The sequence below is a fragment of the Salmo salar genome, chromosome ssa09 (assembly GCF_905237065.1).
Source record: "Salmo salar chromosome ssa09, Ssal_v3.1, whole genome shotgun sequence".
Classification (NCBI taxonomy): domain Eukaryota; kingdom Metazoa; phylum Chordata; class Actinopteri; order Salmoniformes; family Salmonidae; genus Salmo; species Salmo salar.
In genome coordinates this window covers 75,404,643-75,476,731 of record NC_059450.1, presented here as the reverse complement: position 1 = coordinate 75,476,731, position 72,089 = coordinate 75,404,643, and the positions used below count along the sequence as shown (strand labels likewise).

Genomic DNA, 72,089 nt, shown 5'->3' with positions numbered 1-72,089 from the left:
CCACGATCAGCTCCTTTGTCTTGCTCACATTGAGGGAGAGGTTGTTGTCCTGGCACCACACTGCCAGGTCTCTGACCTCCTCCTCATAGGCTGTCTCATCGTTGTCGGTAATCAGGCCTAGCACTGTTGCGTCGTCAGCAAACTTAATGATGGTGTTGGAGTCGTGTTTGGCCACGCAGTCATGGGTGAACAGGGAGTACAGGCGGGGACTAAGCACGCACCCCTGAGGGGCCCCAGTGTTTGAGGATCAGCGTGGCAGACGTGTTGTTGCCTACCCTTACCACCTGGGGGCAGCCCGTCAGGAAGTCCAGGCTCCAGTTGCAGAGGGAGGTGTTTAGTCCCAGGGTCCTTAGCTTAGTGATGAGCTTTGTGGGAACTATGGTGTTGAACGCTGACCTGTAGTCAATGAACAACATTCTCATATAGGTGTTCCTTTTGTCCAGGTGGGAAAGGGCATTGTGGAGTGTGATTGAGATTGTGTCATCTGTGGATCTGTTGGGGCAGTATGCGAATTGGAGTGGGTCTAGGGTATCCGGGATGATGCTGTTAATGTGAGCCATGACCAGCCTTTCAAAGCACTTCATGGCTACGATGTGAGTGCTACGGGCGGTAATCATTTAGACAGGTTACCTTCACTTCCTTGGACACAGGCACTATGGTGGTCTGCTTGAAACATGTAGGTATTACAGACACGGTCAGGGAGAGGTTGAAAATGTCAGTGAAGACATTTGCCAGTTGGCCAGTGCATGCTGAGTACACGTTGTGGTAATCCGTCTGGCCCCGCAACTTTTTGAATGTTGACCTGTTTAAAGGTCTTGCTCACATCGTCTACCGAGAGAGTTATCACACAGTCGTCCGGAACAGCTGGTGCTCTCATGCATGCTTCAGTGTTGCTTGCCTCAAAGTGAATCTCCCTCTAAATGTTTTACTACAAAACATGTAAAAATTGTGACTTTTCTATATGTTGATGTTGGGGTGGTGCTGGAGATGAATTAAAGTAAACATTTTTAGAAATGTCCCATTAAAGGAATTGGGCCATATTCATATATACAGTAAATCTCCTGTCTGTGTCTCCACACCACGTACTGGAACAGAGAAGTGGGCCATGGTGAGAGAGTAGATGTATCAGTGTGTCGCCAGTCAGACTGGCAATGCCCACTTAGGGTGTAGGGCCCACACAGACACACACATGCCCCCACCATCCACTCTCTTTTTCCTTCTCTCTCGCTTCCTCTCTTTTTCTCTCCCGCTCTCTCTATAGGGCCCTACCTGGCAGCATTCCCTGCCAGCATACCACACATGCCTCGTCAGTCACAACCCTGGCAGTGAAGCCCAGGATAGTCAATTGGCATTAAATAACCTTCTGCTAATTCCAGGTAAATGGGTGATTGTGTCTTTTGGACCTGTATGAAGGGTGTGATTGTTAGGATTCTGTCAATCAATGAGATATTATGGAATGGAAGCTCTTTGCTTTCAGCTCGCTGTGAAGAGACTGGCGGAAAACAACAGAGGGATGTGATGTGTTGTGTGTTTCAGTTAACCCCAGGCAGGGCTCAGCGTCTGTGGCGTATACAAAACACCCCTCTACACATACACCTCTACCCCTACACCTCTAAACCCCTCAACACATACAAATCAAATCAAATTTGTCACATACACATGGTTAGCAGGTGTTAATGCAAGTGTAGCGAAATGCTTGTGCTTCTAGTTCCGACCATGCAGTAATATCTAAAAAGTAATATAACCTAACAATTTCACAACAACTACCTTATACACACAAGTGTAAAGGAATGAATATGAATACGTACATAGAAATATATAAATGAGTGATGGCCGAACGGCATAGGCAAGATGCAGTAGATGGTATAGAGTACAGTATATACATATGAGATGAGCAATGCAGGGTATGAAAACATTATATGAAGTGACATTGTTTAAAGTGGCTAGTGATACATCAAGATCTTCAGTTTCTTGGCAATTTCTTGCATGGAATAGCCTTCAGTTCTCAGAACAAGAATAGACTGAGGAGTTTCAGAAGAAAGTTCTTTGTTTCTGGCCATTTTGAGCCTGTAATCGAATCCATAAATGCTGATGCTCCAGATACTCAACTAGTCTAAAAGGCCAGTTTTATTGCTTCTTTAGTCAGAACAACAGTTTTCAGCTGTGCTAACATAAATGCAAAAGGGGTTTCTAATGATCAATTATCCATTTAAAATTATAAACTTGGAGTAACCTAACACAACGTGGCATTGGAACACAGGAGTGATGGTTGCTGATAATGGGCCTCTGTACGACTATGTAGATATACCATTAAAAATCTGGCTTTTCCAGCTACAATAGTCATTTACAACGTTAACAATGTCTACACTATTTCCCATCAATTTGACATTTTAATGGACAAAAAAAACGTGCTTTTCCTTTAAAAACAAGGACATTTCTAAGTGAACACAAACTTTTGAACGGTAATGTACACCTCTACACATACAGTACCAGTGAGAAGTTTGGACACACCTACTCATTGAAGGGTTTTTCTTTATTTTTAATATTTTCTACATTGTAGAATAATAGTGAAGACATCAAAACTATGAAATAACATATGGAATCATGTACTAACCAAAAGATTGTTACCAACCTTTTGCCTTGATCACAGCTTTGCACACTTGGCATTTTCTCAACCAGCTTCATGAGGAATGCTTTTCCAACATTCTTAAAGGAGTTCCCACATATGCTCAACTGGGTGGAGGTCAGGTGATGGTGGAGGCCAGGTCACTGAACTCCATCACTCTCCGTCTTGGTCAAATAGCGGTTGAAAGCAAAAATCTCAAATTTGGAGTCATCAGACCAAAGGACAGATATCCACAGGTCTAATGTCCATTGCTCATGTTTCCAAGTCTCTTCTTCTTATTGGTGTCCTTTAGTAGTGGTTTCTTTGCAGCAATTAGACCATGAAGGCCTGATTCACATGGTCTCCTCTGAACAGTTGATGTTGAGATGCGTCTGTTACTTGAACTCTGTGAAGCATTTATTTGGGCTGCAATCTGAGGTGCAGGTAACTCTAATGAAATTATCCTCTGCAGCAGAGTTATCTCTGGGTCTTCCTTTCCTGCGCCGGTTTGATGGTTTTTGCAAATGCACTTGAAAGTTTCAACATTTTTGAAATGTTCTGTATTGACTGACCTTCATGTCTTAATGTAATGATGGACTGTCGTTTCTCTTTGCTTATTTGAGCTGTTCTTGCCATAATATGGACTTGGTCTTTTACCAAATAGAGCCATCTTCTGTATACCACCCCTACCTTGTCACAACACAACTGATTGGTTCAAACGCATTAAGAAGGAAAGAAATTCTACAAATTTACTTTTAACAAGGCACACCTGTTAATTGAAACATTTTTTTTATTTAACCATGTAGGCTAGTTGAGAACATGTTCTCATTTACAACTGCGACCTGGCCAAGATAAAGCAAAGCAGAGCGACACAAACAGAGTTACACATGGAATAAACAAGCGTACAGTCAATAACACAATAAAAAAAAAATCTATATACAGTGTGTGCAAATGGTGTGAGGAGGTAAGGCAATAAATAGGCCATAGTAGCGAAGCAATTACAATTTAGCAGATTAACACTGGAGTGATAGATGAGCAGATGATGATGTGCAAGTAGTGATACTGGTGTGCAAAAGAGCAGAACAGTAAATAAAAACAATATGGGGATGAGGTAGGTAGATTGGGTGGGCTATTTACAGATGGACTATGTACAGCTGCAGCGATCGGTTAGCTGCTCAGATAGCTGATGTTTAAAGTTAGTGAGGGAAATATAAGTCTCCAGCTTCAGAGATTTTTGTAATTCGCTCCAGTCACTGGCAGCAGAGAACTGGAAGGCGGCCAAAGGAGGTGTTGGCTTTGGGGATGATCAGTGAGATATACCTGCTGGAGCGTGTTGTTGTGGGTGTTGTTATCGTGACCAGTGAGCTGAGATAAGGTGGAGATATACCTAGCATAGACTTATAGATGACCTGGAGCCAGTGGGTCTGGCGATGAATATATAGCGAGGGCCAGCCGACTAGAGCATACAGGTCAAAGTGGTGGGTGGTATAAGGGGCTTTGGTAACAAAACGGATGGCACTGTGATAGACTACATCCAATTTGCTGAGTAGAGTATTGGAAGCTATTTTGTAGATGACATCACCGTAGTCGAGGATCGGTAGGATAGTCAGTTTTACTAGGGTAAGTTTGGCGGTGTGAGTGAAGGAGGCTTTGTTGTGAAATAGAACGTCGATTCTAGATTTGATTTTGGATTGGAGATGTTTGATATGAGTCTGGAAGTAGAGTTTACAGTCTAGCCAGACACCTAGGTATTTGTAGTTGTCCACATATTCTAGGTCAGAACCGTCCAGAGTAGTGATGCTAGTCGGGTGGGCGGGTGCGGGCAGCGAATGGATGAAAAGCATGCATTTGGTTTTACTAGCGTTTAAGAGCAGTTGGAGGCCATGGAAGGAGTGTTGTATGGCATTGAAGCTTGTTTGGAGGTTAGTTAACACAGTGTTCAAAGAAGGGCCAGATGTATACAGAATGGTGTTGTCTGCGTAGAGGTGGATCAGGGAATCACCCGCAGCAAGAGCGACATCGTTGATGTATACAGAGAAAAGAGTCGGCCCGAGAGTTGAACCCTGTGGTTCAAGGTGACTACCTCATGAAGCTGGTTGAGTGAATGCCAAGAGTGTGCAATACTGTCAGCATGGGAAAGGGTGGCTACTTTGACGAATCTCAAATATAAATATAAAAACTTTTTTTGTTACTACATGACTCCATATTGTGTTATTTCATAGTTTTGATGTCTTCACTATTTTCCACAGTGTAGAAAATAGTAAAAATAAAGAAAAACCCTTGAATGAGTAGGTGTGTCCAAACTTTTGACTGGTACTGTACACCTACGCACACACACAACCCTATGTGGGGAGAATCAGTGAAATTGGCTTGGTATAATGGAGTGCCTATAATGAGAAGTGATGGGAAGCCTAAATAATGAAATAAGCGAGCCCTGTTCTCAGCCTTCGCTCAGCTCCATACTGGTCAATAGCTGACAGACACAGACAACCCCCTCACGCTCAAACACACGCAAACAATATCCAACACAGACCCTCAAACTAAGACACACCTAACTCAACAACTCTTACATATGAAGAGAACATGTTGCCTTCTACTGTTGTCAACTTGCTACTGGTTTAATCGAATTGAAAAACAACATAACTGTCCAACGCAGACTAACACAGAGGAACAGCTTTGGAACAGTCCTGTATACTCAGTTCACATCTAGAGTTGTTATTCTCCTGTCAGAGCCCCACTATGGAGTCAGGAGGGCATCGTGCTTTGATAACGTGTCTTCATGCGTTACTATGAAAGTATGCTGATAACATCTGCCATGCACATGGCGTCACTCCACCCCTCCGTCAGCCCTGTCTGAGAATCTGTATTGAGTTAGTGCTGCAGCTGAGTGATTGGAGCTCTCCGTGTTCCAGCTCGGGGGCAGATTTGGAACACACAGATCTTTATATATATATATATATATATATATATATATATATATATATATATATATATATATATATATATATATATATATATATATATACACACACACAACTACAGTCGTGGCCAAAAGTTTTGAGAATGACACAAATACTAATTTTCAAAGTCCGCTGCCTCAGTTTGTATGATGGCAATTTGCATATAGAGTGATCAGATGAATTGTAATTAATTGCAAAGTCCCTCTTTGCCATGCAAATGAACTGAATTCCCCAAAAACATTTCCACTGTATTTTAGCCCTGCCACAAAAGGACCAGCTGACATGTCAGTGATTCTCTTGTTAACACAGGTGTGAGTGTTGACGAGGACAAGGCTGGAGATCACTCTGTCATGCTGATTAAGTTCGAATGACAGACTGGAAGCTTCAAAAGGAGGGTGGTGCTTGGAATCATTGTTCTTCCTCTGTCAACCATGCTTACCTGCAAGGAAACACATGCCGTCATCATTGCTTTGCACAAAAAGGGCTTCACAGGCAAGTATATTGCTGCCAGTAAGATTGCACCTAAATCAACCATTTATCGGATCATCAAGAACTTCAAGGAGAGCGGTTCAATTGTTGTGAAGAAGGCTTCAGGGCGCCCAAGAAAGTCTAGCAAGCGCCAGGACCGTCTCCTAAAGTTGATTCAGCTGTGGGATCGGGGCACCACCAGTACAGAGCTTGCTCGGGAATGGCAGCAGGCGGGTGTGAGTGCATCTGCACGCACAGTGAGGCAAAGACTTTTGGAGGATGGCCTGGTGTCAAGAAGGGCAGCAAAGAAGCCACTTCTCCCCAGGAAAAACATCAGGGACAGACTGATATTCTGCAAAAGGTACAGGGATTGGACTGCTGAGGACTGGGGTAAAGTCATTTTCTCTGATGAATCCCCTTTCTGATTGTTTGGGGCATCCGGAAAAAAGCTTGTCCGGAGAAGACAAGGTGAGCGCTACCATCAGTCCTGTGTCATGCCAGCAGTAAAGCATCCTGAGACCATTCGTGTGTGGGGTTGCTTCTCAGCCAAGGGACTGGGCTCACTCACAATGTTGCCTAAGAACACAGTCATGAATAAAGAATGGTACCAACACATCCTCTGAGAGCAACTTCTCCCAACCATCCAGGAACAGTTTGGTGACGAACAATGCCTGTTCCAGCATGATGGAGCACCTTGCCATAAGGCAAAAGTGACAACTAAGTGGCTCGGGGAACAAAGCATCGATATTTTGGGTCCATGGCCAAGAAACTCCCCAGACCTTAATCCCATTCACAACTTGTGGTCAATCCTCAAGAGAGAGGTGGACAAACAAAAACCCACAAATTCTGATAAACTCCAAGCATTGATTATGCAAGAATGGGCTGCCATCAGTCAGGATGTGGCCCAGAAGCTAATTGACAGCATGCCAGGGCAGATTGCAAAGGTCTTGAAAAAAAAAGGGTCAACACTGCAAATATTGACTCTTTGCATCAACTTCATGTAAATGTCAATAAAAGCTTTTGGCACTTATGAAATGCTTGTCATTATACTTCAGTATTCCATAGTAACATCTGACAAAAATATCTAAAGACACTGAAGCAGCAAACTTTGTGGAAATTAATATTTGTGTCATTCTCAAAACTTTTGGCCACGACTGTAGACCAATGTTCAAAAGTTTATTACCACGCACCAGTAGCCTTTTACACTCGTATCCGTATTCGTGTTGAAAATGGCAGATTGTGACACTGACAAGCGCCTAAATTGAAACGCAGTGGCTGTACAGTAACATGCTATACATGACGTCAGAGTACTGGCTCCACGCTTCACATCGTTGTATGGGTTTTGACTGACAGCCTTTCTGAAATTGAGCACTGCTCATGACGAGAAGTTGCCCCCATCCCTCCTAGTAATTGGTAAACCTTTGCAGAAAAAAATGGTCAGAGTGAGGGAATTGCTGTAAATTACGAGGACTATATGTAGTTTGACAGGTGAGACGTTGAGGATTATAGTAAATACCGCTTTGACGTCATACAAGCAAGCCAAACACCCGTGAGTCCAAATGGGCACATCACATTTCCATATCACAAAACTCATGTCATATACAGTGTCAACATTTATGATCTCTATGTTTGATGTACAGTTACAAGATGATATGGTGTCACACCTTGGGTTGTCCTGAACAGAATGAGCCAATTTGTTGTATTCTGAAGACAATTTGCCGTGGATCACGATTCTGAATGTCCTCATGACTCCATTTTACGCACGCCAAAATTACGATTTGCGTCTCTGAATTGCCTTGTTAAAACCTAACACAAAAATGTTAATTTCATTATTTAGCTAGTCATGTTGGCAATAAAACAAGCTTTCAAATGATGCCCACCTGACACAGATAGTGATTTATAATGGACTGTTTTTGGAGTGCGTAAAGAACAACAGTAATTGAGTAAAGGCGGGGAAACAGGGCTGTGTTCTTTCTCTAGTTCCTCAACGTCACAGATTGGAGAGCTCAAAAAAACACCTGATAGTTGAAGACTCTTGTTTGAGTCATGTTACTGGCTGTATACAGAGTATTTTTAGATTTCATTATCATCAAACGCGGCAAAAAGTACAGTAAATGTAAAATGCACATAAAATCAAAAGCGTCATGTTTGAATTTAGTTATGTCAGGTGAACTGTTGTGTCCTCACCTTTGGTTTAATCATTTCCCAATCATCTCCAAACTGTTCCCTTTCAATTGCTACCAAGGTTATGCATATGCTTATCTTATTTCTTCTGTAAGAAACATTTAAATTTAGCCATATCCATATAGGCCAATTACCAGGTCTGAAAGGGGTTAATCCCATCATGACCGTACTAGATTCAGTGACACATTGACGTGTAGGCATGCAGACAGACAGAAGAGCATCCGTGAATCTAATTTACAGTGGAGCATTAGACACTTAGGAGGAAGAAGACAAGGGAATAAGTTCAGGACAGGCCTTAATACTAAGTCCCAAATGGTACCCTATTCCCTATTGAAGCTGGAGTCTTACATCGCCCTCTCTAACTTTAAGCATCAGCTGTCAGAGCAGCTTACCGATCACTGTACCTGTACACAGCCAATCTGTAAATAGCACACCCAACTACCTCATCCCCATATTGTTATCTATCCTCTTGCTCTTTTGCACCCCAGTATCTCTACTTGCACATCATCATCTGCAGATTTATCACTACAGTGTTAATGCTAAATTGTAATTATTTCGCCTCTATGGCCTATTTATTGCCTTATCTCCCTACTCTTTTACATTTGCACACAGTGTACATAGATTTTTCTATTGTGTTATTGACTGTACGTCTGTTTATGTGTAACTCTGTGTTGTTGTCGCTCTGCTTTGCTTTATCTTGGCCAGGTCACTGTTGTAAATGAGAACTTGTTCTCAACTGGCCTACCTGGTTAATAAAGGTGAAATATATATATATATATATATATATATATGTATTTATATAGTGAACTACTTTTGACCCTGCCACTGTCCAAACCTAAGAAGGATTATTATTATAACTGACCTAGGAGCAGCTCTGCTGGAGCTGAAATGAAAGGTCAACTGCCACTTAGAACCAACTTATCTGGTTTTAAACGGCCAATGAGGCATCGATATGAGTCAGATTCATTCCACTGTCACAAATGTATCACAAAGTGTAAATAGGATCATTTTGGTCATGAAGTCAGTCTCATCCAAAACGGAGTTTGGTAAATGACAGCGTCATGACTTACTTGAGGGTTTGGTTTGGATTACAATTATTTCAACAATTCATACCCCTTCTGCTTAATAACACGTGGTGGTAGCGTGTTTTCTGGGAAAAGACTGGGCTTTGTGTAGCCCGGTGGTCAGGGCCGGCTTTACTTTCTATTCTCCTCTTGCTCTCTACTTTAACTCAAATATAGAACTGAATTTGCTCTTGTTTGTTGTGATTGAATGGCAAACACACACCCACATGAAACCACATCCCGAAGACAACTCTCATTTGCCATTTCTTAATGTGCATTGATGACAAACAAGGCTAAATCACAAAGTGCAGTTCTCCTTTAAGACGGTTTGTAGTAAAACATTCTTGGGTTGTGTCACTGCAGGAAGCAGTGTGTGTGGAGTCACGGAGGCTTGGCAGACATGTAGTTTTACATTTCAATGCAAGGTATGGTAATATTATAAGCTGCTTTCACTCTAAATAGACATAAGGACATGCACACAGTGTATACACTACCAGTCAAAGGTTTTAGAACACCTACTCATTCAAGGGTTTTTCTTTATATTTACTATTTTCTATATTGTAAAATAATAGTGAAGACATCAAAACTATGAAATAACACATATGGAATCATGTAGTAACCAAAAAAAAGTGTTAAATAGCCACCATTTGCCTTGATGAAAGCTTTGCACACACTTGGCATTTTCTCAACCAGCTTCATGAGGTAGTCACCCAGAATGCATTTCAATTAACAGGTTTCCTTCTTAAAAGTTAATCTGTGGAATTTCTTTCCTTCTTGATGCGCTTAAGCCAATCAGTTGTGTTGTGATTAGGTAGGGATGGTATACAGAAGATAGTCCTTTATGGTAAAAGACCAAGTCCATATTATGTCAAGAACAGGTCAAATAAGCAAAGAGAAACGACAGTCCATCATTACATTAAGACATGAAGGTCAGTCAATACAGAACCTTTCAAGAACTTTTAAAGTTTCTTCAGGTGCAGTCGCAAAAACCATCAAGTGCTATGATGAAACTGTCTCTCATGAGGACCGCCACAGGAAAGGAAGACCCAGAGTTACCTCTGCTGCAGAGGATAAGTTCATTAGTTACCAGCCTCAGAAATTGCAGACCAAATAAATGCTTCACAGAGTTCAGAGGAGTTCAGAGGAGACTGTGTGAATCATGCCTTCATGGTCGAATTGCTGCAAAGAAACCACTACTAAAGGACACCAATAAGAAGAAGAGACTTGCTTGGGCAAGAAACACGAGCAATGGACATTAGACCGGTGGAAATCTGTCCTTTGGTCTGATGAGTCTAAATTGGAGCTTTTCGGTTCCAACCACGTCTTTGTGAGACGCGGTGTGGGTGAAGGGATGATCTCCACATGTGTATTTCCCACCATAAAGCATGGAGGAGGAGGTGTTATGATGTGTGGGTGCTTTGCTGGTGACACTGTCTGGGATTTATTTTGAATTAAAGGCACACTTTACCAGCATGGCTACCACAGCATTCTGCAGCGTTACGCCATTCCATCTGGTTTGGGCTTAGTGGGACGATCATTTAGTTTTCAACAGGACAATGACCCAACACAGCTCCAGGCTGTGTAAGGGCTATTTGACCCTGAAGGAGAGTGATGGGGTGCTGCATCAGATGACCTGGCCTCCACAATCACCCGACCTCAACCCAATTGAGATGGTTTGGGATGAGTTGGACCGCAGAGTGAAGGAAAAGCAGCCAACAAGTGTACCGCATATGTGGGAACTCCTTCAAAACTGTTGGAAAAGCATTCCAGGTGAAGCTGGTTGAAAGAAAGCCAAGAGTGTGCAAATCTGTCATCAAGATTTGTTTAACACTTTTTTGGTTAATACATGATTCCATGTGTTATTTCATAGTTTTGATGTCTTCACTATTATTCTACAATGTATAAAATAGTAAAAATAAAGAAAAACCCTTGAATGAGTAGGTGTTCTAAAACCTTTGACTGGTACTGTATATACACACACAAATGGCAGCAGAAATCCCCTCTGCACTCTGTGGTGTATCCTAGCAGAGTGAAGAGGGAAAACATCTCTGAACGCTTTAAAATCCCAACCAGCTATTACAGCAACCATTCCACAGCTGCAGTATAATTACTCTGTAGCCTTAGACTGCTACATACACACAACTACTAGAGACTACACAGGCGTAAATAAAGGCTCACCCCAGCCAACAACAGTCTCTCAGAGAGCTGTCACCCACTCCCATGGTTACTGTGTCACATAGCTATGTCCCAGAACACCTACAGCCTAGGTCAGAGAGTGGCACCAGCTTAACCTCTCTCTCCCTGTCAGTCCTACAAATCATATGGCTGCATGGTGGAGGCAGAAGGTTTAGAGGGCTATGGGGTCTCTGGTATGAAGACTGGGAGCAGGACCCAGGAGATTAACTAGGTCAAAGAGAGAGAGAAAGAGGGGGAGAGAAACCAACTGTGTCTCCCTCTGTGTGTGTCTCCCCGTCTCCCTCTCTCTCTGTGTGTGTCTCCCCGTCTCCCTCTCTCTCTGTGTGTGTCTCCCTCTCTCTGTGTGTGTGTGTCTCTGTCTCCGTCTCTCTCTGTGTGTGTGTCTCTCTCTTTCTCTCTGTGTGTGTCTCCGTCTCTCTCTGTGTGTGTGTCTCTCTCTTTCTCTCTGTGTGTGTCTCCGTCTCTCTCTGTGTGTGTGTGTCTCTCTCTTTCTCTGTGTGTGTGTGTCTCTCTCTTTCTCTCTGTGTGTGTGTCTCTCTCTTTCTCTCTGTGTGTGTGTCTCTCTCTTTCTCTCTGTCTCTCTCTCTCTGTCTCTCTCTCTGTCTCTCTCTCTGTCTCTCTCTGTCTCTCCCCCCTCTCTCCCACACACACAATCTCAGTATTGCCATCATGTCGTCCTGCTCCCCGTATTGGCTATATTCATGGCCGTCTACCTTCACACTCATTAGTCTGTGTGGAGCGTAGGACCTGTCATCCTCTTTCCCGCTCTCCCTTACACACACACAATGAGGAATGTAGGACCTGTCATCCACCCACCCAGGCGTCTCTGGAGCCTGTGACCCGCGGACACACCGTCTAGCCAGCAGCTTCCAGCCCCAATGACAATTAGCACGGCCAGCGCCTAGACAGGAGAGAGAGACAGAGAGGGAGAGAGAGAGGGAGAAAGGGTTTCTACTTGACTGTCATTGTGAGGCGACAGCTCCCTGAGGAGAGACGAGAGCATCGACCCCGGCGGCTCCCTGAGGAGAGACGAGAGCATCGACCCCGGCGGCTCCCTGAGGAGAGACGAGAGCTGCGACTCCCTCCGGCGGCTCCCTGAGGAGAGACGAGAGCTGCGACTCCCTCCGGCGGCTCCCTGAGAGGAGAGCTGCGACTCCCTCCGGCGGCTCCCTGAGGAGAGAGGAGAGCTGCGACTCCCTCCGGCGGCTCCCTGAGGAGAGACGAGAGCTGCGACTCCCTCCGGCGGCTCCCTGAGGAGAGACGAGAGCTGCGACTCCCTCCGGCGGCTCCCTGAGGAGAGACGAGAGCTGCGACTCCCTCCGGCGGCTCCCTGAGGAGAGAGGAGAGCATCGACCCTGGTGGCGTTTCTCCTCTCCTCCTCTTGTTCAGGGGAAATCTAGCAGGCTAAGAGCAATTATTCTCCCCTCAACTAGTAATGCCTGTGCGTGAGTATGTGTCTGCCTGCGTGTGCGTATGTGGCTGCAGGTAGAGGAGCAGGCTGGTACAGTGTGAAATGCTGAGCAGTTTGGCTGATGATTTATCATTAAATACACAGACCTTTAAAATCAACCTGACACACTTTAGTTCCTCTGATAAATATAGAGCCATGCCCTCCCAGACCTGCTCCATTACCTAGCTGACAATATATACATACAGACACGCCGCTGTGTGTGTGCGCCAGTGGAGGCTGGTGACTTGAAGAATTGAGGAGGATGGGAGACCCGCGGTATAGGTTCGTAACGCACGGAGACGACAAAGTGTGTTTCAAAAATCGTCAAAGACTAATTATTTTAACCTAAAGCATTTAATAAAGACATTTATAGTACAGTATTACAGGGAATGGGAATGAGAGGGCTACTTACACAGTGTTGGAAAGAGATCACAGCAGTGATTGAATGAGGGTATGAGGCATAAGTTAAGGTGTTCAGAGGCTTGAACAGTGCAGGATAGGATTTGACTGGGAAGACAAAAAAACAATAACACATCACATTGCACAGTTCGACAAAAGAACTAAGAATGAGTTAGTCCAAGCAAGGAGTAAAATCATTGATGTGTAATAATGTGATTGTCTCTACATACAGGAATGAGAGAAAATGTATAAGGGTACTCACAAATGCAATGTGCCAGTGGACGAGTGGGCACGAGACGCGGCTTCAGTTCATATCAGGAGAAAGTTGACAAAGGTAGTGGAGTAGTCATCACCTCTTATATCAGAAAACAGGAGGGGACAGCTGTAAAATACAAATAGCAGATACATTCCATTACAGCTGCGCCATCATAGGTTTGGACAACGAGTTTCTCTATGAACTTAAACTCAGACATCTCAGAATGTACAAAGTCAAACAGACTGCGCATCTCACCCACGTGACACATCATAGTAGCCCAAGAAACATTCCTGAATAAATCCCTGATCATCCACATACCTGACCATAACTGACAACTGCAAGTAGACTGGTGGCACCATTGGTCCCAGAGAGGGGGGGGGGTTGCAATTTATACCCCCTGGGGCCTGGAGTTTTTCCTTATATGTTAACCTAACTAGGAAAACTCTGGACCCTATAAGGTATGACAGTGATTAATCAGTTGTAAAAGGTTTTATAAGGGCTATGATGGGACCAGTTTTTCCTAATCAGGTCACATGATTTTTAAAAACCCTGTCAAACTAGTGGTTCATAGAAATTATATTTAGACTAGATTAGGGGGGGGGGGGTTCTCTACCCAGACACAACAACTGATAGACATAGAACTTACAGGGTTGAGCTTGCTTTATGCATGTTTGCATGATGCTGGCCTATGCAACTGTAGGCCTTACAAAACATTTATTCACATCCATCATCACTATTATGTTGATTCATTCATTCCAGTTAATCATTAGGGATTGATAACGCATTGGCAGCCTAGCCGGACCAATTTTGAATATTAACTCAATTTGATCACATTCCCATTTTCTCCTGACACACAAGTGGACTATAAATACATAAAGTTACCAATTAGTTTTACCTGACCAGATGGACAGGGCACATAGGCTGTATGCAGCTGCTCTTATTAGGAGCCTACAGTTCATCAGACTGAAAAATAGTCTAGTTTTCATCCCATACAGCATGTCAGATTTCTAATGTTTAGAATACAGCATGTCAGATTTCTAATGTTTAGAATACATCATGTCAGATTTCTAATGTTTAGAATACAGCATGTCAGATTTCTAATGTTTAGAATACAGCATGTCAGATTTCTAATGTTTAGAATACATCATGTCAGATTTCTAATGTTTAGGTGTGGCCTAGGCTGCTGCAACATTTATGTAATTAGTTTTCGCTTGTGTCTGTCCGGAGTGATTATGTGTTATCTTTGCTAAATAAATACCGGAGGAAAGTGGAAAGCCTACTCAAGCGCACGCGAAACAATGCGCTGCGTCAAACTCTCTCTTTAATCTTTAATGGATGATGCGATGGAAGCTATCAAACCATTCGGAATTGTTTTCAACATCCAAGAAAAGACAGTCGAAAGTTCGATATGTTCAGCAAGTAAAGCATCGTAACGTGCAATTACCTCTGCAAGCTCCTTATGGGCGGAACTTTTCATTTCCATCTCTTTCCAACAAAAAGTCCACAATATTTTCGGCAGCGTTGGCCATTCGACCATTCTGGCGCAGAAAACTGCACACTCTCGCTTGTAGCTAGCTAGCTACTGTGGACACAAAAATAAAGTTCTAAAACCAAGAAAACAATTTATAATATAACTCCTCTGTGTCCTGTAATTTGAAAAAATTATAATTTGAATTGAATAATATCCCAACAATGCTCAACTATCACTTTTCACTGTTAATCTCTATCCAACAATGTCCCCAAGCTTCTCAATATAACTCCCATAATGCTCATTAGCACAATCCCAATACAACTCAAAAGGTTCGTTCTCTGATCCTAATTATATGATTGGATGAACAACATGTCAGTTCATACTGCAAAAGCTTTGATTGGTTGGAGGACGTCCTCCTGAAGTGGTCATTATTACCATGTATGTCTATAGAAGGGGTGAGGCCTACTAGCGTCCTAGGTTTTGTATTGAAGTCAATGTAGCCAGAGGAGGAAGGCAGCTAGCTGTCCTCCGGCTGAACCGCTGCGCTACCCCAGACAGCGCTGTTTAACTTACTGTAGACCGTCATGGCAAAAAAAACAATAAATATATATATATATTTGGTGACATGAGTATATTTAATATAGTTTAATCTAAAAATGATATTTTTAGGAAATTTCCCTGAGGAGGACGACCCTTCCACCTCTGAGGAGCCTCCACTGGTGTGCGCACATCTGATTTTATCAAAGCTCTACTTCATTTTATATGTTTCATGTGGAAATATGAAGGGTAGACCACCACAAACACACCAGAGGGCTAAAACCCACTTCCACAAGGTCAAACTCAAACAGACCATTTAGACAGGTCCATTTAGACATTTAAGAGCAATATGAAATAACGCCTTAGTCTAGTCCTCCCCCCTCCACATCCCCCCCTATGTTCTAAACATCCTAGTTGACCAGTGAGCAGACCACAGGTGACTAGTCTAGTTTAACACATTCCACATGTGGCCTACCACCTGATCACACAGCTCTCCTCTCACAGAGAAAACCCTTCTGCTCTGTTAAAGACCTGCATCCCTTCCCTTTCAAACACACACGCAAGAACGCACGCTCACACACACGGAATGTGCACGGCACTCACACACCACACACACACAGTAGGTTATGAGTGTTTCAGCCATGTGAATTGGCCGCCAGTCATAACTCACACGTCTCACCTTTCTCATTAATAAACAGTATACAGCCTACACCCCAGCTTTAACAGGAGTGTGAAAGTTTACAGGCCTACAGCTCAGGTGTCTCTTTGAACATGTGTGTAAAAAATCTTTGTAAAGTTAGAATTTAGCAACAGCGAGTCAGAACATTACAAAGTGGACTTTTGTTGTAACAATACCCGCTAAGTAATCTACCATTGATAATGTCAACCATCGCCTCAAATCCAGTCCTATTTCTCCACATGACTAGATGGCTTTATGAACCCTGCTGTCCATCATAAGTGTTAACATTTGTCATCTGGCTCAGTGTTCCATTCTGGAGCTTTATTAATGGAACCAACAACAGTAGAACCCAGAACAGTAGAACACAGAGCTGACAGCGCTTCACACACAGAGACTCTGTTCTCCTCTCCTGCTCCATTCTCTCCTACTTCGTTCTCCTCCCCCCTCCATGCAGTGGCGGTTCTAGACCATTTCAACTGGGGGGGGGCAAGCTGGGGCCAGTTGTACTGTTAGAGGGGCCAGTTACGTTAGACGTTATTGTTGTCATATTATTTTCTTCACTGCATTGCAGGCATTAGCAGGCAAAAGACCATGTTCATAATCATTAGTGTTCCGCGTTGCAGACTGTCTAATAACGGATGTAAAAAAAAAAGAACGATAGCAAAAATTATGCAAAAATTATTTCATACTCCACATTTAGGGGGGCTACAAGGGGGTCCAAAATTGTTGTCACAGGGGCACTGCCCCCCCCCCCAGAACCACCCCTGCCTCCATGGAGAGACTCTACATCAGCACCCAAATATATAAACAAGCAAATAAGGACAAGTATGCACACACACCCAGTGATGACAGAGAGCACGAGGCAGGCATGTTTACTGATCCTCATGTTCACGGTTGGTAATGTAGAGTTTATTTTGTAAAGAGGGGGAAAAGGAGGAGGATAGAAGCTACATCTGCAAGCACTTTACACGCTTCTGGACTCAGGCTGCCACGTTAGCACAACACTGATGGACCGCCAGCACTGGAGTCAACCAGGCAGGATCACACACACGCATGCAGACATCCGCTTCAACATCAAATTCCACATTTACGAGAAAAGGTTCATGACCTCAGTCTCTCAAAAGCCTCATTTTTCAACAAATTAACTCCATTGAATTTGAAAAAATATGTTTTAAAAGCTCCGGCTGAATGGCGAACGATAGCAACCTTATATAAATGAAATGGGTGTTTTCTTTCACAGGTAATTTCAGTGAGAATAACTTCACAGCAATTTCTGTTAGAACTTAAAGGCCCAGTGCAGTCAAAAACATTATTGTGTTTTATATACATTTCCACACTCAGAGGTTGGAATAATAATGAAATTGTAATTCCCTTTCAGTGCAAGAGCTGATTGAAAAGACTGCCTGAAAGTTAAGCCTATTTTGGTGGGATGGAGTTTTGGCCTTCCATGGTGACATCATCATGCAATAAATGAGTTAATAGACCAGTAAGAAAGAGTTCCATACCTACCTGCCAAAAACAGATCATTTCCCCCTCCAAAATCAGACCACTCCCATTGCTAAGAAGCTATTTTTATTTATTTTAGAGAATGTTAAGTTAAAACAATCACAGTAAGGTGCCTAATTGTTACCCAGAAATGATTTGATATTGAGATAAAAGCAGCTGCATTAGGCCTTTAAAGAATACACCAGAGCTCAATAAACTAGAGAAATAAAGTAAACCGAAACAGTAAACAGTCAGTACTGCACTTTCCACCAGATTAACAGTATTTAGTCAGAACCTGTACACTACATACTGTACCTATGATGTTGGTGAAAGCATTTCCCTCCTAATTTCCTGTCTTAACACCTCCTATAGTGCCAGGTAGGTAGGCTGGCCATCCTTCTGGCTCTTTGGCTGAAGAGCTGTGTGTTTCACAGATCCTGAGGCTGTGTGTGTGGCTCTAAACGCCTCTACTCAATAAGCACATCATCATCAGGGTTAGTTCTAGAGGGAAGGCAAGTTCACCGCACCGTCTTGTTTCTGATTCTAAGGTGTCTATGGTCTTTCGACCCTAAACGAGACTCATTTTAAGGGTAAACACCTGCCCTACCTCAGCCATAAATGTCCCTTTTCATCCCAGCAGCCACCCTGTGACTCAGAATATTGGATTGTACTGCAGTACATGTCATATGTTCACTGAATACCCTGACAGCATGTAAATGTATAACAGATCTGTTCAAACCACATCCTTATACAACTCTCAGCACAACGGCGTTTGTGATCTTAAAGCGCCATCTTGTGGCCATAAAAATACTTACCCGCTTCGTGGTCCTCAATCCAGTTGGGACATCAGGCTGCAACAATCTTCTGCCACTGGAATCCATCTACATTATAACACTACTACAGGTAGAAAAATATCACATCAGGGAACCATATTATGTAACATCCACTGCAAATAATCTGAGTGAGACAGATTGAAACAGTATTTTAATTTATTTACAACCATAAGTAGGAAAATACATAGCTAGGTAAGAGTAAAGAAAATGTGTTCAACAGAAAACTAGTCCAAAGACAGTCGAACCAAGGCAGCAAAAAAATTCAAATAAACTTGTTTACCATTGTCTCTTAAATGTGTATTATTGAGTTTAAAAACAGCAGACTTGGTTCTTTGAACATTGTGCCAGTGTTTTTTGCTGGTATTCCATGAATGGTAAACAAGTAGTTGGTCCAGTGTATGTACACAGTGACAGTGTACTCAGCTAGCTACAAATTGACAATCCTGACCAAACTACCACCACTATCGGCAGGGGCGAGGGTGAAGCCTAAATATACAAGCTGGAGGAGAGAAAATGCTGGAACGGGGTGATCGGAACCAGCAGAAATTGCTCTCGGTTTGATGGGGGGGGAAAAAAATGGATGACTGAAAAAGTATTAGACAAGTTTCCAAATAAAATTATTTTAAAAAACATTTTCTTAATGACTGTCTGGGTATTGCCAACTTTCTGGGGAATGGAAATGACATGTCTGAAATGAGGACTATTGCAAGCCAAACTCATTTTGACATGGATAAATGCAACACTCATGTTGTTGAAGGAAAATACTTCCTTCCCTCACAACCCTACAAGTCATGACAGTGGTATTTGGACGTACTGTATAGAAGGTTAAAGAGGGTGCTTCACATTTGGACAGAAAGCAGCTTTGACAGGGAGCCAGTCAGAGTCCTATAAAACACCTAGAAGTAAACAGTAAACAGAGTTATAGTGATCACTAACTAACCAAAGCTCATGGTGACATTAAGCAGTGTTATTCCCCCTCCTTTCTCCAATCAAAACCAATGTTGGGGGTTCAAAACGTGAGGGTTAGTAGGCTTGGCGACCTACTCCGTTTAGCCACTGTGAAACAAGAACAGTGAGATGGACCAAATAGTGCTCTCATCACAGGACCAGTCCATCTACCAGCAAAATGCCTTCAGCTTAGTTTTACACTAGTCAACAATAGTGCGGTCTACAACTGAATCAGCCAGTAAGACAAGGCTCCCCCGGTTCTAAGACAACATACATCTTAAGCCTTAGCGTCAACCCCCCCCAAAAAGCTGAGAAAAATAAAGTTCAATATCCACGTTTGGAAAGGCATGTTACTCTTAGGAATTCTTCCTTCAATAAGCATTCTGCATCCACTTCTAGAGCAACCCAAAGTCGGCCGAGTCCAGTTTGGTAGATTTTCTTTTTTTTTCTTTGACAAAAAGAGAACCATTTGGTTGTTGGAGAGCAATGAGTAAAAGTGAAAACAATGTAGCAATCAGAATATAGACATTAAAAACGCTATTCAACATTTTAGAAAGGAAACATGATACATATTTTATTCACACTTTACAAAAAAGCTACTACAACAGTATCAGCAATTCAGGGTTATCAAACCAGACATTGGTTTCTGTTCAAAACAAATGGGGAAAGTAGGGACAGAAAACAGCTTTTAAACAAGGACATTAATATTTCAATCTTTCTCCTCTGTAAAAATTCATAAAATGCAAACTTTAGCACAGTGGCTTCAGTATCATATTTACTTTAAAAAGGTGATCATATTTTATTTAATTGACAAATCATTGTGGGATAGACAGGGCAACTATCATAAGTGTGCATCATTACATTTCCTGTTAAAAATGTGACAGTTGCAGCAGTGTCAGTCACCATTGACATATTTCATGTTTTGGTCCCGGTGATAAAACAGATAATAGCAACATGTCTGTGTGGGCCACCTGACAGCCTGCCCTACAGATGGTACCAGAGTGGCTGAAACCATACAGGGGCTTCAGTAGAGGGGTTAAAAAGACAGGACTAAAGGAATACACTTGACCGTTAAGGGGGCAAGACATGGGGCTGGGGGGGTTATAGGGGAACATGCTTTTGTAGATTCAGATTTCAGATCTGTGGTGGAGGCCGGGGCTGGGTCAAGAGAGGCTAGGTGGCTATGGGGATAGGGAACTATAAAGGGGTTCTAGAGTACAAGGAGGGTGCAAAACATTATGGAACTGAGGGGGCTTACAAGAGGTCTTCGCTTTGCCCCAGAAAAAAAACAAGACAAATATTCCATACCTGATTACTAGATCACTCACCCAGGAGGAGAGATATACACACACACACACACACACACACACACACACACACACACACACACACACAATAACATGCTCACAGCTCATACAAAAAAGAATATCCCTAACATAAGCCAAAAGCACATAAAATCTTCACAAATGTCTCGACAGTATTTAAAAAATAAAAAGAGGTTGTTCCGGCGTTCGCCGATTGTAAATAGTGCAAGACTACAAACTGCGACGGTGAGGCACAATGTTCCGGTTGAACAACAACGGAATTATGGGATAGTGGCGGTGTGATGTGAAATCCCTCTTAGGACAAATCTGAAATGACACCCTATTTCCCCATGTAGTACACTCTTGACCAGAGCCACACAGGACTGGTCAACAGTAGTGCACTAAAGGGACTAGGGTGCTATTGGTATCCACAAAGTGTCTCAGAGTAAGGATCAGTTTTGTCTTTTAGATTATAATGAATAATATGGACAGATCCTAGATCAGCACTCCTACTCGGAGGCTTTGTGGATACGGGCCCTGGTGTTACTATGGCCTGAACTGTGAATGGAGGAATGGTAGGTTGGGTTGGTAGCAGGAAGGCTTATTAATAGAATGGGTTAGAAGCATCAGGAGGTTTAGTCAGTAGATCTATTTACAATCTGAGCAACATGCCCTCAAATCAAAACGACAGCAGGAAACCAATCAATACTGATACATCAAAACAGTTAATCTGGGGGGGGGGGGGGGGCAAACACCGAGAACAACCCCTTACGTCTTTTGTACAAGCTGGTAATTTGAATTAATCTTAACATTTCCTGGATAAAAATGTAGTCATAGTTTACAATACAATCCTGTATTTTCCTCAAATCAGATCAGTACAAAAACCGCCAGAAAACAGGTCTTTAGTGGCTCATATACAATCATGTAAAGACTGAATCTACATTTATATTCTGTACAAACACTGGTGGAAAAACCCCACTGCTGTAGAGTACGGAATTTATGGCTGGGGGAAAGTCACTACTGGCCTCAAGAGACAGTGCTACAAGATCTGTGTGTGTGACCGTGAGAGGATTGCTGGTTTAAACTCCTGTAAATCAGCTAGTGACCTCCATCTGCTTAAAAAAATAAACTAAGTGAAATGTGTTGATAATTCCCCATCCCATTGCCTTGCCCCTCAGCCAAAACCCCATTCCCTATTACGAAAGGTGGTAACTGGTCCAAACGAAGTCATGAACAAGAAAATGGATGACCGTCGCGTATGCAAACAGGAGGTAATAGAGTGCAAAAGGGGATTGCCACTAATGACATGTTATGCAACTAAAATTATTAAATTTGGTTTCAGTCCAGAGAATTCAGATGTGTTTCTAGCACTATGTCTGACCGGCAAGCCGACAAACCTGCGGTAACTAGAGCTAAGTTTGTCACACGTGGGTCCAGACAAGTGTATTTGGTGGTTGCAGTAGTCCTAAAGGATAACAATACATCTAAAAACCTCAACAGTGAGTCTTAATGCACCAGTGGGGTTAGTTTCTATTGCACCACTTGGATAGGGAGACAATGGACTGAGTTCTATTAGTCAATGCAGAGGACTGGTAGCACCAGGTGAGCACCACAGTAGTGGACCCACAGAGAGATGGGCCCTGTAGCAGAGAGGAGCGCTACTCTCTCCTATGGGATGCTCCAGATATATGGTAGATATCTAAGTACCATCACATTGAGCCCAGGGGAGCAAAAAGCAAAGGCCCACCCCGAGCCTTGGCTGGTAGGGAGAGTGAGACAGACCAGTCTAACACTGTTTTTGCTGGTTTGAGATTGGTATAGGACAGACCATCAGCTCGAATTCTGAGAAGTGGTGTCCTTTCTCTCCTTGCCTCGTGAAGGGTGTCCACAGCTCTCAAGTGACACAGGGATTTTCTTGTGCCATTGTTCAAGACTGCACAGGTCATGTCAAAGTCAACAAGAGTCTGGTATTGCTAAAAATCTATCTCAATATCTATAATGGACCAAGGGGAAATTGGATGCTACCATCCTTTATCTGTTAAGGAGTTACAAAAGCATAATGGGTAAGAATGACAGGGGAGGGGGATCTAAAACACAAGATAATATAATGGACAGACAGGATTTACTTTAGCATTATCAAAATGAAAACAACATCAAGGAAAATAAAAAATATATATCTATAATAACAGAAATCCCTGTCGGCCAGACCTCACTGTATGGCTGATTCTTTTTTAAACAGGATGGTTGCCTGTCTTGTCTTCCTCCTTCAGTTTGAAGAAGAGAGGCGATGGAGGGAGAGGCTGAAGACCAAATTACAGCGCCCCCCTCCCCCCGGTGGTGTCTCACAACTACCTGCGGCCTCCAGGCAGGTGGACGCCGTTTACTTGGTTGTTGACCTGGCCCTGGGGCAGGGTGCTGGGCAGCAGCAGCTCCAGCTGGGTGAACAGGGAGAAGTGGTCAGAGGGGATGTGGGGGTGCGGGCAGCCGCTGATATTGTTCTCATGGAGCCAGTTGGAGTCCAGGGGACCCAGGATGCCCAACACGTTGAGCTGAGGCTTGGAGTAGAAGATGTAGTCAATCACACCCTGAGGAGAGAGAAAAGAGAGGGATGAGTGAGGAGCAGCCTCTGTTAGGGAAAATGTGTGCCGGGCAATTGTCAGACCCCATTTTAGTTTAACGGACAAATGAGATTTACTGGCAAGATCTAATGGAAACCCAAATAAATCCAGTCATGTGGCTAACGATGTTTTAGGAGTGCCCAGACCACATGTAAGTGACTGCAATGAATATTGATCAACACAAGCAGGAATAATAAACAATCCAAAAGGACAAACTTGCTACTCCACGTAACAGAAAGCCAACATGTCCAACGTGATTTGTACTAGCAGTTTAGACCCGAAACAGACTCAAGTTCACCGCACACTACCTTCTCAGACTGTTGGCTAACCTTAGGCCTAACAGAAAACAAATGTCAGGAGAGTTTCTAAACCCAGAGGGCCAACAGAACAATACTTCAGGGAACGCTGGCGAAGCAGACCAGGCCAAGGTCTTGGGTTTGAGAAGTCAATAAAGGTTAAAAATTCCTTCTTAGGTTGTCAATTTGCTCGATTTCCAAAGGCACAACCTAAATTGGAGCTAATGTCTTAAATTTAACATGTTATTTCTCCAACCTTGTGAAAGTGACAAATTGACGTGCCTTTGATTTGACGGCCTGCACGTGTGCAGATCGGCTGAGATGACCATTAGACACGATGAAATGTTAATGTGCATGAGCTTAGCTAGCCAATGCCGCCATGACATTGCCTACACGTGTGATCAGGGATTTTTATTGGAGTAGCAGTTTCTACACATCTTCATAACAAAATATAATTGATGTACAGGAAAAGATAACTAAATTTAACTCTTCTTTAATGGACATTTATGTACAAACAACTCCCTGCAGGCATACAGCCATGTCTGTCAACCTCTTTGGTGCGGGCTGGTACCAGTTGATTCAACGTTGCAAGTTTGACCTCAAAACAGGCAGGTAGACTGAGTAAACTACAGAGATTATGCAATTGGAAAGACCTGCACCAACCTCCATACAATGTGATTTAAGCCATTTTATTTTAACTTATTTAAAAAAAAATAATAATTTAAATCAGGATGTATTCTGCCAGACATTGTCCAGCAATGTCGGATTTTTATGCATTTTTGGGCCAAAAGCAGGCAATTATTTTTCTGTACACAATGTCAGATTAGATGAAACCTTTACAAAGCAGGTGTATGTTGCAGTAAAGACTGACAGTGGGAGATAGGTCAATTTTAATGTCAGAAAAACGAGATTCTGACTAATCAGGACTAGATCAAACAGCAACCTGTAATATGTCAAGAGAAGGCCTCCGAGAGTGCTTCAGATGTGCTTGAGCGCCTCCCTCACCTTGAAGTCGAAGGTGTAGTTGGTGTAAGGCATCAGGCTGTCCTCGTAGGCGCTCTTCAGCTTGAAGCCGTGGGTGATCCTCGAGTTGGACGTGGAGTTTCCGTTCTTGCCGTTGCAGTTAAAGTTGGTGAGGCTGTCGAGGTAGCGCAGCTCCTTGAAGTCCTTGTGGGTGCAGTCCACTCCACCTTGACTCAGGTACTCCACCACACCTGGGGAGAGACGGTAGGGATTTACATGGGTCCTGTTCAATATGGGGGGGAACGAGCCAACTAAACATCCAATAAGACAGATGTTCATTTTCCATTGCCCTACTGAACACAAGCGAGGTGGACAAGTGTCTTTATTACTTCATTCACAGTAACCATCACCTAACAGGCAGCTAGTGTGCCCATCACTACACTGCTTGCTTGTACCTTTCGCTTCCTTTCTAACTCAGTCACTCACCAGAGTCTGGTAGAGAGTTGAGGTCAGCACAAAGCACTAGAGGGATGCTGTTGGTCTCCCCAGAGACAGAGGAGAGTTTGAGGCTGCGCGTGGCCTTGTCCACGATGTTTTTCACCTCAGACAGGAACATCATGGTCTGAACCAGCTTGACGTCAGAGTACTCCGGGTCCCAGTGCATGTGGGCATTGGCCACCAGTAGGAGCTGTTTCTCCATGCCGTGCAGAGACTTCCCCGCTGGAGAGGAGAGAGAGAAGTTTGGGGTTTACTTTAAAGGTAAAGCACAGCCAAGGAAAACTTAAGCCAGGAAAGCGCAGCAGTCACTCCCCTTTTGAAGTTCTAGGATTGAAGTAAAGGAGTTGTGGTACACACTGGGCCAGATTAAGAAAATCACAGGCCCCGGGCTTTGGCTACTTGGACAATGACAAACAGATCAATCTGGTCTTGAATTCAAACAATAGCCCAGGCCAATGAAGCGACAGTGTAAAATATTTTAGTTCATTGATTACACATACAGTGCATTTGGAAATAAGTCACAGCCCCTTGACTTTCTACCACATTGTTAAAGTTGTTTTTTAAAACCTCAATCTACACACAATATCCCATAATGACAAAGCTAAAACCTGATTAGAAACGTTTGCAAATGTATTAAAAATAAAAAGCAGAAATACCTTTAAGTATTCAGACCCTTTGCTATGATACTCAAATCAAAATTATATTTTTCACATGGGTCGAATACAGATGTAGACCTTAGAGGTCGACTGATTATGATTTTTCAACACCGATACGGATTATTGGAGGACCCAAAAAAGCGGATACCGATTAAAAAAAAAAAAATATACGATTTTTATATACAAATATTCATGACAATTACAATACATCAATAAAAATCAATTTAGTCTCAAATAAAACATGTTCAATTTGGTTTAAATAATGCAAAAACAAAGATTTGGAGAAGAAAGTAAAAGTGCAATAAGTACCATGTAAAAAAGCTAACGTTTAAGTTCCTTGCTCAGAACATGAGAACATATGAAAGCTGGTGGTTCCTTTTAACATGAGTCTTCAATATTCCCAGGTAAGAAGTTTTAGGCTGTAGTTATTATAGGACTATTTCTCTATAACATTTGTATTTCATAGACCTTTGACTATTGGACGTTCTAATAACATGAATTTCTTTTAACTAAATATGCAGGTTTAAAAAAATATATACTTCTGTGTATTGATTTTAAGAAAGGCATTGATGTTTATGGTTAGGTACATTCGTGCAATGATTGTCCTTTTTTCGCAAATGCGCTTTTGTTAAATCACCCCCCTTTTGGCGAAGTTGGCTGTTTTTGTTAGGAATAAATAGTCTTCACACAGTTTGCAACGAGCCAGGCAGCCCAAAGTGCTGCATATACCCTGACTGTTGCACAGAACGCAAGACAAGTGACAATTTCCCTAGTTAAAAGAAATTCATGTTAGCAGGCAATATTAACTAAATATGCAGGTTTAAAAATATATACTTGTGTATTGATTAAGAAAGTCGATGTTTATAGTTAGGTACACATTGGTGCAACGACAGTGCTTTTTTCGCGAATGTGTTTGTTAAATCACTCGTTGGCGAAGTAGCCTGTGATTCAATGATAAATTAACAGGCACCGCATCGATTATATGCAACACAGGACAAGCTAGATAAACTAGTAATATCAACCAGTAATATCAACCATGTGTAGTTAACTAGTGATTGTTAAGATTGATAGTTTTTTATAAGATAGGTTTAATGCTAGCTAGCACCTTACCTTGGCTCCTTGCTGCACTCGTATAACAGGTAGTCTGCCACGCAGTCTCCTCGTGGAGTGCAATGTAATCGGCCATGATCGGTCTCCAAAAATGCAGATTGTTAAGAAAACTTGAAAAATCGGCCCTAATTAAAATCGGCCATTCCGATTAATTGGTCGACCTCTAGACCTTAGTGAAATACTTACTTAAAATTAACGTTACGGGCTTGTATCATTTTACAATTTTTTACTTAATACTTTTTCTTAAGTGCATTGTTGGTTAAAGAGCAGCAGAAAAATAACTGTGGCGAGGCTATATACAGGGGGAATCGGTACAGAGTCAAAGAGCGGGGGGAACAGGTTTGTCGAGGTAATATGTACATGTAGGTGGAGTTCAAGTGACTATGCATAAATAACCAGAGAGTAGCAGCAGCGTAAATGAGGGGGTGAGGTGGGGACGACAACGCAAATAATCTGGGAAGCCATTTGATAAACTGTTCAAGTGTCCTATGGCTCTGGCGAGGAAGCTGTTAAGCCTTTTGGACCAGACCAAGCAAGCGGTACCGCTTGCCGTGCGGTAGCAGAGAGAACAGTCTGACTAGGGAAGCTGGAGGCTGACAATTCCTAAGGCCTTCCTCTGACACCGCCTGGTATAGAGGTCCTGGAAGCTTGGCCCCAGTGATGTACTGGGCCGTACGCACTACCCTCAGTAGTGCCTTGCGGTCAGAGGCCGAGCAGTTGCCATACCAGGCAGTGATGTAACCAGTCAGGATGCTCTCAATGGTGCAGCTGTAGAACCATTTGAGGATGTGAGGACCCATGCCAAATCTTTTCAGTCTCCTGAGGGGGAAATAGGTTTTGTCATGCCCACTTAAGTCTGTTTTGACCATGATAGTTCATTGGTGATGTAGACAAGGAACTTGAATCTCTCAACCTGCTCCACTACAGCCCCGTCGATGAGAATGCAGACGAGCTCTGTCCTCCTTTTCCTGTAGTGTGTAATCATCTCCTTTGTCTTGATCACGTTGAGGGAGAGGTTGTTATCCTGGCACCACACGGCCAGGTCTCTGACCTTCTCATCATTGTCAGTGATCAGGCCTACCACTTGTGTCGTCGGAAAAGTTGGTGTTGGAGTAGTGCCTGGCCATGCAGTCATGGGTGAACAGGGAGTACAGGAGGGGACTGAGCACGGACCCCTGAGAGGCCCTCGTGTTGAGGATCAGATTTTTACGAATCCAAAATGGTGTAGCAGTCAGACTTGTTTGTCTTGTCCCATGTAAATCGTCGGTCTCATCATTTTTATTCAGTATATATTTTAATCTCACTTTCCACCTACGATCTAAATATACTTTCCTGGAACCCACCCCACCCAATGAGGTACAGATCTGCTATTTTTATACGTTATAACTGGAACCTCCATCAGAAGCTAGCCAGCTAACTAGCTGTTAGCGGTCTTCACCTTCAGCTCGGTCAATACCTGCCAGTTTGCACAGCGCGATATTGGACTGCTTTTCTCCACCACATCACCGGATTCCTGCCGCAAGCTCTGGGCTATTACACCGAATAATCGCAGCGTGCTAGCTGGTTAACGCCTCTGTCCTGAGGCAAGCCTCAGTTAGCCTTGAGCTAGGCCCATCTTCCGGCTAGCCGAAGAGGTATACCCGCTAATTCGTGTGCTAGAATACCTCTTTTGCCAATTGGCCTGGACCCTTTATTGCCAACATGGAGCCCTGCCAACCCATCACGACTGGTCTGCTGACGTAATGGTCCGATGTGGTTTCAACAGGCTGTTGCGTTGTCACCGAAGACTGCTAGCCCCAGCCCGCAAGCTTTCTGAACGCCGTGGCTCCGGCTTGCCTCGCAACGTAGCGACTACCGGACTCGCCTATTGCTGCTCATTGGACCCTAGGATCACTCGGCTACACATGCCTTTCTCTAATGTCAATATGCCTTGTCTTCTGCTATTACGGTTAGTTTTATTTCACTATAGAGCCCCTAGTCCAGCTGAACATGCCTTAGATAGCTCTTTTGTCACACCCCACACATGGATAGACCTCACCTGGCTTAGCTGGTGTCTCCAGAGATGCAAGCTCTCTCATCGTCACTCAATGCCTAGGTTGACCCCCACTGTACTCACATCCTACCATACCCTTGTCTGTAGATTATGCCCTTAATATATTCTATCAGGCCCAGAAACCGGCCCCTTTTATTTTCTGTCCCCAACACACTAGACGACCAGTTCTTATAGCCTTTAGCCGTACCCTTATCCTACTTCTCTGTTGATGTAGAGGTTAACCCAGGCCCTGTAGCCCCCAGCATCACACCCATTACCCAGGCGCTCCCATTTGTTGACATCTGTAACCGTAAAAGCCTTGGTTTCAGGCATGTTAGCATCAGAAGCCTCCTCCCTAAATGTATTTTATTCACTGCTGTAGCACACTCCGCTAACCCTGATGGCCTAGCCGTGTCTGACTCCTGGCTTAGGAAGGCCACCAAAAATTCTGAAACTTCCATCCCCAACAACATTTTCTGTCAAGATAAAACTGCCAAAGGGGACAGAGTTGCTATCTACTGCAGAGATAGCCTGCAGAGTTCTGTCATACTATCCAGGTCTGTGCGCAAACAGTTTGAGCTTCTACTTTTAAAAATCCACCTTTCCAGAAATAAGTCTCCCTGTTGCCACTTGTTAGGCCCCCCTCAGCCCCCAGCTGTGCCCTGGACAACTTATGTGAGTTGATTGCCCTCATCGATCTTCAGAGTCAGTACTGTTAGGTGACCTAAACTGGGATATGCTTAACTTGTTATGGATAGGGGGCAGTATTTTCACGGCCGGATAAAAAAACAAACCCGATTTAATCTGATTATTACTCCTGCCCAGAAACTAGAATATGCATATAATTATTAGCTTTGGATAGAAAACACTCTAAAGTTTCTAAAACTGTTTGAATGGTGTCTGTGAGTATAACAGAACTCATTTGGCAGGCAAAACCCTGAGACATTTTCTGACAGGAAGTGGATACCTGATGTGTTGTATTACCTTTAAACCTATGCCATTGAAAAACACAGGGGCTGAGGAATATTTTGGCACTTCCTATTGCTTCCACTAGATGTCACCAGCCTTTACAAAGTGTTTTGAGTCTTCTGGAGGGAGATCTGACCGAACAAGAGCCATGGAACGATGATGGCCCATTAGACACCTGGCGCGCGAGTTCATGTTGGGTACCCTCGTTCCAATACGTTATAAAAGAGAATGCATTCGTCCACCTTGAATATTATTCATGTTCTGGTTAAAAAAGGCCCTAATGATTTATGCTATACAACGTTTGACATGTTTGAACGAACGTAAATATATTTTTCCCCTCGTTCATGACGAGAAGTCCGGCTGGTTTAGATCATGTGCTAACAAGACGGAGATTTTTGGACATAAATGATGAGCTTTTTTGAACAAAACTACATTCGTTATGGACCTGTGATACCTGGAAGTGACATCTGATGAAGAGAATCAAAGGTAATGGATTATTTACATAGTATTTTCGATTTTAGATCTCCCCAACATGACGTCTAGTCTGTATCGCAACGCGTATTTTTCTGGGCGCAGTGCTCAGATTATTGCAAAGTGTGATTTCCCAGTAAGGTTATTTTTAAATCTGGCAAGTTGATTGCGTTCAAGAGATGTAAATATATCATTCTTTAAATGACAATATAATATTTTACCAATGTTTTCTAATTTTAATTATTTAATTTGTGACGCTGACTTGACTGCCGGTTATTGGAGGGAAACGATTTCCTCAACATCAATGCCATAGTAAAACGCTGTTTTTGGATATAAATATGAACTTGATAGAACTAAAAATGCATGCATTGTCTAACATAATGTCCTAGGAGTGTCATCTGATGGAGATTGTCAAAGGTTAGTGCATCATTTTAGCTGGTTTTATGGTTTTGGTGACCCTGTCTTTGAATTGACAAAACATTACACACAACTCTTGTAAATGTACTGTCCTAACATACTCTAAATTTATGCTTTCGCCGTAAAACCTTTTTGAAATCGTAAAACGTGGTTAGATTAAGGAGATGTTTATCTTTCAAAGGGTGTAAAATAGTTGTATGTTTGAAAAATTTGAATTTTGACATTTATTTGGATTCAAATTTGCCGCTCTTGAAATGCACCTGCTGTTGATGGAGTGCACCACGGGTGGGACGCTTGCGTCCCACCTAGCCCATAGAGGTTAACACCCCGGCCATCCTACAATCTAAACTAGATGCTCTCAATCTCACAAATTATCAAGGAACCTACCAGGTACAACCTGAAATACATACTGACAAACTTGCCCTCTAAATATACCTCCGCTGTCTTCAACCAGGATCTCAGCGATCACTGCCTCATCGCCTGCGTCGGTAAGGGGCCCGCGGTCAAACGACCACCCCTCATCACTGTCAAACGCTCCCTAAAACACTTCAGCGAGCAGGCCATTCTAATTGACCTGGCCTGGGTATCCTGGAAGGATATTGACCTCATTCCGTCAGTAGAGGATGCCTGGTTGTTCTTTAAAAGTGCTTTCCTCACCATCTTAAATAAGCATGCCCCCATTAAAAAAAATATATGTAGAACTAAGAAAAGATATAGCCCTTGGTTCACTCCAGGTTTGACTGCCCTTGACCAGCACAACATCCTGTGGCGTATTGCATTAGCATCGAATAGCCCTCGCGATATGCAACTTTTCAGGGAAGTCAAAAACCAATATACACAGTCGGGAAAGCTAAGGCTAGCATTTTCAAAAAAAGAAATTAGCATCCTGTAGCACTAATTCCAAAAAGTTTTGGGACACCATAAAGTCCATGGAGAATAAGAGCACCTCCTCCCAGCTGCCCACTGCACTGAGGCTAGGAAATACTGACACCACCGATAAATCTACAATAATCGAGAATTTCAAAAAGCATTTTTCTACAGCTGGCCATGCTTTCCACCTGGCTACCCCGGCCAACAGCTCTGCACCCCCCGCAGTACCTTGCCCAAGCCCCCCCGCTTCTCCTTCATCCAAACCCCGGATCCCGACAAATTGCTGCAACCCCTATTACAAGCCTGTTGGACCTCTCGTATCATCTGAGATCCCCAAAGATTGGGAAAGCTGCCGCAGTCATCCCCCTCTTCAAAGGGGGAGACACTAGACCCAAACTGTTACAGACCTATATCCATCCTGCCATGCCTTTCTAAAATCTCCTGGACAGTCTGTGGTGCAACGTGGCGTTGGTGGATGGAGCGAGACATGATGTCCCAGATGTGCTCAATTGGATTCAGGTCTGGGGAACGGGCGGGCCAGTCCATAGCATCAATGCCTTCCTCTTGCAGGAACTGCTGAGACACTCCAGCCACATGAGGTCTTGCATTAGGAGGAACCCAGGGCCAACCGCACCAGCATATGGTCTCACAAGGGGTCTGAGGATCTTATCTCGGTACCTAATGGCAGTCAGGCTACCTCTGGCGAGCACATGGAGGGCTGTGCGGCCCCCCCCAAAGAAATGCCACCCCACACCATGACTGACCCACCGCCAAACCGGTCATGCTGGAGGATGTTGCAGGCAGCAGAACGTTCTCCACGGCGTCTCCAGACTCTGTCACGTGCTCAGTGTGAACCTGCTTTCATCTGTGAAGAGCACAGGGCGCCAGTGGCGAATCTGCCAATCTTGGTGTTCTCTGGCAAATGCCAAATGTCCTGCACGGTGTTGGGCTGTAAGCACAACCCCCACCTGTGGACGTCAGGCCCTCATACCACCCTCATGGAGTCTGTTTCTGACCTTTTAAGCAGACACATGCACATTTGTGGCCTGCTGGAGGTCATTTTGCAGGGCTCTGGCAGTGCTCCTCCTGCTCCTCCTTGCACAAAGGCGGAGGTAGCGGTCCTGCTGCTGGGTTGTTGCCCTCCTACGGCCTCCTCCACGTCTTCTGATGTACTGGCCTGTCTCCTGGTAGGGCCTCCATGCTCTGGACACTACGCTGACAGACACAGCAAACCTTCTTGCCACAGCTCGCATTGATGTGCCATCCTGGATGACCTGCACTACTACCTGATCCACTTGTGTGGGTTGTAGACTCCGTCTCATGCTACCACTAGAGTGAAAGCACCGCCAGCATTCAAAAGTGACCAAAACATCAGCCAGGAAGCATAGGAACTGAGAAGTGGTCTGTGGTCCCCACCTGCAGAACCACTCCTTTATTGGGGGTGTCTTGCTAATTGCCTATAATTTCCACCTGTTGTCTATTCCATTTGCACACAGCATGCGAAATTTATTGTCAATCAGTGTTGCTTCCTAAGTGGACAGTTTGATTTCACAGAAGTGTGATTGACTTGGAGTTACATTGTGTTGTTTAAGTGTTCCCTTTATTTTTTTGAGCAGTGTATATCAATGATGTCGCTCATGCTGCTGGTGATTCTCTGATGCACCTCTACGCAGACGACACCATTCTGTATACATATGGCCCTTCTTTGGACACTGTGCTAACAAACCTCCAAACGAGCTTCAAGGCTTTACAACGCTCCTTCCATGGCCTCCAACTGCTCTTAAAATGCTAGTAAAACATTATGCATGCTCCTCAACCGATTGCTGCCTGCACCTGCATCACTACTCTGGACGGTTCTGACTTAAATATTTGTAGTTATCCACATATTTTAGGTGTCTGGTTAGACTGTAAACTCTCCTTCCAGACTCACTTTAAGCATCTCCATTCCAAAATCCAATCTAGAATCAGCTTCCAATTTCACAACAAAGCCTCCTTCACTCATGCTGCCAAACATACCTTCGTAAAATTGACCATCCTACCGATCCTCGACGTTGTCATTTACAAAATAGCCTCCAACACTGTACTCAGCAAACTGAATGTAGTTTATCACAGTGCCATCCGTTTTGTCACCGAAGCCCCATATACTACCCACCACTGTGACCTGTATGCTCTCATTGGCTGGTCCTCACTACATATTCGTCGCCAAACCCACTGGCTCCAGCAAAGACTGGCTCCAGGTCAAGTCTTTGCTAGGTAAAGCCACGCCTTCTCAGCTCACTGGTCACCATAGCAACACCCACCAGTAGCACGCGCTCCAGCAGGTATATTTCACTGGTCATCCCAAAGCCAACACTTACTTTGGCCGCCTTTCCTTCCAGTTCTCTGCTGCCAATGACGAACAAATTGCAAAAATCTGAAGCTGGAGTCTTATATCTCCCTCACAAACTAAGCATTAGTTGTCAGAGCAGCTTACCGATCACTGAACCTGTACACAGCACACCCAACTCTCATCCCCATATTGTTATTCATGTTCTCACCACCATCACTCCAGTGTTAATTCTAAATTGTAATTATTTCACCACTATGGCCTATTTATTGCCTTACCTCCCTAACCTTACTACATTTGCACACACTGTAAATAGATTTGCCTATTGTGTTTGACTGTACGCTTGTTTATCCCATGTGTAACTTGTTTTTGTTGCACTGCTTTGCTTCGTCTTGGCCAGGTCACAGTTGTAAATGAGAACTTGTTCTCAACTGGCTTACCTGGTTAAATAAAGGTGAAGAAAAGTGTTACCTACCCTTACTTCCTGCCCGTCAGGAAGTCCAGGATCCAGTTGGAGGGAGGCGTTTCGTCCCAGGGTCATTAGCTTAGTGATGCGCTTTGAGGGCAGTATAGTGTTGAACACTGAGCTGTAGTCAATGAACGTCATTCTGATGTAGGTGTTCCCTTTGTCCACGTGGAAAAGGACAGTGTTGAGCGCAATAGAGCTTGCATCATCTGTGGATCTGTTGGGGGCGGTATACAAATTGGAGTGGGTCTACGGTTTCTGGGATATGGTGATGTGAGCCATGACCAGCTGTTCAAAGCATTTCAAAGCATTTCATGGCTACAGACGTGAGTGCTACGGGTCAGTAGTCATTTAGGCAGGGACAGGGATTATGGTGGTCTGCATGAAACATGTTGGTATTACAGACTCAGTGAGGGACCAACTTGGCAGTTGGTCAGCGCATCTTTTTAAAGGCCAGCTACGAAAAACGCGATCAAAGTCATCCGGGACAGCTGATGCTCTCATGCATGCTTCAGTGTTCCTTGCCTTGAAGCGAGCACAAGGAATTTAGCTCGTCTGGTAGGCTCGCTGCTGGGTTGCTCTTGGTAGTCTAATAGTTTGAATCGTACTACACCGGCTTGCAATCTTAATCTTGTATTGACGCTTGGCCTGTTTGATGGTATGTCAGAGGGCTTGGCGGGATTTCTTATAAGCGGCTGGGTTAGAGTCACGCTCCTTGAAAACGGTAGCTCTACCCTTTAGCTTAGTGCGGATGTTGCGTGTAATCCATGGCTTCTGGATGGGGTATGTAAATACGGTCACTTTGGGCCGATGTCGTCGATGCACTTATTGATGTGGCGTACTCAATACCGTCGGAAGAATCCCAGAACATATTCCTGTCTGTGCTAGCAAAAAGTTGTGTAGCTTAGCATCTGTGTCATCTGACCACCTCTTTATTGACCGAGTCACTGCCAATTCGTGCTTTAGTTTTTGCTTGTAACAGGAGGATAGAATTGCCAAATGGAGGGTGAGGGAGAGCTTTTGTACTAGAGGTCGACCGATTAATTAGGGACGATTTCAAGTTTTCATAATCGGAAATCGGTATTTTTGGACACCGATTTGGCCGTTTTTTTGTTACCTTTATTTAACTAGGCAAGTCAGTTAAGAACATTCTTATTTTCAATGGCGGCCTAGGAACGGTGGGTTAACTGCCTTGTTCAGGGGCAGAACGACAGATTTTTACCTTGTCAGTTCGGGGATTTGTTTTTTGCAACCTTCCGGTTACTAGTCCAACGCTCTAACTACCTGCCTTACTTTGCAATCCACGAGGAGCCTGCAGGGCAGGCTGACTACCTGTTACGCGAGGGCAGCAAGAAGCCAAGGTAAGTTCCTAGCTAGCATTAAACTTATAAAAATCAATCTTCACATAATTATTAGTTAACTACACATGGTTGATGATATTACTAGTTTATCTAGCGTGTCCTGCGTTGCATATCTGTGGGACACGCTAGCCTTCCCTGTGGCTCAGTTGGTAGAACATGGCGTTTGCAACGCCAGGGTTGTGGGTTCGATTCCCACGGGGGGCCAGTACGAAAAACAAACAAAAAAAAAAATGTATGAAATGAAATGTATGTATTCACTACTGTAAGTCGCTCTGGATAAGAGCATCTGCTCATCGAATCACAGCTGACTTTGCCAAACGGGTGATGATTTAGCACTGTCGTTGCACCAAACCTAACCATAAACATCAATTCCTTTCTTTAAAATCAATACACAAGTATATATTTTTAAACCTGCATATTTAGTTAATATTGCCTGCTAACATGAATTTCTTATAATTAGGGAAATTGTGTCACTTCTCTTGCGTTAAGTGCAGCAGTTTGGGCCACCTGGCTCGTTGCGAACTTAGTGAAGTCCATTTATTCCTAACAAAGACCGTCATTAATTTGCCAGAATGGTACATAATTATGACATAACATTGAAGGTTGTACAATGTAACAGCAATATTTAGACTTAGGGATGCCACCCGTTAGATAAAATACGGAACGGTTCCGTATTTCACTGAAAGAATAAACGTTCTGTTTTCTAATATATAGTTTCCGGATTTGACCATATTAATGACCAAAGGCTCGTATTTGTGTGTTAATATGTTATAATTAAGTCTATGATTTGATAGAGCAGTCTGAGCGACGGTAGGCAGCAGCAGACTCGTAAGCATTCATTCAAAGAGCACTTTCATGCGTTTGCCAGCAGCTCTTCGCAATGCTTCAGGCATTGCGCTGTTTATGACTTTAAGCCTATCAACTCCCGAGATTAGGCTTGTGTAACCGATGTGAAATGGCTAGCTAGTTAGCGGGGTGCGCGCTAATAGCGTTTCAAACGTCACTTGCTCTGAGACTTGGAGTAGTTGTTCCCCTTGCTCTGCAAGGGCCGTGGCTTTTGTGGAGCGATGGGTAATGACGCTTCGAGGGTGGCTGTTGTCGATGTGTTCCTGGTTCGAGCCCAGGTAGGGGCGAGGAGAGGGACGGAAGCTATACTGTTACACTGGCAATACTAAAATGCCTATAAGAACATCCAATAGTCAAAGGTATATGAAATACAAATGGTATAGAGAGAAATAGTCCTATAATAACCTCAACCTAAAACTTCTTACCTGGGAATATTGAAGACCATGTTAAAAGGAACCACCAGCTTTCATATGTTCTGAGCAAGGAACTTAAACGTTAGCTTTTTTACATAGTACATATTGCACTTTTACTTTCTTCTCCAAATCTTAGTTTTTGCATTATTTAAACCAAATTGAACATGTTTCATTATTTATTTGAGGTTAAATGGATTTGATTGATGTATTATATTAAGTTAAAATAAGTGTACATTCAGTATTGCAATTGTCATTAGTACAACAAAAAAAAAAAATTAAAAAAATTAAACATTCATTATTTATTTATTTTAAAAAGCCGATTAATCGGTATCAGCTTTTTTGTCTTTACAATAAAATCGGTATCGGCGTTGAAAAATCATAATCGGTCGACCTCTATTTTGTACACATCTGTGTGTGGAGATGTGTTGCACATTAAACATGCTGGTAGTAATTAGGTAAAACTGATTTAAGTTTCTCGGCATTAAAGTCCCAGGGCACTAGGAACGCCACCTCTGGATGAGCGTTTTCCTGTTTGCTTATGGCCTTACACAGCGCGAGTGCGGACTTAGTGCCAGCATCGGTTTGTGGTGGTAAATAGACAGCTATGAAAATAATTTGATAAACTCTTTGTAAATAGTGTGGTCTACAGCTTATGAGATACACTACCTCAAGCAAGCAAAACCTTGAGAGTTCCTTAATATTAGATTTCGTGCACCAGCTGTTCACAAATATACACAGACCGCCACCCCTTGTCTTACCAGAGGCAGCTGTTCTATATATTGCCGATGCAGTGTAAAGCCCGCCAGCTGTATTTTATCCATGTCGTCGTTCAGCCATGACTCGGTGAAACATAAGATACAGTTAATGTCCCGTTGGTAGGATATTCGTGATTGTAGCGCGTCTATTTTGTTATCCAATGAATGTACGTTGGCTAATAGGACTGATGGTAGAGGCAGATTACCCGCTCTACGTCTCCTCCTGCCAAAGACGGAGATGAGGGCCTTGTCGGGTGTCTGAAGTAAATCCTTTGCATTCGACACGTTAGAAACATTTGTCCAGTAAGTACTCGCTGTCCTGATATCCAGAAGCTCTTTTCGGTCATAAGAGATGGTGGCAGAAACATGTACAAAATGTTACAAATAACACGAAAACACTAAACTGGTTAAGAGACCGTAAAAACGGCAGCCATCTCCTCCAGCGCCACATGATTTGGAAAGGTACACCTGTCTATGTAAGGTCCCATAGTTGACAGTGCATGTCAGAGCAAAACTCAAGCCATGAGGTCAAAGTAATTGAACGTAGACCACCGAGAAGGGTACCAAAAAAATGTCTGCAGCATTTAAGGTCCCCAAGAACACAGTGGCCTCCATTCTTAAAATGGTAGAAGTTTGGAACGACAAAGACTCTTCCTAGAGCTGGCCGCCTAGCCAAACTGAGCAGTTGGGGGACAAGGGCTCAGTGAAAGGCACGACAGCCTGCTTGGAGTTTGCCAAAAGGCACCCAAAGGACCTGCATACAGTGAGGGAAAAAAGTATTTGATCCCCTGCTGATTTTGTACGTTTGCCCACTGACAAAGAAATTATCAATCTATTATTATAATGGTAGGTTTATTTGAACAGTGAGAGAAAGAATAACAACAAAAACATGTCAAAAATGTTATAAATTGATTTGCATTTTCATGAGGGAAATAAGTATTTGACCCCCTCTCAATCAGAAAGACTTCTGGCTCCCAGGTGTCTATTATACAGGTAACATTTACATTACATTTTAGTCATTTAGCAGACGCTCTTATCCAGAGCGACTTACAGTAGTGAATGCATACATTTCATTAAAAAAAATTTTTTTTCCTGTGCTGGCCCCCCGTGGGAATCGAACCCACAACCCTGGTGTTGCAAACACCATGCTCTACCAACTGAGCTACAGGGAAGGCAAACGAGCTGAGATTAGGAGCACACTCTTAAAGAGAGTGGTTCTAATATCAGCTTGTTACCTGTATAAAAAAGACACCTGTCCACAGAAGCAATCAATCAGATTCCAAACTCTCCATGGCCAAGACCAAAGAGCTCTCCAAGGATGTCAGGGACAAGATTGTAGACCTACACAAGGCTGGAATGGGCTACAAGACCATCGCCAAGCAGCTTGGTGAGAAGGTGACAACAGTTGGTGCGATTATTCGCAAATGGAAGAAACACAAAAGAACTGTCAATCTCCCTCGACCTGGGGCTCCATGCAAGATCTCACCTCGTGGAGTTGCAATGATCATGAGAAAGGTGAGGAATCTGCCCAGAAATACACGGGAGGAAATTGCCAATGATTTCAAGGCAGCTGGGACCATAGTCACCAAGAAAACAATTGGTAACACACTACGCCGTGAAGGACTGAAATCCTGCAGCGCCTGCAAGGTCCCCATGCTCAAGAAAGCACATATACATGCCCGTCTGAAGTTTGCCAATGAACATCTGAATGATTCAGAGGACAACTGGGTGAAAGTGTTGTGGTCAGATGAAACCAAAATGGAGCTCTTTGGCATCAACTCAACTCGCCGTGTTTGGAGGAGGAGGAATGATGCCTATGACCCCAAGAACACCATCCCCACCGTCAAACATGGAGGTGGAAACATTATGCTTTGGGGGTGTTTTTCTGCTAAGGGGACAGGACAACTTCACCGCATCAAAGGGACGATGGATGGGGCCATGTACCGTCAAATCTTGGGTGAGAACCTCCTTCCCTCAGCCAGGGCATTGAAAATGGGTTGTGGAAGGGTTATCCCTCCTGAGATGTTGGCCACCAGGTTTGCACACTACAAGAAACGTCTGACCTCTGATTGCCAACAAGGTTTTTGCCACCAAGTACTAAGTCATGTTTGCAGAGGGGTCAAATACTTATTTCCCTGAGGAAAGTCATATTGCATGTTCAAGAATGTGCTGGTTCTCATACCGCGGCTGCCATTTCAATGGCATTTGAGAAAATGTTTGAAACTTGGAAAATCCCACAAAAAGTACACTGTGAATCGTGATAATGCACGTAACATGACAAAGGCTTTGGAAGAATGCGTAGTCGCCAGTTTGCCATGCATGGCACACATGCTGCAACTAGCTGTGAACGAAGGTGTTTTGGTGCCCAATGCAGCATATCTGACAGTGGCAACAGGTAGGAAGATAGTGGGTCATTTTAAAACACTCACCGCTAGCATACAGCCACCTGCAAGCAATACAGGAGCAGCTTGGAGTGAAAATTAAAAGGCTTAATAAAGATGTTTCCACCAGATGGAACAGTCCTATTTACATGGAGAGCCTGCTGGAACAAAAATGGGTGCACGCTGCCGACTAGGAGTTACCTGCAACAATCAGTACAAACCAGTGGACTCTGAAAACATGAACACACTCCTAGCTCCATTCGAACAACTGACCCGAGAAATAAGTTCTTCAACTGCGTCTGCAGCAGACGCAATACCCTCTCATGGCATTGAAACGCCTGCGCAACAAAATTGCAGACAGAGACCTTGGGGTTAAAACTTTCAAACGTACTCTACTAGACGCTGTGAACAAGTGATTCAGTGGCATTCTGAGCCTCTTTACTGTGTCGCCACCATGCTCGATGCTAGGTACAAGGACCGCTACTTCGACGCAGACAAGAAACAGGGTTACTGTGAAATGTTAGACAAGATGGAAACGGACACAGTAACAGCACACACCCAAGAAGAGGACCCACGATTGAAGAGGCCATGGACAGACAGGGCTGAAACTTCACTGTTTGACATATATGACGAAATCCTGGTTGTCAGTGAAAGAAATAAGTTTTGTTTATGTTTTACTGGTAATGGGGACATACGTAAACGGCAACAAAATAACTTTTTGGTCAGTGTCAGACGTATTTTCATTTTCTGTTACTACATCGGCCAACATTTGCCAAAGTTGACCTACGCCTAATGATCCTTTGGAATGCAAGAATAAAGCAATATGTTGTATTAAATGTACTACTGTTATACACCCCCCCCCCCCCATTATTTGCAGATACTAGGATACCTGAGAACCTACTATTCCCAGGAAAGATGCACTTGGATACTGGAGAAGTAAGAAGCACCGTTTCTCCCATCCTAGCTAAAGCTGCACGCATCTTGGTTCTCCCTGTACTAGTGTGGCCAGTGAGCACCTTTTCAGTGCTGCGTCACACATTGTAGACGAAAAAGAGATTCTCGTGACAAAGCCGAGCAGGTCCTCTTTGTGAAGGAAAATATCCCCCAAATGTTAAAATTGTAAATGAGTGGTCATATTGTAACCCAGGCATCTAGAGTCACTGGAAAAATGTTTACTAAGCCCAATGGATTTTCTGTTCATGCAGGCATAGGTCAAGATTTCCATTTAATTTAAAACAAAGCAAGTATTTAAAAAAAAAAAAAATACTAATATTTCCTAAATGAAAGACCAGATGTGATGTAAATTTGCTTTCATTTTTCTAATCAAGTCAGTTGAGTACATTTGAAAAGCTTAAGTGGAGCCATTTATAGCAGTTTATGACAGGCGAGTCATTTTGCCAAGGATTTAAAGCTAAAATGATTAACTGCATTTTAGTTTAAACCAATATTTATTTCAAAGCATTTAAGTTTCTCCATACGGTCAGGACGGGATAGTAGGGAGAGCCACCAACAACAACCATCTTTGTAACGCAGGGCAGCTAAAATATTTGTCTGTTGTGCGATAAAATACATTCATGGATGTGTAATTTTCTAATTTAAGTTAAACAACTTGTTCCTAACTGAACAAATTAACATATGACACCGTTTCAACTGTACGAGAACGCTTAAAAGGCTGCTAAAATGTAAAATATCTTTTTTGGAGGGGGGGGGATTGGAATCGGCCTAAAATGTCATATCGGTGCATCCCTATTTATACTTGTTCAGTCTTATGAACTCCAAAGGAGTAAGAACCAGATGAAGACGCAGGTGCTAGGTGTGGGGTCTAGGGTGAGATAAAGGACAGGGCCACGGGCAGGGTCTAGGGTGAGAAATAGGACAGGGCCACGGCTAGGTGTGGGGTCTTGGGTGAGAAATAGGACAGGGCCATAAGTACTCACAGGATTCCTCCATCATCTCCTTGCGGACCTCCAGCAGTACGGCCACTCCGATGTTGTCCTTGGTCATGACCCTGTTGAGCATGGCCTCAGAACCCTCCGAGTTAGCCATGGCTAGCTGGTTAAACTCCACCGTGTGTTTCTGCACCACGCTGAACCTGAGAGAGGGAGGACAGAGCAAGAAATAGAGAGAAGCAAGGGTGGACAGGGAGAGAAGCAGGGAGAGGTGTTATAAAAGTCTGTCACTAACCAGGTTTCCATCCAACCTTTATGCAAGTAAACTAAGTCAGATAGAAAGTCATGAAATGCCTGACGGAAACAGCACATTTGTCAGATAAACTTTCCAAATGAAGACAAGGAAGGATCTTTGTGTTTAAAATGAATTAAATATTGATAACCATCACATTGAAGTAAACTTGGGAGTCAGGCGATGATGTTTTGTCCTCCCACTACAACTTGGAAAAGCATGCAGGTTATTAGGCTACAGATTAAACTAACTTCAGGGTGGTGAATGTGCACGGTGATGAGCTTGATGTTCCTCTCCAATAAATATCAAAGGTGTTATTCTGGTGACATGATCGATGCTTGGCTGCTGTTTGACAAATAAATTGCTCTTATCCATAATATTCTCATGTAGGTAGCCAACCCATCCCATCTGAAAAACTGTTGGCTACAGGGCATGTGTCAAGACCAGAGAGGGCACATTCACTATATAACAACCATAAGCGGAGATGAAAATACAATGGAAACCCATGTAACTAGTAATTTTTTATATTCAAATGAAAATCTGTTGCCAGTTGTATGGCTACATAGCTATTGAGCATTGTGGTCAGGGGGAAAAAAGATGCATTGCCAGAACTTCAGTTGCACTCACTTTTCTGTCCTGTAGAATACTGCGCACCCGTCCACATGTTTGCGGTCTGACTCATGCATGGTTCTGGCTCGAGACTTGGGGCTGAAGAAGCCCTCATAGCCCTGCTCCTTCAGCTCTGGCAGGAAGTACTGGTAGTACTGCTCCGTCTCTACTTCCTGTTGAAAACAAAGCAATAACATGAGTGGACAGATATGACTGAATGCACCCATAACATGTACCAGGGAAATCCAGTGTGTGCACTCCGGGCAATCAGTTACATGAATTGATCAGAAAGAAACCAAAAGGACAGAAGACGTTTAGCCCTGGTTGAGGTAAACATGTACCTGTAGGCTGATGATGTCAGCGCTGCAGTTCATGATCTCCTGCATGATGGACTTCTTCCTGTACTCCCAGTTGAGGGCCCAGGAGGGGCAGTAGCCGTAGAGCTGGCGTGTGGCATACTTATCACACAGCACGTTGTAGCACATAACAGAAAACAATGCTGAGGGGGAGGAACAGGGAGAGAAATAGGATATAGCATCTTATTCACCTTAATGCTTTTTTTCTCCTCATTTATACTTATATTGAACTCTGTTTTTTTGTGATAGGCTGTGTGCTGGGGTACTGTGTGTACAGGGACTGTCTGCTGGCTTCTCACCAGAAGGCCTTGTCTGGTCAGGCTCCTGGAGTGCGATCCACGACCGGGACGGGGGCTGCTCTGTGGGGGCTGGGGAAACGGTTGTCCACCTTAGCCATTGGTACTTTATTTTTTATAATATTAAAAACGGTGTTTGAGAGGCAGACTTACTGCATTTTATTGAACCTGCCAGATTGTCCAGCAGGTAGTTGAGCAGTTTCCTGGTGCCATCATGCTCCTGGTACAAGCTCATGATTTCTTGTGCAAGTGGGTTTCCTGTTAGGAGTGAAGAACACAATGTTGAATGACATCATAAATGCCACGGGATCAACAATGGGGTCTCTAGGACAGAATTGTTACCAAGACAATAAGCCACACTCACCTTTCAACCCCAGTGTTTGTAACTGAAACAGTTTCCCCAATTCAAATGGCAGAACCCGCAACTGGTTGTTATTTAAAAGCAGTTCCCTGTTGAGGGCGGACACATGGAAACGCAAGTGTCAGAGACTAGCCCCCCTGACAATACAGCCCCTTCCTCAACCTTCCCATAAACAATAAACACATTGACCAGTCATCAATACAGGCAAAAGCAAATCTTCTGTGAACCAAACAGGCTTTTTAAAATGGGAAAATGGTTACTTTCAGCACCAACCAGTTACAAGCCCAGTTTAGAACAAAGTGAATCGTGGGAATCATGGTTCCCAGCGAATCACCTGAGAGACACCATGTTGCCGAGCTCTGCTGGCAGGCTCCTGATCTTATTGGACGATAGATCCAGGTACAACAGGTTGTGTAGTTTGGCAATGTCGGGTGGGATACGTGACAGACAGTTGTCAGCGATGTGTAGGGCAGTGAGGTGGGTCAGAGTCCACAGAGACGGGCTCAGGCTCCTGACATTACCTGGAGACAGAAATGTGGAGGGGGAAACCGGTAGATAAAATACACTGGTGAGTCAGGTCTCTGTGTGATGGCTTTCTATGCAAAGCAGATACAGGTTGACTTCTACCCAATTTGAATGGACATACAGTGCCTTGCGAAAGTATTCGGCCCCCTTGAACTTTGACCTTTTGCCACATTTCAGGCTTCAAACATAAAGATATAAAACTGTATTTTTTTGTGAAGAATCAACAACAAGTGGGACACAATTATGAAGTGGAATGAAATTTATTGGATATTTCAAACTTTTTTTAACAAATAAACTGAAAAATTGGCCGTGCAAAATGATTCAGCCCCTTTACTTTCAGTGCAGCAAACTCTCCAGAAGTTCAGTGAGAATCACTGAATGATCCAATGTTGACCTAAATGACTAATTATGATAAATAGAATCCACCTGTGTGTAATCAAGTCTCCGTATAAATGCACCTGCTCTGTGATAGTCTCAGAGGTCCGTTTACAGCGCAGAGAGCATCATGAAGAACAAGGAACACACCAGGCAGGTCCGAGATACTGTTGTGGAGAAGTTAAAAGCCTGATTTGGATACAAAAAGATTTCCCAAGCTTTAAACATCCCAAGGAGCACTGTGCAAGCGATAATATTGAAATGGAAGGAGTATCAGACCACTGCAAATTTACGAAGACCCGGCCGTCCCTCTAAACTTTCAGCTCATAGAAGGAGAAGACTGATCAGAGATGCAGCCAAGAGGCCCGTGATCACTCTGGATGAACTGCAGAGATCTACAGCTGAGGTGGGAGACTCTGTCCATAGGACAACAATCAGTCGTATACTGCACAAATCTGGCCTTTATGGAAGAGTGGCAAGAAGAAAGCCATTTCTTAAAGATATCCATAAAAAGTGTCATTTAAAGTTTGCTACTAGCCACCTGGGAGACACACCAAACATGTGGAAGAAGGTGCTCTGGTCAGATGAAACCAAAATCGAACTTTTTGGCAACAATGCAAAACGTTATGTTTGGCGTAAAAGCAACACAGCTCATCACCCTGAACACACCATCCCCACTGTCAAACATGGTGGTGGCAGCATCATGGTTTGGGCCTGCTTTTCTTCAGCAGGGGCAGCGAAGATGGTTACAATTGATGGGAAGATGGAGCCAAATACAGGACCATTCTGGAAGAAAACCTGATGGAGTCTGCAAAAGACCTGAGACTGGGACGGAGATTTGTCTTCCAACAAGACAATGATCCAAAACATAAAGCAAAATCTACAATGGAATGGTTCACAAATAAACATATCCAGGTGTTAGAATGGCCAAGTCAAAGTCCAGACCTGAATCCAATCGAGAATCTGTGGAAAGAACTGAAAACTGCTGTTCAAACGCTCTCCATCCAACCTCACTGAGCTCGAGCTGTTTTGCAAGGAGGAATGGGCAAAAATGTCAGTCTCTCGATGTGCAAAACTGATAGACATACCCCAAGCGACTTACAGCTGTAATCGCAGCAAAAGGTGGCGCTACAAAGTATTAACTTAAGGGGGCTGAATAATTTTGCACGCCCAATTTCAGTTTTTTATTTGTTAAAAAAGTTTGAAATATCCAATAAATTTCGTTCCACTTCATGATTGTGTCCCACTTGTTGTTGATTCTTCACAAAAAATTACAGTTTTATATCTTTATGTTTGAAGCCTGAAATGTGGCAAAAGGTCAAAGTTCAAGGGGGCCGAATACTTTAGCAAGGCACTGTAAGTAAACACTCATGCTGGACTTCCTGGTCGAGACAAAATACAGGGCTATAATAGAGGCCCTTATCCTCTAACGATGACTAGAATGCTGGTCACTTTACAAAAAAGGTTGAGAGAAAGTGGCCTAGACTATCCCCAGGTGAGTCCTAATACGAGAGCAGCACCCCTTCACAGCCTCCGGGCCGTGCTCACCAGTGATTTCCAGCTCAGGCCAGTAAGACTTCTTTCCATTGGCTGCCTCCTCAGTTGACATGATGGTGTACATCCGCCTGGGGTCTGGCGGGTCATATTTTTCTTTGGGCATTCCTGCTGTAACACTGTGTAGAAAAAGTTTAGTTACTATGAACATTATCTACTGATAAAATACATGTCAAACACTTTGAGGTACGCATTGGCCAAAGCTGCCATTTTTTATGAATGACTTCACTAGTGCTACTTTACAAACATGCACAGGCCGGCCATTCAGGACATCCTTGTAACTTTTCAAGAGGATGTCACTTGAGTTTGACAACTTCTGGAAATGAGGCTCAAGAACGATGTCGCTATTATTGGCTGGCAGATAATTATTTCTGAAATTAGTAACTCAGTTACAATGTCATGAGAATGTATTGCATTACAGATTACCACCCAGTGATTTCAGTGAAGTTGTATTTATGTAATACTCATGGCATGACATAACAGTTAAGTTAACTAGCTACACACCAGGCCGCACAAAGCAATAACCACAATCACCAGCTAATTATAACAAATTGGCTGTCTAGCTAGCTAATTGAGCGGCACGTTGAAGGCATAAAGTCAGGAAAACAATAGCTAACTGGCCTAACATGTTAGCTAGGGGCTAGCTAGCAAGTTAGCCAACGGTCATTAATACCGAATAACTTCGCGAGAATGATAGTTAGTTAACCAATGAATTAAGATAACGTTCGCGTAATTATTTTATAACTGACCATAACACATTAGCAAGGCTGAATGAGCAAAAGCAAACGTTAACTAGCTAACTCACTTGTTATGGCTAACTAGCAAACCCCCGCTGAAAGCTAGATAAACACATTTTCCTAACCTGTCCGACTTCATATAGCTAGGTACGGTAATTTCCACGCAGTAGTAATTTGAAACATGAGTTGTAGATCTGTCTCATCCAAATAAACTCGTCGCCTGTGTTGATAATCTTTACCTGCAAACGCATACCAACTCGCGAGGACGTGTGCGTGCTCTTTTGTTTCTACTTGCTTCACTCGTTTCCGCTGCTGTATCACAGGGAGAAAACAAGCATCATGGCGACTGTCAGGATTTTTTTTTCCTTCTCTACGGTGACAACGCTTGATGCTATTGGCTGGCTTTTGGACGGACCGCACCATCTGTGGTTGAACATTTATGGACCAAACGCAACTTCTGGGGTGTGTTCAAGAATCAACAGCTGTTAATCAAACTGCAATGATATCACATGGCTCTGAACTTATGAGGTGAAACATTCATTGGTCGTTATAATGAGCAAATCATGGCCACTGTAATCCAACACCTAATGAAGGGGTGGGCTGAGCTATACACTAAACTATGCTCTTCATACACTTGTTTCTTCCCTTGACTGGAGACCATGCAAACTATCAGCATATGGGTCTTGAATTACTTCTTCTGATGCGGGAAAAGGAAAGAGAATTGGATGCAGTCAGACTGTCTACACAGGTCCCACCAATACTAAGTCAATAGCAAACATAGATAAGACAATTAGTTACAAAAATAATAAATATTTATTTAAAACAATTCATTGGGGGAAAAATTAGAAAAATGAATCATTACAAAAATAAATAGAACTCAATCAACAGCCGCTTGAACCAAAGCGCTGAGCTTATCGTCAATGAGAGGAGGCCAGCAGATGATCCTGCAGGTAGGTGAGGGACTCATGGACGTGTGGAGGCAGGTCTTGGCCCAGGTCAGCCTGGGCTCTGGACAGGATGGCCTCTATAGCCTCCTGGACCGCCAACCGCGACAAAGAATCATTCACTGTCTGGATTGGAGCGCGACCGTAGCCCCCTCGCTCGGTGACCGCAGAGCGCAGGTGACCTGGAGGTTTCAAGGGGTCAAAGTGCAGATGGGTTAGGACATGATTTCCCAAACTAGGGGTTGTCTGATTTGAAAATAGGGTTGCGAGAGAAAAATCGTGCTTGGTTTATAGAACCAGGGTAACGTCTAACCTCCGGTAGCCACTAGATGTGGTTGTAATAAACAGAGCGGTTTCTATTTTCTTCCTACAAAATGTGGCTCTATCTTTGAATGGTTTAAGTTACAAAATATTATGACCCTATCACTGAAAGATAAGACTCTCAGGAAAAATGTGTCTTCCATTTCCCTCTGCAATGCCCACAAGTCTCATTAGAACAGAGTGGACAAGATTAGGCACAAAATCAAACTGGGGGGAAAAAACATAAATGATGTTATTTTCTACACAGAAGATCATACACAATGATTGCCTGGTGATCTTCTGAACTTCCCAATACCTTTCAGATACATTTCATTTACGTCAAACCATACTTCCTTCAGACTGAAATACTGTCAAAAGTACTTTGACTGATTTGTAATAGACTGTCATAGACCCAATAAAAAAAAGAACATGGTAGGGTTGCAAATTCTTTAAATATCAAAATGTGGTCGTGGTCCAAAAAAGTTTGGGAACCCCTGGGTTAGGAGGACAAAACTAAGGGGAAAGCCTAGAGGCTGTGACCAATTTAAAAGTTAAATAAACTGTTCAGGAATGCTCATTTTGATGGGTGAATCGTTTAGTGGCCCACCTTTCATCACTTCCTCATAGCTCAGCAACAACATCCATAGTAGTTGGACCAACTCCTCCCACTTCTTCCAGCTCTCAGCTCCATCCTGAAGAACAATAGAGACGGACTGAGCCTACGCTACATACCTTTATGACTTCTCCTAATATTTTAGTAAAAAATTTGGTCCGTGTACTGTTTTTTGAGATGCCATAGAAATGAACATGACTTCATCTATTCAAAATCTAGTGCTAGTACTCACCTTAGAGTCAGGTGGGAGGGTGGCGTTGTGCAGTACTAGTACTCACCGTAGGGTCAGGTGGGAGGGTGGCGTTGTGTAGGAAGTGTAGCAGCAGACTCAGAGACATGGGCAGAGGGGTCTTCTGTGGACTTGCATGGTGCAGCAGGTGCTCTATCAGCTTACACCTCAGTAGTCTGCTCTCCAGGGTCTCCAGCATCAGCATCCTAGGCAAGAGAGGAGAGGTGAAGCGTTGATGCTGTCTGTCTCTATACAGCAAGCATAGTCCTCCTGACACGTCCATTCATCTCAACATCCCCTCCATCCTCAAACCCTGACCTGTGTCGTCTCAGACAGACAGTGCTGATGAGCGTGTGGAAGAGTTCCCCAGAGAGTTTGCTGGAGTTGAGAGCCGGGGAGCGATCCACCTCCAAGGCAAAGGACAGCATCTTCTGGAGGAGGAACACCATTCTGACACACACAAGGCACAGGACACACACACACACACATTGGCTGTGTGTACTCTGTTTCTATTCTGAATCCTTCAAACTGATCTGATATGAAGGGTGGGGTGCTATATTTCTAATCTCAAAACAATGAGTCAAGGAGTGTGGAATGTTGCATGCAGATGTCATTTTTAACTCACTTTAGATGTTCATCTTTTTCCTTCTGTGTTTTCACCTCAATGTCAGTAGACATGTTGTCTTTGTCCCCTGTTGATTTCACAATAGCAGCAAAGAGCCAATTGATAACATCTCTGATGGGAGGGAGAAGATGTAGAAAATAATTAAACACCATTGTCATACAAACCTCAACAAAATGCACATCCGTCTCTTTACTCAGGAACTGATCGAGACAAATATACATCTATTTTTTTATTTTATTCTCCTGGACACACAATGCTCACCTGACCTGGGTGAACCGTACATCACATGACAGGGTTGCCTTGGCGATGGAATGGTGGAGATCACGGAAGGAGAGTTTGACCCGGAAGTCATCCTCCATGGTCTGGACGACGTACTGCAGCAGCATACGCACCACCTCACAGCAGAGCCTCCTGCCACGGCTCTAAGGAGGAGGATAATGGACGGGAAGGCCAGATCAACTATTCTAGTGAAAGCATAATACCCCTGTAAACCTGATGCTTGTGTAAACATTGCTTCCCTCATTACTCTCATAAAAACTGTGTGTATAATCATAATCAATTGTTAAGGTGCTGAGAGAGGCCTGTCACTGTCCTTACCTGTTCAGCAGCCATGACTGACGTCAACAGCTCCCAGTCCCATGGGATAGTGGTCTGATCGGTGTGATTGTGCCTCTGGGTCCTCATGAGGAGAGTGTAGGCCTCCAGACAGAGAAAGTCGGGACACTGGGGGTCCAGCAGGATGCCTCTGAGGAGGTGGGTGGTGATGTCAATGGGGGGGAAGAAGCGGGGCTGCAGCAGGTCAGACAGCAGCTGCAGGGTGCCCTCTGGGTAGTTCTCCTCCATGGTGCTGTACACCAGGCTCAGGCTCTGTCTGCACAGAGGCTCTGGGTCACCAAAACCATCGTCCTCCTCTTCCTCATCCTCCTGGAGAGGGAGAGAGAGAGAGACAGAAGAGAGTGAGAGAAACCACAGGAAAATGTGGGGAAAATGTCTCTCCTACTTACCAGGTGCTGAACAGGTCCAGCCATCAGCTGCCTCAGTTTCCTGAGCTGGATTGGACACACATAGCGCCTGTCCTCTCTGCTGACCTCCATGTCATTCTCACCACCAACCCTCTCTCCACCCATCTCCTCTCCTTCATTGCCATCCCTCCATGCAGTAGTCATCAAGCCCTCAGCCCCCAAACCAGGCTGGCTGGCCTCAGGAGATCTGGGCCCTGCCTCCACATCCATGTCCTCAGACCGCAGCGACATGGGAGGGTCACTAGGGATACTACTACACATGTACAGGGGGCTATCCATAACCAGGTCCGCCTCAGTCTCATCCACAGGCCAGTCTGGGGACTCCCCAGCTAGGATGACTGTGGACGTAGGGCTGGGGGTCCGGTTGGGCTGGCTCTCATTATTGCTATGAGTTCCTCCCATGCAGGAGCCAGGGGAGTTGGAGCTGGTGGTTAGCTGGGAATTCTGGGGAGCCTGCTGGTCTGGTTCTATGGAAGGAGAGCAGGGACTGGAGTTGGTGCGGTTTGAGGCCTGAAGTTGATTTATTTCCTCCAACAGCACTGATCCTGTGCCATTGGTAGGACAGCTATAGGGGTAGACAGGATCCTGTTTAAGACTGTGTGTACTGCTGGGGTAGTTATCTGGGTCACTCTGGTTGAGACACACTGTCTGATCATCAGGTAGAGATGGAGAGACAGAGTTCTCAAAGGGGATGCGTGTAGGGGAATAACAGGAGTTGTTGTGCCGACTTTCATGTACACCCCAATCCTCTGAGAACTTGAAAGGGTCTGGGTCTAAATCATTAGGGACGTAATAGGGGCTGTCTAGGCTTTGGGGGGAGAGGGAGAGAGTAGCACAGAGTAATGATTGTGGAGACCCTGGTTCTTCCCTTTCCTCTGTCAAAAGAGGTCTGTCCGTTGTAAACATAGACTCTATTTCTTGCTCTTCCAATGCATGCTTTTCTACTTTTCCAGTGCAGCTTATCTGAGCTTCATTTGGAATGGTTATTGAGGTTTGGGTCTTGGCCTTGAGGCATTCTGGCTCTTCTTTCCCTTCACACAGTGGTTGAGAAGTTATACCCAAGCACTGTTGTGACTCCCAAGTTATCTGGTAAGAGGAAGACCCTGAGGCTTTTGCCTTCTCTGCTGGCGGTTCAGATTTAGGCACACTTGGTGATTTGGCAGGACATTTTGGAATGTCTACGTCTGAGCATTTCACAGCGTTCTTGACATCTGGTGGTCCAGTTGAGGAGGAATCCCTGAGACAACTCTGATTGGACTCAAGGATGTCACTTTCTTCCGCTTTTAAAACAGCTTTGTTCTCCAACTCTTGTTCAGTTGGGGAGCGGGACAGAGAATCTTGACTTTTGGTGTGTGGTCCTTTGTATTTTGAAAGTCCCTCAGTCTTTTTCTCTCCCTGAGGTAGTGGACTCACCGGCCCTGGATCTGAGTGATCCGAGAGGTTGTTGTCACTCAAGTCCACCACTTCTACAGGCCCACCTGGGTCCCTCCTCCTGCGCCTCCTTGGTGGTGGCAGTGCCCACCTCCGACCAGTAATGTCAATCACAAACTGAAAGAGATATGTGAACCACAGAACTAGAATGAGATTATATTTACTATGAGGTAAACATCAACATAAATTAAATATACTTTAAGTGTTTGCATTGACTGATCTCAGGTTGCTGAATATGTATGCCATCGACTGCAGACGCCATTATTTAATATTCTCAATATCATAAACAACAACAAAAAACATTAACCCTGGCCTGACCAGGTGTGTTTCTGGAGTCACGTCGTTACGTTATAACGACTAACTAGCTAACTTTAGCTAGCTAGCTGGACAACGATTTGGTCTACTCTCAAACTATTACCAGATAAACTTGGTCAAGTGGCTACACCACATTGAATATCTTCAACAACAATGTAACGTTAGCTATAATTTTTTTTTTTTTATTATAAGAAAAGTTAGGTTGTGTCAAGAAGTTCAGTATCTCTCAAACTGCAGCTGAGGAATTGGTGAGTGAAGTGGATCAACCAATGACTGTATACAGTATCGCCAGTTTGTGGCACGCGCCACGCCCTCAACTGGTTTTGCATTACATTAACGTACAGCTAATTAGCTAGCTGCCAATCACAGCACTGATCCTGTGCCATTGGTAGGACAGCTATAGGGGTAGACTTTTTTTTGAACTACTACATAATTTGGGCCTGCAAAGTACCTACTCTTGTATTTTCACACATGCCATACCTCTTCTGTTGTTGTACCGGGTAGCCCTTACAACTTCACGGGGAACACTTACCGGTGTGTAGGCAGCCAGATTGACCCATCCTCCTCTGATAAATGGTATTGCTTCGGCCTTGTTCTCGGTGTCACTGTAAACACCAACAACTTCAACATCCGAGTCCTCTCCGCTCCCCGAGCTGAGCGAAATTATATCATCCATCTCTAACTGTGAACTTCTCAAATTAGCTAGCCATTTAGCTAGCACCTAGCTAGCTAGTTAGCCAGCGGGAAGCACTCATGAGTCTGATGGTACGATAGCTATCTAACGTAACTAAAATACAGCGAGCAAATGATATCCATTTTATGAAATCGATGCCGTAAATAAAGAGATGATCCAAAAAGAGTCACAATATTTATCAATTAGCCACAGAACAAAGCAAATCCGTAAACTTTTTCGTTTTTGCGGTCACGCGATACTTTAGCTAACGTTACATGGACTTCTTCCGTTTGTGACACCTGCCGCCGCTGCGCTGTGTACGTTACTTATTAAAATTATTTTGATAATATCAGTTTCTAAATAATAGAATGTCACGCCTACTCAAGTTTCTTTACCTTAACTAGCCAATTCAAATGACAAAGTGTAACGGTGATTGAAATCGCATCTAGCGAGCTACATTTTCCATTTCCTTGTTTTGAGCTGGATCATACTGGAGGAAGCTCTACCGCAGTTTAACTGGCCTTACACCTACCAGTAGAGGGAGATGCAGGTCATGAATTTGTATTTTTATTGTATTTTTATTTAACTTGGGATGGTCATGAACTAGTAAAGTAGAAGGAGCGCAAAGAGGAGACCTTACATATTCTGTGCCCGGCCACAAGACTGCATTTTTCTGTAATGCATGTTTGTGTGGGGAAATTCCTTGCAATACTATGTTTAAAAAATATATATAATGCACCACAAATTATGTTACGTAAAGGCCAGTTATGTAAATGTGTGTGTGTGTGTATGAGACAGCTGTGCCGTTACTGTGACTCCAGGGTTATGGAGACTACAAGAGAGGTATTCCACTGAAAACAAAACATTGTGACATGTGACGCACTGCCCTCTCCTCCCTGGGATTTACTTCTGACACTTGACGGCCCCTGACAAACATTATAAAAGAGCCCAATTATCAGTGACCTTCAAAGCCTTGGGCCATAGGGGCACAAACCATGCTGTGCCAGAGGGGGGAAACAGCTGTAATTAGCTGTGACCTGGTAACCTGGTGCGGGGTCTTTGAGTCTTCCTCCAGAATTTGTTTTGGCATCTAAAACTAATTTCCTGCATTTCTACACAATCTATATAATATGACGCATGGCCCTTCTAGCCATCTCTATTTAGAATAACAAAAAGTAAGCAAAAATGCCCACAGTCATCAAGCTAAGTAAGAGATCATTATTAAATATGTTTAAGTGATTGATAAGACTGAACTAGATAAAATATAATTCAATAATCAATATTGAGTTGCACCTTTAACCAATAGCCTAACAAATGAATCACTCTTTTAAAAATAAATGACAAAGACTTATCAAGACATCCTTTATATCAAATTTCAGCCAGACTGCCCAGCCAGCCTGAGCCACCTGCACACCCAAACCCCACCAGTCTAGTCAATAACTCAACTCTCTCCCGACCCCCACCAGTTTAGTACATAACTCAACTCTCTCCCCAACACAATTTCCTTCCCACTTAAAAAAATATATACATTTCCCAAGGGAAAGGTTTGGTAACAAAAGTAAAAAACACATCCACCTACACATACAGTGGCAAGAAAAAGTATGTGAACCCTTTGGAAATACCTGGATTTCTGCATAAATTGGTCATCAAATTTGATCTGATCTTCATCCAAGTCACAACAAGAGACAAACATAGTGTGCTTAAACTAATAACACACAAATTATTGTATTTTTCTTGTCTATATTGAATACATAATTTAAACATTCACAGTGCAGGTTGGAAAAGTATGTGAACCCCTAGGTTAATGACCTCTCCAAAAGCTAATTGGAGTCAGGAGTCAGCTAACCTGGAGTCTAATCAATGAGACGAGATTGGAGACGTTGGTTCGAGCTGCCTTGCCCTATAAAAAACACTCACAAAATTTGAGTTTGTTATTCACAAGAAGCATTGCCTGATGTGAACCATTCCTCAAACAAAAGAGACCTCAGAAGACCTAAGATTAAGAATTGTTGACTTGCATAAAGCTGGAAAGGTTTACAAAAGTATCGATGTTCATCAGTCCATTGATGTTCATCAGTCCATGGTAAGACAAATTGTCTATAAATGGAGAAAGTTCAGCACTGTTGCTACTCTGCCTAGGAGTGGCCATCCTGCAAAGATGACTGCAAGAGCTCAGTGCAGAATGCTCAATGGGGTTAAGAAGAATCCTAGAGTGTCAGCTAAAGATTTACGGAAATCTCTGGAACACGCTAACATCTATGTTGACGAGTCTACGGTACGTGAAACACTAAACAAGAATGGTGTTCATGGGAGGACACCACGGAAGAAGCCACTGCGGTCCAAAAAAAAACATTACTGCACGTCTGAAGTTTGCAGAAGTTCACCTAGATGTTCCACAATGCTACTGGCAAAATATTCTGTGGACAGATGAAACAACAGTTGAGTTGTTTGGAAGGAACACACAACACTATGTGTGCAGGAAAAAAAGGCACAGCACACCAACATCAAAATCTTAACCCAGCTGTAAAGTATGGTAGAGGGAGCATCATGGTTTGGGGCTGCATTGTTGACTCAGGGCCTGGACAGCTTGCTATCATTGATGGGAAAATTAATTCCCAAGATTATCAAAACATTTTGCAGGAGAATGTAAGGCTCAGTCCACCAATTGAAGCTCAACAGAAGTTGGGTGATGCAACAGGAAAATGACCCAAAACACAGAAGTAAATCAACAATAGAAGAAAATATGCCTTCTGGAGTGGCCCAGTCAGAGTCCGGAACTCAACCTGATTTGAGATGCTGTGGCATGACCTCGAGAGCAGTTCACACCAGACATCCAAAGAATATTTCTGAACTGAAACAGTTTTGTAAAGAGGACTGGTCCAAAATTCTTTATGACTGTTGTTCAGGTCTGATCTGCAACTACAGAAAATGTTTGGTTGAGGATATTGCTGCCAAAGGAGGGTCAACCAGTTATTACATCCAAGGGTTCACATTCTTTTTCCACCTTGCACTGTCAATGTTTACACGGTGTTGTCAATAAAGACATGAAAATGTATATTTGTTATTAGTTTAAGCAGATTGTTTGTCTATTGTGACCTAGATGAAGATCAAATTTTATGACCAATTTCTGCAGAAATCCAGGTATTTCCAAAGGGTTCACATACAGTATACATTAACACACAGAAACAGCACATCCTCCATATAATTCATCTCATAGGCCTAATAGTACTGTAGAGCTCTTTAGGATCTTAGTGAAAAATTCATTATTGGTTCCAGCCTTAGATGTTAGGCCAAGGCCAGAGTGACAACCCACAGGACGGCAGTGTCCTCTGTCCAGTGTCTGTGTTATTTTGCCCATCTTAATCTTTTTTCTTTTTATATGGCTTTTTCTTTGCTACTCTGCCTAGAAGGCCAGCATCCCAGAGTCACCTCTTCACTGTTGACGTTGAGACTGGTGTTTTGCAGTTACTATTTAATGAAGTTGCCAGTTGAGGACTTGCGAGGCGTCTGTTTCTCAAACTAGACATTCTAATGTACTTATCCCCTTGCTCAGTTGTGCACCGGGGCCTCCTACTTTTTCTATTCTGGTTAGAGCCAGTTTGCACTTTTCTGTGAAGGGAGTAGTACACAGCGTTGTACAAGATCTTCAGTTTCTTGGGAATTTCTTATGTGGAATAGCCTTCATTTCTCAGAACAAGAATAGACTGAAGAGTTTCAGAAGAAATATCTTTGTTTTTAGCCATTTTGAGCTTGTAATCGAACCCACAAATGCTGATGCTCCAGATACTCAACTAGTCTAAAGAAGGCCAGTTTTATTGCTTATTTAATCAGAACAACAGTTTTCAGCTGTGCTAACATATTTGCAAAATGGTTTTCTAATGATCAATTAGCCTTTTAAAATTATAAACTTGGATTAGCTGACACAACGTGCCATTGGAACACAGGAGTGATGCTTGCTGATAATGGGCCTCTGTACACCTATGTAGATATTCCATTAAAAATCAGCCGTTTCCAGCTACAATAGTCATTTACAACATTAACAATGTCTACACTGTATTTCTTATCAATTAGATGTTATTTTAATGGACAAAAAATGTGCTTTTCTTTCAAAAACAAGGACATTTCTAAGTGACCCCAAACTTTTGAACGGTAGTGTATTTTCAAACAGGACAAAACAAAGGCTACAAAACATTAACAAACACACAACAGCTGTTAGATAGCGATATGAGGTGGCTATTATAGCCATATCTCACAGATAGCTAGAGCTGAACTGACTGTGGTAGCTACTATCTAGCTAATTCACCTCAGTCGAGAGGGGAGGAAACATTAAATAATGTTACATGTCAGTTACAAGTTCAGCACTGCGAATAAACAGTAGTTTAATTTTTTTCTTCCTGTTAAGTCAAACAGCAGTTATCTTGCCAGCTACATCTGTCAACTAAATAGTAGCCCGTTTCTGCTCTGCTTGCTTTTACAACTAGGAGTAAGAGCGCAACACATGCACACTGACAGCAATGGCCTCTGTTCAACTCTCCCATGCTGGTCTAAGCCTCTACGACTCACAGTGGAAGATTGCTTTCTCGTCTCTAATATGTAGGCTCACTTTTGGGGAACAGTCCCATCACAAGTCAGACTGATGAATAAACTTAATTTGAACGTACTTTACCCGATGTCCGCTGATTTTGTCCTTATGTGGGAGACACCGGTGGCCGGTGGCACCTTAATTGGGGTGGACGGGCTCATAAAAATGTCTGGAAAAGAAATAAATGGAATGGTATTGAAGACATCAAACACGTTTCCATGTGTTTGATATCCTTCCATTTACTCCTTTCCAGCCATTATTATGAGCCGTCCTCCCCTCAGCAGCCTCCTGTGGTATGAAGCAATCTGAGACAAAATATCCACAGAGTAATCTTATTAACCCGACTTTCAGTACACTGGTCTGTATATCGGTCATATCAGCAATTAACATGCGACTTTCACAATATGTCAACAATGGCCCAGTTTAACCGAAGCACAAACTAAACATTGTCCAACGCAATTAGCTGGAAAATTTCACAAGCACTTCCAGCTGACTGCAAGGTAACAGGCTTTAGTCGACAACGTGCGATTACAATCGGCTATTGTTTACATATTGTGCATCACATGAAATGCGTCAGGATATGGAACATACAAGCAACCGAACCTCCCGACACCGCAAAAAGTCGGGGAAACAAAACTTTCCTGTGGATACCCTATCTCCACCTTCTACCGCCGAAAGGACCAACAGCATGGACAACCGGTAAAATATGTTTAAATATAACTTTATTCAACATTACATTTACATTTACGTCATTTAGCAGACACTCTTATCCAGAGCGACTTACGAATTGGTGCATTCACCTTATGATATCCAGTGGAACAACCACTTTACAATAGTACATCTATATCTTTTTTTGGGGGGGGGGGGGGGGATTTAGAAGGATTACTTTATCCTATCCCAGGTATTCCTTAAAGAGGTGGGGTTTCAGGTGTCTCCGGAAGGTGGTGATTGACTCCGCTGTCCTGGCGTCGTGAGGGAGCTTGTTCCACCATTGGGGTGCCAGAGCGGCGAACAGTTTTGACTGGGCTGAGCGGGAATTGTGCTTCCGCAGAGGTAGGGAGGCGAGCAGGCCAGAGGTGGATGAACGCAGTGCCCTTCTTTGGGTGTAGGGACTGATCAGAGCCTGAAGGTACGGAGGTGCCGTTCCCCTCACAGCTCCGTAGGCAAGCACCATGGTCTTGTAGCAGATGCAAGCTTCAACTGGAAGCCACTGGAGTGTGCAGAGGAGCGGGGTGACGTGAGAGAACTTGGGAAGGTTGAACACCAGACGGGCTGCGGCGTTCTGGATGAGTTGTAGGGGTTTAATGGCACAGGCAGGGAGCCCCGCCAGCAGTGAGTTGCAGTAATCCAGACGGAAGATGACAAGTGCCTGGATTAGGACCTGCGCCGCTTCCTGTGTAAGGCAGGGTCGTACTCTGCGAATGTTGTAGAGCATGAACCTACAGGATCGGGTCACCGCCTTGATGTTAGCGGAGAACGACAGGGTGTTGTCCAGGGTCACGCCAAGGCTCTTAGCACTCTGGGAGGAGGACACAATGGAGTTGTCAACCGTGATGGCGATATCCTGGAACGGGCAGTCCTTCCCCGGGAGGAAGAGCAGCTCCATCTTGCTGAGGTTCAGCTTGAGGTGGTGATCCGTCATCCACATTGATATGTCTGCCAGACATGCAGAGATGTGATTCGCCACCTGGTTATCAGAAGGGGGAAAGGAGAAGATTAATTGTGTGTCGTCTGCGTAGCAATGATAGGAGAGACCATGTGAGGATATGACAGAGCCAAGTGACTTGGTGTATAGCGAGAATAGAACTGAGCCCTGGGGGACACCAGTGGTGAGAGCACGTGGTGCGGAGACGGATTCTCACCACGCCACCTGGTAGGAGCGACCTGTCAGGTAGGACGCAATCCAAGAGTGAGCCGCGCCGGAGATGCCAACTCGGAGAGGGTGGAGAGGAGGATCTGATGGTTCACAGTATCAAAGGCAGCAGATAGGTCTAGAAGGATGAGAGCAGAGGAGAGAGAGTTAGCTTTAGCAGTGCGGAGAGGCTCCATGACACAGAGAAGAGCAGTCTCAGTTGAATGACCAGTCTTGAAACCTGACTGATTTGGATCAAGAACATCATTCTGAGAGAGATTGCAAGAGAGCTGGCCAAGGACGGCACGCTCAAGAGTTTTGGAGAGAAAAGAAAGAAGGGATACTGGTCTGTAGTTGTTGACATCAGAGGGATCGAGTGTAGGTTTTTTGAGAAGGGGTGCAACTCTCGCTCTCTTGAAGACGGAAGGGACGTAGCCAGCGGTCAAGGATGAGTTGATGAGTGAGGAGAGGTAGGGGAGAAGGTCTCCGGAAATGGTCTGGAGAAGAGAGGAGGGGATAGGGTCAAGCGGGCAGGTTGTTGGGCGGCCGGCCGTCACAAGTCGCAAGATTTCATCTGGAGAGAGAGGGGAGAAAGAGGTCAAAGCATAGGTTAGGGCAACGTGAGCAGGACCAGCGGTGTCGTTTGACTTAACAAACGAGGATCGAATGTCGTCAACCTTCTTTTCAAAATGGTTGACAAAGTCATCCGCAGAGAGGGAGGAGCTTGGAATTTAGAGTGGTAGAAAGTGGTTTTAGTAGCAGAAACAGAGGAAGAAAATGTAGAGAGGAGTGAGTGAAAAGATGCCAGGTCCGCAGGGAGGCTAGTTTTCCTCCATTTCCGCTCGGCTGCCCGGAGCCCTGTTCTGTGAGCTCGCAATGAGTCGTCAAGCCACGGAGCAGGAGGGGAGGACCGAGCCGACCGGGAGGATAAGGGACATAGAGAGTCAAAGGATGCAGAAAGGGAGGGGAGGAGGGTTGAGGAAGCAGAATCAGGAGATTGGTTAGAGAAGGGTTGAGCAGAGGGAAGAGATGATAGGATGGAAGAGGAGAGAGTAGCAGGAGAGAGAGAGCGAAGGTTGCGACGGCGCAATACCATCTGAGTAGGGGCAGAGTGAGTAGTGTTGGAGGAGAGCGAGAGGGTAAAGGATACAAGGTAGTGGTCGGAGACTTGGAGGGGAGTTGCAGTGAGATTAGTAGAAGAACAGCATCGAGTAAAGATGAGGTCAAGCGTATTGCCTGCCTTGTGAGTAGGGGGGGGGACGGTGAGAGGGTAAGGTCAAAAGAGGAGAGGAGTGGAAAGAAGGAGGCAGAGAGAAATGAGTCAAAGGTAGACGTAGGGAGGTTAAAGTCACCCAGAACTGTGAGGGGTGAGCCATCCTCAGGAAAGGAACTTATCAAGGCGTCAAGCTCATTGATGAACTCTCCAAGGGAACCTGGAGGGCGATAAATGATAAGGATGTTAAGCTTGAATGGGCTAGTGACTGTGACAGCATGGAATTCAAATGAGGAGATAGACAGATGGGTCAGGGGAGAAAGAGAGAATGTCCACTTGGGAGAGATGAGGATTCCAGTGCCACCACCCCGCTGACCAGATGCTCTCGGGGTATGCGAGAACACGTGGTCAGAAGAGGAGAGAGCAGTAGGAGTAGCAGTGTTTTCTGTGGTTATCCATGTTTCCGTCAGCGCCAAGAAGTCGAGGGACTGGAGGGTAGCATAGGCTGAGATGAACTCTGCCTTGTTGGCCACAGTTCCAGCTTGTAGAGACCAACATTCTAGCTTGTAGAGACTATTGTAGAGACTATTGTGTCTTTTTTACAGCAACTTCTTTCAGACTGATATCCATGAAGTAACCATGTTAACAGTCTGATGTTTAGACAAGTGCTGATCCTAAGCCAGCCTTTCAAAAGCTCTGCCTTCACACAACCTGTCCGCAAGCACTGTGCTGTCTGTGCAGTCCTAAATCCAGCAGTCTGAAACTGCCAAACAGCCTACCAGACCGCTCTGAGGCGTCTGCATGGTCCTAAAGCACACTGGGGAAGTTTTTTGTATCACAGTGAAATGATAAAATTAGGGAGGGGAACAAAAATGCAATTTGAGAATGTTAACAGTGCTAGTGCTTGTGCTTCTGTGTTAACATGATAATATTATACTGAGGAGATGTTACATCACAGGATGTAGTGTGCACTAAGCCATTGATTCAGTGTGATAACAAATGGCATGAAAAATAAAATTTGAATATTCACATTTCCAGGTTTCCAAGGTGATATACAACAGGGGAATTGTCCTGTATACATTGCCTGCGTCAGGGGCACTATGTAGTGTTGGAAATGAAGCTTCCAACTACTGCTACAACCTTAGTCTGTTTTCTCCAGAAGGAGGCAATCCTAACCCATTGTGAGGCGCTTTGCGATTTGATTATATGCAACAAAATACATTTGTTATGTATCAATACTGAGTATATTTCTTTCAGCATGACCTTGAATGACATCAATCATTCGAACACACTTCCAAATATTGTTGAAAGTGGGATCATCATCAGATATCAGATAATCTACACAGCAACATCTATCTATTCAGTCAGTGTTCTGTACATAACATGGTTGTGAAGGTACTGACAGACTACCTGTACTTTTAGAGCTGAATATGAGGAATAATAATATTGTGTGCGTGCGTGTGTGTGTATCCGTGTGCGTGTCTGTGTGTATGTCTGTGTGTGCCTGAGGTGCATTGAATCAGGCTGTTACACAGAGAGAAAACAGACTGAGTTGAATTCCACAAACAAAAGCCACTGCCTGGTAAAGCCTTGGTAGATATGTCTTTATACAGGAAATCAATGCTGCTGACAGCTGCATAGACGGCTTAGAAAAACAAACTATGAAATGTAATTGGCAAAAATTGACTTTTATACACTTTTATATCTAATATTGTAGATATTCTTACTAGCTGATATGGACAGATTCCACACCAAGATGTAGGAGTTTGTAATAGAAGCACTTTGTCTTGCATAAAGTGGATATTGGCAAGCTAATTAATAAAATTCTTTATTCAATGAATTGTGTTTAATTTGTTAGCTTTGGAAATTGCCACAAAACTCCAACTACTAAACCTGATGAGGACTGATATTCAAAACCCACAAGAGAAAGATAGCGCCAACAGACATGGCAGCTCTGCTTCTAGCTACTTTTCAGTATTTTGTTTATGTCCCATCCTACGTCCTAATATTGCCATGTTCTGAACACTAGATGGTGCTGTTCCTGCTATTAGGTGATTAAAAATACATAATGCCCCCTCAATTTTATTGGGATAGTTCAACAAATTACAAAATTACATATTGGTTTCCTTAGCCTGTAAACATTCTATGGACAAGGTACAACAGCAACCCATGCTTTGGTTTTGGCCACTGTTTTGGCACAAATCCAATTCAAGTCAATTGTATAAATATTAGCTTTTTCATGCTTCACGTTCTAATCATCCTAAAGTATCCAAACATTTATTGTGTAACTCAATTACATTACTTGAAATGATTTAGATATGAAGCGCGAAAGTGCTAATATACAGTTGAAGTCGGAAGTTTACATACACCTTAGCCAAATACATTTAAACTCAGTTTTTCACAATTCCTGACATTTAATCCTAGTAAAAATGTCCTGTCTTAGGTCAGTTAGGATCACCACTTTATTTTAAGAATTTGAAATGTCAGAATAATAGTATAGAGAATGATTTATTTTAGCTTTTATTTCTTTCATCACATTTTACATACACTCAATTAGTATTTGGTAGCATTGCCTTTAAATTGTGTAACTTGGGTCAAACGTTTTGGGTAGCCTTCTACAAGCTTCCGACAATAAGTTGGGTGAATTTTGGCCCAATCCTCCTGGCAGAGCTGGTGTAACTGAGTCAGGTTAGTAGGCCTCCTTGCTCACACACGCTTTTTCAGTTCTGCCCACACATTTTCTATAGGATTGAGGTCAGGGCTTTATGATGGCCACTCCAATACCTTGGCTTTGTTGTCCTTAAGCCATTTTGCCACAACTTTGGAAGTATGCTTGGGGTCATTGTCCATTTGGAAGACCCATTTGCAACCAAGCTTTAACATCCAAACTGATGTCTTAAGATGTTGCTTCAATATATACACACAGTTTTCTATCCTCATGATGCCATCTATTTTGTGAATTGCACCAGTCCCTCCTGCAGCAAAGCACACCCACAACATGATGCTGCCACCCCCATGCTTCACGGTTGGAATGGTGTTCTGTGGCTTGCAAGCCTCCCCCTTTTTCCTCCAAACATAACGATGGTCATTATGGCCAAACAGTTCTATTTTTGTTTCATCAGACCAGAGGACATTTCTCCAAAAAGTATGATCTTTGTCCCCATGTGCAGTTGCAAACCGTAATCTGGCTTTTTTATGGTGGTTTTGGAGCAGTCGCTTCTTCCTTGCTGAGCGGCCTTTCAGGTTATGTCGATATAGGACTCGTTTTACTGTGGATACAGATACTTTCTACCTGTTTCCTCCAGCATCTTCACAAGGTCCTTTGCTGTTGTTCTGGGATTGATTTGCACTTTTCGCACCAAAGTACTTTCATCTCTAGGAGACAGAACGCGTCTCCTTCCTGAGTGGTATGACGGCTGCGTGGTCCCATGGTGTTTATACTTGCGTACTATTGTTTGTACAGATGAACGTGGTACCTTCAGGCGTTTGGAAATTGCTCCCAAGGATGAACCAGACTACAATTATTTTTCTGAGGTCTTGGCTGATTTCCTTTGATTTTCCCATGATGTCAATCAAAGAGGCACTGAGTTTGAAGGTAAGCCTTGAAATACATCCACAGGTACACCTCCAATTGACTCAAATTATGTCAATTTGAGTCAATTGAGCCATGACATAATTTTCTTGAATTTTCCAAGCTGTTTAAAGGCACAGTCAACTTAGTGTATGTAAACTTCTGACCCACTGGAATTGTGATACAGTGCTACAATCTGTCTGTAAAAAGTTTTGGAAAAATTACTTGTGTCATGCACAAAGTAGATGTCCTAACCGACTTGCCAAAACTATAGTTTGTTAACAAGAAATGTGTGGAGTGGTTGAAAACTAGTTTTATTGACTCCAACCTAAGTGTATGTCACGACTTCCGCCAAAGTTGGTGCCTCTCCTTGTTCGGGCGGCATTCGGCGGTTGACGTCAACGGCTTTCTAGCCTTCACCGATCTACATTTCTTTTTCCATTTGTTTTGTCTGTATCTTACACACCTGGTTCCCATTTCGTTTGAATTATTTCCCTATTTAACCCTCTGGAGCCATCATGGTTTTGTGCTTGTTTATTGTTGTCAGTTGTCTCGTTTATGTCATTCTGGATTTTCGTTCTCCTTGTTGGAGGATTTTTTGAGTAAAGTTACTATTATTACTCATCTCTGTGTCCTGCGCCTGACTCCGCCTCACCCACATCACCTACCTAGACTCTGAGATGGTGGGTGTCGAAATCCTCTTTCTTGTGCTTTTTGAGGTGGAACAACCACAGAGAGATATTTAATTTAAAAAAACAATTATTCACAGACCTTGAACATAAAACATTCTCTGGAAAGCTTATCATCACAGCAGGTCTGTGGAACAAATAAAACATCAGAAAGATCTCCTCATCCAAACCCTATTATCTTGCATAACCAGGAATTAGCGTAGGGAGGGAGGACAGTCTGCCCACTAAATTCCTGGCTTTACTTAATGGCTGAGTCTGAATTGGAGTGCATTATTGGTACTTCAGAAGTACTGGTTCCCTTCGAGTTTCTCTGTTATTCAGCAACACATCTTTTCACTTGGTATTGATTTTCACCTTTCTCTCTTTCTTAGCCTGTGAACACATCTCGCTGTGACCGTTTGTCCGATAATCCTGTGTGCCTCAGACTCATGTAGGAGTTGGCTGTAGTCATACCACGCAAGCCGACTCCAGATCGACTGACACTAAAGATCTAATTAACCCTTGGACGGAAAAAACTATCGTCCCATGAATCTAATAGGTAGAATAAACCTATTCAGAATGGCATGGCATGGCTCGCAAAGTTTTTATACTTAGGTTTGGTAATACCAATTACCCCACTGAAGACATTCTTTAAAAACATATACTTGGTCATAACATACTTTCTATGGGCAAATAAAACTCATAGAATTAAAAGGAAAGTTTTACATCATCCTAAGTCTGAGGGTGGTTTTAACTTTCCAGACTTGGAATTGTATCAACTCACCACCCAAGGCCTTTACTTGCGACATATAGTTCAATGCACTAAAGAGGAACGATGGATACATATTGAAGATGAGCATGTTCATCACCAGAATCTTTTGATGTGTCTATTTTCTAAGGATAAAGCTAAGAACAATAACTTCATAGTTAAGAACACTACAACAATATGGAAGAAAATGTTACGTATTCTACAAGAACTAATATCTTTCCCTAAAAACACAACCCTATGGAGCAATCCTTGGACAGCTTTTCAGAATTCACCAATAAAATGATCCACATGGAAAACAAAAGGCATAGAATCTGTAAATGACTTGGTAATAGGAAATAAATGTATTTCCATAACTGCATTATAGCTGACAGTCATCTGTCAAATATTCAAAAGATGACGTTTACATGACCCTAGAAAGGTCTGGATGGCTGTCTTCTGACTTGGGAAATCCATAATATAAGTAATGTAAACATATTTTTCTAAATTTATTCATCTGTCGAATAAACGTGTATTTACCTCCCTCTGGTGGTTTGCTGCGTCATTACATCAATTTACATCACTTCACTGCAACGTTACGTCAAAGGGGCGGTCCTTAGAAAAACATTTATCCAGCTCGACTGCTTTACAGCACAGACATGGCAAAACAATCACTGTACAATAAAGAATTTGATCTACACACTTTATTAAACCTAAAATAAGTAAAGAACTAATATTGTGTGGAAGTCAAACATTTGTTTACGTTGGAGGCAGACACTTTGCATATGCTCAGAATGACAAAATCGAGACCTTTACATAGCCCTTCTCACCTTGTCTATAGGAAGGATGCATGCTGTTTAAATGGCCCAAATGTTGATTTAGACGTTAACAAACTTAACAGATTATGACTATCACTATTTTCATGATATGTTTGATAAAGTAATAAAGAAGGTCAAATACTTTGGGTAGATGTTCCTAAAACAGATTATAGAGAAAAGTCTTATTCATTCACTCAATTTTTTTAAATATCATATTTGTATATGTTTTATTATACTTTTATTGTGTACTAGATCATATGGATCTACTTTTTTTTTTTTCTCAGACATAAATGAAAGTCAAAAGTCAGAGCTTTCTAGAACACTGCCACATTAATCAAATATATTGCTAGACTGATGAAGTGCAGAACAGTGCAGAAACAGTGCAGAACAGCTGTCAGCTCAACTGGTTCAAAAGCAATTTTGGATTGATCAATGTAGATATTTTCAAATACATGCAACTTCAAAGTTTTATATCACACAATTTGGATTTGAAATCAGAGCAACCTTGAGGGAAACCTATTTGAGTCAGCAAAGGATAATCATATGATAAGTAAGATATACAAAATCGTGCGGAGAGCCTGTCCAACTGACAATCTCTTCGAAAATAATAAATTAACTACTGGAACCAAAACTTAAAAAGAACTGATGTTTTCACAAGATGGAGGGAATGTTGGAGCTTAACTAACAAAATTAAAGTGAACAAAAATGTACGCTTTATCCAGTATAAACTAATTTATGGCCTTTATTATACAAGAGACAAAATTCCCAAATTCTACAGCACAATGGCAATCATGTCTTAAGTGTAAATCTGACAATGACTCAATAATATATGCTTTCTGGGAATGCTATGAAGTCCAAAAGTCATGGGCGGAGTTAGAAATGTTGTTGTCAGAAGTATTACAATGTAAACTTACTTTTAATCTGTCTGTCTGCATATTTCAAGACATGACATATGAGGGTGTAGTGAGATACCCAATGGGTTGGATGATACTTTTGTCATCAATCATCTTGAAAAAGCTTATACTTAAAAACTGTAAATCAACCAATCTGTCGTTAACACAATGGAAAGGTCAAATGCTTTATTATCTAAATGTTGAAAGTGCGTGGGCGACGGAGAGAAACAAAATGGTGCAGTTTGAGGCCATGTGGCGGATCGTGATGCGGGCGCTGGAGATGGGGGTGTGAGCAGGTGGGTCTGGGAAGTGGTGATGTAGTTGATGTTTGTGTGAGGTTGTCGTTTGTATGTGTATGTTTTGCATTGTAAAAATATACAAATAATAATATTACAACAACATAAAAAGGAAATCAAAATATATACACAACTTTATTAATCTTCATCTTGGAATGCCAACATATTTTTGAAATTCACTTTATAGCCAATCTCCATTTGACTGTGGTTCTAAAGACAATATATCCCTGTGTCGTCTTCCCTATTCAGACAGCAGCAGTGTCCAGTTGACAGGAGGGGAGGTGGTTAAGGTTGGAGATAAGAAGCCTAGAGGATGCTGGGTACACGGAGGGCCAGCAAGGGAGGATGGGGTCTGGGGTAGTTGAAGAAAATTAGGGCTGTGTCTCATTCCAAAAATTATATTCCCTTCCGTTCTTCCCTCACTCACTCTCCTTCCTTCTCCCGTCGCCCACACCCCCATCACAGATCTGATAGGACTGGATAGGCTAAAGATCCAGTACCAGTCAAAAGTTTGGACACACCTACTCATTGCAGGGTTTTTATTTATTTTTTACTATTTTCTACATTGTAGAAATAGTAGTGAAGACATCAAAACTATGAAATAACACATATGGAATCATGTACTAACCAAAAAAGTGTTAAACAAATCAAAATATATTTTATATTTGAGATTCTACAAAGTAGCCACCTTTTGCCTTGATGATTGCTTTGCGCACTCTTGGCATTCTCTGAACCAGCTTCATGAGGTAGTCACCTGGAATGCATTTCAATTAACATGTGTTCCTTGATAATTAAAAGTTAATTTGTGGAATTTCTTTCCTTCTTAATGCGTTTCAGCCAATCAGTTGTGTTGTGACAAGGTAGGGGTGGTGTCGAGAAGATACCAAGTCCATAGTATGGCAAGAAGAGCTAAAATAAGAAAAGAGAAACGACAGTCCATCATTACTTTAAGACACGAAGGTCAGTCAATTCGGAAACCTTCAAGAACTTTTCTTCAAGTGCAGTCGCAAAAACCATCAAGCGCTATGAAGGAAAGACTCAGAGTTACCTCTGCTGCAGAAGACAAGTTCATTAGAGTTACCAGCCTCATAAATTGCAGCCCAAATAAATGCTTCACAGAGTTCTAGTAGCAGACACATTAACATCAACTGTTTAGAGGAGACTGGGTGAATCAGGCCTTCATTATCGAATTGCTGCAAAGAAACCACTACTAAAGGACACCAATAATAAGAAGAAACACAAGCAATGGACATTAATAAACTGGTGGAAATCTGTCCTTTGGTCTGATGCGTCCAAATTTGAGATTTTTTATTCCAACCGCCGTGTATTTGTGAGACGCAGAGTGGGTGAACAGATGATCTCTGCATGTGTGGTTCCCACCGTGAAGCATGGAGGAAGAGGTGTGATGGTGTGGGGGTGCTTTGCTGGTGACACTGTGATTTATTTAGAATTCAAGTCACACTTAACCAGCATGGCTACCACAGCATTCTGCAGCGATACGCCACCCCATCTGCTTTGTGCTTAGTGGGACTATCATTTGTTTTTCAACAGGACAATGACTCAACACACCTCCAGGCTGTGTAAGGGCTATTTGAACAAGAAGGAGAGTGATGGAGTGCTGCATCAGATGACCTGGCCTCCACAATCACCCGACTTCAACCCAAATGAGATGGTTTGGGATGAGTTGGACCGCAGAGTGAAGGAAAAGCAGCCAACAAATGCTCAACATATGTGGGAATTCCTTCAACACTTTTGGAAAAGCATTCCAGGTGAAGCTGGCTCAGAGAATGCCAAGAGTGTGCAAAGCTGTCATCAAGGCAAAGGGTGGCTACTTTGAAGAATCTAAAATATATTCTGATTTGTTTAACACTTTTTTGGTTACTACATGTGTTATTTCATAGTTTTGATGTATTCACTATTATTCTACAATATGGAAAATAGTACAAATAAAGAAAAACCCTTGAATGAGTAGGTGTGTCCAAACTTTTGACCGATACTGTATTTTTCAGAAACTAGATGGAGTATTTGCTGTTTCACCCAGTCATTACAGATCCATGAATGGGAGTGAACAAGGGACAGCTCTTTTGGATTGAGATACAGCCCTGAGGCTGTCAATATACACATCTGCTGGGGGACGCCAGACAACAGAGGGCCAAAGCAGAGAGGAGATAGATAGCTATATTTACCCCTCAGCATCCCTGTCTGTCTCCTCAGAGCAGAGATAGCCCAGTGGACACACACACACACACACACACACACACACACACACACACACACACACACACACACACACACACACACACACCTTTCTCGTCAAACCATCACAGAGTTCAGTTTCCACAGCCAGTGGCTGACCTGGGGTCATATTCAATTCAATTAATAAATAATGGCAAACCAGTTCATAGGCTGAATTTGAATCAATTTATAGATGGAATGTAGTGAACAACATCACAGAGTACATACTATTCATTTTACGCTCTGCTCAGTGTAGTGAACAACATCACAGAGTACATACTATTCGTTTTACGCTCTGCTCAGTGTAGTGAACAACATCACAGAGTACATACTATTCGTTTTACGCTCTGCTCAGTGTAGTGAACAACATCACAGAGTACATACTATTCGTTTTACGCTCTGCTCAGTGTAGTGAACAACATCACAGAGTACATACTATTCGTTTTACGCTCTGCTCAGTGTAGTGAACAACATCACAGAGTACAGTGCATTCGAAAAGTATTCAGACCCCTTGACGTTTTCCAAATCTTGTTACGTTACAGCCATATTCTAAAATGGATTAAAAATAAAAATAAGCAATCTACACATAATACCCAATAATGACAAAGTGAAAAAAGGGTTTTAGACATTTTTACAAATGTATTAAAAATAAACAGCAATACCTTATTTACATAAGTATTCAGACACTTTGCTTTGAGACTTGAAATTGAGTTCAGGTGCATCCTGTTTCCATTGATCATCCTTGAGATGTTTCTACAACTTGATTGGAGTCCACCTGTTGTAAAATCAACTTATTGGACATGATCTGGAAAGGCACTGTAACGGCTGTTGAATGGAGTAGACCAAGGCGCAGCGTGGTTAGTGCTCATCATGAAATTTTATGGAAAATGAGAACACTTTACAACTAAACAAAAGACAACAGCCAAACAGTTCTGTCAGGTAACAAATGACTAAACAGAAAATAACTACCCACAAAACCCAAAGGAAAACAGGCTGCCTAAGTATGGCTCCCAATCAGCAACAACGATATACAGCTGTCCCTGATTGAGAGCCATACCCGGCCGAAACAAAGAAATACCAAACATAGAAAAAAGGACATAGAATGCCCACCCCAACTCACACCCTGACCAACCAAAATAGAGACATAAAAGGATCTCTAAGGTCAGGGCGTGACAGGCACACACCTGTCTATATAAGGTCCCACAGTTGACAGTGCATGTCAGAGCAAAAACCCAGCCATTGAGGTCGAAGGAATTAACCAAAGAGCTTCGAGACAGATTTGTGCCGAGGCACAGTTCTGGAGAAGAGTATCAAAACATTTTTGCAGCATTGAAGCTCCCCAAGAGCACAGTGGCCTCCATCATTCTTAAATGGTAGAAGTTTGCCAAACTGAGCAAACAGGGGTGAAGGGCCTTGGTCAGGGTGGTGACCAAGAACCCGATGGTCACTCTGACAGAGCTCTAGAGTTCCTCTGTGGAGATGGGAGAACCTTCCAGAAGGACAACCATCTCTGCAGCACTCCACCAATCAGGCCTTTATTTTAGAGTGGCCAGACGGAAGACATTCCTCAGTAAAAGGCACATGACAGCCCGCTTGGAGTTTTCCAAAAGGCACCTAAAGGACTCTCAGACCATGAGAAACAAGATTCTCTGGTCTGATGAAACCAAAACCAAGATGAAACCAAGCCTGAATGCCAAGCGTTACATCTGGAGGAAACCTGGCACCATCCCTACGGTGAAGCATGGTGGTGGCAGCATCATGCTGTGAGGAGGGTTTTCAGCAT

The 72,089-nt window shown here is 43.2% G+C and overlaps 2 protein-coding genes across 4 annotated transcripts; both read right to left on the bottom strand.

Annotated features, from left to right (window-relative positions):
• Positions 1 to 20,082: 20,082 nt before the first annotated feature.
• Positions 20,083 to 47,791, bottom strand: LOC106611868 (CCR4-NOT transcription complex subunit 6). 3 transcript variants are annotated; one of them, XM_014212484.2, is made up of 12 exons: positions 47,407 to 47,791; positions 46,539 to 46,663; positions 44,425 to 44,611; positions 44,094 to 44,179; positions 43,883 to 43,987; positions 43,733 to 43,801; positions 43,419 to 43,576; positions 43,096 to 43,250; positions 42,225 to 42,379; positions 25,203 to 25,436; positions 24,759 to 24,967; positions 20,083 to 23,424 (listed from the first exon to the last, which is right to left on the bottom strand). In XM_014212484.2, exons 1-12 carry the CDS (start codon positions 47,418 to 47,420, stop codon positions 23,188 to 23,190), a joined length of 1,734 nt encoding a protein of 577 aa, XP_014067959.1. In that variant the 5' UTR covers positions 47,421 to 47,791; the 3' UTR covers positions 20,083 to 23,187. The 3 variants fall into 3 exon arrangements, with proteins under 3 accessions (XP_014067959.1, XP_014067960.1, XP_045579985.1); XM_014212485.2 differs by having other exon boundaries at positions 47,521 to 47,791; XM_045724029.1 differs by lacking the exon at positions 47,407 to 47,791 and adding an exon at positions 47,350 to 47,368.
• Positions 47,792 to 48,075: 284 nt separating this feature from the next.
• Positions 48,076 to 53,948, bottom strand: simc1 (SUMO interacting motifs containing 1). Its single transcript, XM_014212483.1, has 9 exons — positions 53,293 to 53,948; positions 50,997 to 52,562; positions 50,590 to 50,916; positions 50,254 to 50,414; positions 49,993 to 50,103; positions 49,686 to 49,817; positions 49,417 to 49,573; positions 49,133 to 49,217; positions 48,076 to 48,407 (listed from the first exon to the last, which is right to left on the bottom strand). The coding sequence occupies exons 1-9, from the start codon at positions 53,434 to 53,436 to the stop codon at positions 48,199 to 48,201; spliced, it is 2,892 nt and encodes a 963-aa protein (XP_014067958.1). The 5' UTR covers positions 53,437 to 53,948; the 3' UTR covers positions 48,076 to 48,198.
• Positions 53,949 to 72,089: the final 18,141 nt, after the last annotated feature.

What these genes read in the sequence shown, in the direction of transcription:
- simc1 (XM_014212483.1), bottom strand. Translation starts at nt 53,436, where the DNA reads ATGGATGATATAATTTCGCTCAGCTCGGGGAGCGGAGAGGACTCGGAT. An exon ending in ATCTGGCTGCCTACACACCG is followed by an intron (nt 52,563 to 53,292) that starts GTAAGTGTTCCC and finishes TATCTCTTTCAG; the next exon opens with TTTGTGATTGACATTACTGG. An exon ending in GAAAAAGATGAACATCTAAA is followed by an intron (nt 49,818 to 49,992) that starts GTGAGTTAAAAA and finishes TGTGTGTGTCAG; the next exon opens with AATGGTGTTCCTCCTCCAGA.
- LOC106611868 (XM_014212484.2), bottom strand. An exon ending in GGCAGGTTCAATAAAATGCA is followed by an intron (nt 43,802 to 43,882) that starts GTAAGTCTGCCT and finishes CCGTTTCCCCAG; the next exon opens with CCCCCACAGAGCAGCCCCCG. An exon ending in GGAGATGATGGAGGAATCCT is followed by an intron (nt 25,437 to 42,224) that starts GTGAGTACTTAT and finishes TCTCCTCTCCAG; the next exon opens with CGGGGAAGTCTCTGCACGGC.